Here is a 71,770-nt window from a genome sequence, read left to right as displayed (position 1 = left end):
ATGTACAAAATAATAGTAATAATAATAATAATATATTTTCAAATTTCAATTGAAAAAATTAATTAGTGCGAGTAGCAGTATTTTTACAACATCTTACAATTTATTTTTTTACTATTTATTTTCATTAATCTAACAATTATAATTTATTAAAATTAATAATTAATTAATAAATGTGACATAATAAATTATAATGGTTAGATTAACGAAAATCAACAATGAATAAATAAATTATAAGACATTGTATGGAAAAATAATTTGTAAGAATAACACTCCTCAATTTATATAAAAGATGCTATTTATTATGTACCGCCAGCAGCTTGGTTAGCGAAGTAACGTATAGGAGGCTGTGATTTCTTCTTCCTTCTTGAACATGCAACGATGATTAGTATAATGACAAGGAGCAATAACCCAGCTCCAGCTGCAACTCCTATTATAGCGGACATGCTCATTCCGCTCCCACTGTCCTCAGGTGTATCAGAGTTACTTGACTGTGATGACCTTGGTGGAGACAATCGATGACGTGGCGGCGGAGGAGGAGAAAACACTTCTGACCGTGGCGGAGGTGGAGGTGGCGGCGGCGGCGGCGGGTGATTGGGTGGAGATGGGGAAGAGTCCGATGGCGGTGGTGGAGATGGGGAAGAGTCAGATGGCGGGGGTGGAGATTTCTGATCATCTGGTGGCGGCGGTGATGACGGAGGAGGTGACGACGGAGGTGGCGATGATGGAGGCGGAGATGAAGGCGGAGATGAAGGCGGCGGAGATGATGATGGTGGGGGAGATGGGGAGGACGGCGGTGGCGGCGATGAGGAACTATCGTCGGACGGTGGAGGTGGCGGTGATTGCGATGAAGATGAATCGGTTGGAGGTGGGGATTCGGAATCTGAATTTGAAGCCATTTGGATATTCTCTAACAAAAGCAATGGTTAAAGACCAGGAGAAACCTGACCCGCTCCCTCAAATAATGAATATTCTGATAAGAAACCTGCAATAAAAAAAGTATCCCCTGTGTGTTTTTTATTTTGAGCATATTCTTATATTAATTATCTTCTCTTCATCATATGGCGTTTTGAAAGAGAAGTTATAAGAAAGAAAGAGAAGCTTATGTTACCTGAGAGCAAAGGGCAGGAGGGTTCTCAAAGGAACGAGACGACCGTCATGAATATGCATGGTAGAAATCGTGTCTCGTTTCAAAGTCACCCTCCTACAAAGCAGCGGATTTTTCACTGCAACATTCCTATTTTTAAGTTTGTTATGGTTTTCTCTCTGTCACTATTTGCTAATATTAGCTTAAAAGAAAACTTACAATCTTAATAAATCGCCGCTGGCGTCTTAGGATTTTGTTTGTTAGAACGAATGCTATTTTGAGGGCAGGACGTGACTTGTGACACATTAACAGGTTCAAACTCGATTACAGTTGTTATGTAATTGTTGAACATATAGTGTGTGGATTTTTATTTTTATTTTCCTTCTAGAAGTATCAATGAGCTAATGTGTTAATATGTCAAACTAATATTAAAAAACAAAATATATATTTAAAACAAAACATGCATTGGTTCATTTTTACGAGTATAGCTTACAAGATGGGGCTGGAGCTTAAAAAAAACTAGCCAATTGGAGCTAAAATAAGTAAAACAAAGAAAATAGCAAAAACTGCCAACTTCATTTTCAGACTGAAAATTATTTTTGAATTGGATGGTCATTGGTCATAGACGCATCGCGCGCATTCAAGTTAAATAATTTATATATTTATTATAAAGGAAAATATTTCCTGGGAGTTTTAATTAAAAAAAATTGTAAATTCTTTGGACACAATCATCAGTATCACTAACTAAATGTTAAACTAAATGTTAAATTACTCGTTTTGTAAGCCACTAAAATTGGTCTAACGTGATCAAATAGTGAAGGATTTTGATAATTTACATGAGTTCATAAATTTAAAACTTAATGCCGCATTATATATACATGGGGGTTGAGTTTATGCTGTTGCTGGAAAACGCAACTCCTTCCCGCACATACGCTACAGTATGATATATTATATTTTTTATTTTACTTTTTTATTAAAAATGGACCCCACGTCAAAAGTTTAACTGCGGCAGTAGATGTGAACTTTCCTATTGCAGCAGAACTATAATACCTTATATATGAGATAGGATCCTTTGACATCAGTGTCAAATTTAAAGTTTGACACCTCATCTGAGAGCCGTTAGATCAAAAAAGATCAATAGTGTCACATATTTACAAATCAGAGTTGTTAATCTTTTTCGATCTAACAACTCTCAGATGAGGTGTCAAACTTCAAATTTGACACCGGTGTCAAAGAATCCTGCCCCATGTATATATATATATATATATATATATATATATGGAAAAATACTTTCTCCTTTAATAAGAGAATTGTTTTCTCATGTTAGTGAGAGATCGTTTTGCGTGCAATATTTTTTTATTTTTTATCTTTTGCTTATGGTGGGACCCATTTGAATTATGTGTGTAGAAATTTTTCTAATCTCATATCAAATGAGAAATGCAAAGCCCTATATATATATATATATATATATATATATATAAATTACTCAATTGCATGTGTGTTTCTCTAATGTTTCTACTTTGACTATTGTTTTTATACCATTGGATGATATCTAGGCCAACAACTTCTAAAAATACTAAATCAAAGAAAAGGAAGAAGAGAAAATAGCAAAATCTGATGTGTTTGGAGAAGCCATTGATTTAAATATTATATTTACTTTTTTATTCTATTCTACTTACTTCTTTTTATATTGTAAAAAAGTCATATTATTTATATAGTATATTTTATTTGGAAAAATAAAAAAATAACAATTTTATTATTATTTTCTTTCTGTCTTAAAAACTAGAACGATTGTAAAAATAATATTTTTATAATTATAGACGAAAAATTGTTATTCTCAAAAAAAAAAAAAAAAAAAAGACATCGCGAAATAATTAGGGTTGTAAATTGCTTTGGCTGGCCTACAGAAACTTACGTCAGACTTGACCTATTACAAATAGAGTGTTGTTAAACCCGACCTGGGCATCGATCCGGTAGGGGTACTGGGTCACTGGTCGGACCGGTTGACCCGGATAAAAATAGATATATAAAAATATATATAAATATGAACATATAAATTCAATATATTCTCCGTATCTAAAATGAATTAAACAAGGTTCACTAAATAAACTAAAAAACATGAAGCATAAATAAATAAAAGTGCATGTTATTACTATGTCAATTTAAATTGTAACTCAGAATCTCCATAAACATACCCCCCAATGACATTGAACTCATATTTTTCAAATTCAACTACATTAAAATGACATATGTCACATTCTCTAATTTATTATTCCACAAATTGCTTCAGTATTGAAATCTAAGGGGTTACTGTAGAAGAGTATACTAACAAATAAAATTACAAAAAAAAATTAAAATGAATTTTACATTTTTTTGATAAGATGAAACAGTTTTGGTTTTTTTTTTTGAAACGGTTATAATTTATCAGGAATTAATAAATGTGACATAATAAATATTATTAATTTTCAATAAATTATAACCGTTAGATTTACGGAAATCAACGGTGATTAAATTGATTGTAAGAGTTGTAAACTTTTTTAGTGGTAAGTGGATTTGTTCCCAAGAGAAATGTTATACTTACTACTTTTTTTCTTACTACTTGTTACTAATAAATCTCAACTGTTGATTTCCGTCAATCTAACGATTATAATTTATTAAAAATTAATAATTAATAATTAATTAATAAGTTATACCTAATATTTTTTAGAGGGAGAGATTATAGTCACTTCTTCTTTTTCTTATTACCTCTTACTACTAAATTTTAACCATTAATTTATGTCAATCTAACAGTTATAATTTATTAGGTCATACTTATTAATTAATTATTATTTTTCAAAAAAATTAATCGTTAATTATAATTAAGATTTGATGGTAAGATATAATAAAAAAAGGGAAATAATAGTCTCATGTTGTAGGAGACTACTATCTTATGTCATAGACACTTCGGTAAGTGTGCTGCTATTTTATTTTATTTTATTTTCTCTTTTTTAGTGGTGGGTCCCATCATTTTGTATCTTAGCATAAGACATACTCTCTCCTACAACATGAGAGTAGACAAACCCATAAAAAAATAGATACTAATTATAACCTCTCCTACCTATTTAAATGAAAATCTACCCGATTTACACCGCTAGGAGTAGCAGAGTTGAACAATAACGAAATTGAAGAGAAGAAGTAGGAAAGTTGAGGAAAGCGTGAGCGTGGCACACCGCAGCTCAGCGACTTTTGAGACTGAAAGCGGTTATTGTGTCTGTTGTTCACGCCACCAAACACTAATCTCTTTGAAAATTTAATCGTCCGTACGAATACGATGCCTTCCCGAAGAAGAACTCTCTTGAAGGTTATCATTCTCGGTGATAGCGGGTTCGTCTTTCTTCCTCTTCCTTTCTCTCTCAATTCCATTCTAGGGTTTATTCTTGCGACGATTGCACATGTTTTTTAATTGATTTCGTTTAATCCATTCCGTTTCTCCGAAGAAATTGCTGCTTCTCCCGAATCCTTTTCCCTGCTCAGCATCACAGATAAAACAAATGAACAGAAACGAGGGAAGAGAGAGTGTTTAAGTGTATTTTCCATGTTTGGATGGTTTATGTACATTGATTTTTCAAATTATCTTTCTTACATATATCGAAGGGCGAGATCACTGTTCATTTGGAACTAAGATCTACATTTTTACGGTCGAAGTGTGGCTTTATCTTCTTCTTTTTTTTGTTTAAATTTGGTTCGTTGTGCTTGCTGACCAATTGATCTATCTTACTATGTATGTTAGAAACAAAGCTACGGAGATTTCGATTTGGATATTTACAATCATGAGAAGTTAATTTATGGATTCTAGAGAGAGAAATTCTATCAGTGTATTTGACACTATCCTGTTGCTACTTTGCAGGGTGGGGAAGACATCTTTGATGTATCAGTATCCTTTGGCGCTTTTGTAGAAACCCCTTGTTTACACATTATTATTTTCAGCACTATATTTCCTATTATTCTCTACACTGTAGTTATGGTACAGGGTTATCTTTGGAGTATCTACAGACTAGGTATTTCCGTAACTTTGAATTTTAGATATGTGAATAAGAAGTTTAGTAATCAGTACAAGGCAACCATCGGAGCAGATTTTTTAACCAAAGAAATGCAATTTGAAGATAGGCTTTTTACCTTACAGGTTTGTGAATTGTGCTGGCCCGTGCTTAGCTTGTTTTTGTAATGCATGAAAGTGACTGCATGCTTGAGTCATAAGGCTGGCTGGGCAAGGTGTTGGGTGTTCGGTTGGGGATGATAGGAGAAGGCTTTCATTTGTTTGTTTCCTGGAAGACAATGCTGATTCTATCTTCTGTTTATAGGAAATAGCATCCATTGTCTAGTTTCAGACATTGGTAATGCAAATTATGAAATTCCATTGAACAGGGCCCCCATCCCTATTTCCCAATAAAAAAGAAGAAGATGGAAACAATGGGAAGAAAAACTGTTAGAGGAATTTGCTTCTTACTTGTAGCTAGAGGTGGCAAAGCGGGCTGCCCGCCCCGCCCCTGCCCGCCAAAAGCCCGCCAAAAAGCGGGCTGGCCCGCCCCGCCCCGCCATTGAAGGTGGGCTAGATATCTCTGCCCGCCCCACCCCGTTTGGGCGGGCGGGGCGGGCTGCCCGCCAAGCCCGTCACATTTTACACTAAAAATTAAAAAAAAAAAAAAAATCAGCCCGGGCGGGCTGGCGGGCAGCGGGTTTAGAAAACTCAGCCCGCCCCGCCCCATTTGGCGGGCGGGGCGGGCCGGCCCGGCGGGCTCGGCCCATTTTGCCAGCTCTACTTGTAGCCTTGATTGCTTTCTTTCTTTGTTGAAAGTTTTAAGTAACACGATGTTACAATAATCAAGGTTTGCTTGTCTTTTTCTTTATTATTTCTTTATAATTTGCAGATTTGGGATACAGCTGGCCAGGAAAGATTCCAAAGCCTAGGAGTTGCTTTCTATCGCGGTGCTGATTGCTGTGTTCTTGTGTATGATGTCAATTCAATGAAATCATTTGACAACCTTAACAATTGGAGGGATGAGTTTCTGATTCAGGCATGCCTTTGCTCCTCTCTGTTGATAAATTTCTTAATCTTTATCTGTTATCACAAACAATGTTGTAGTGGTTACTGATCACTTTGGCAGGCAAGTCCTTCAGATCCAGAGAATTTTCCTTTTGTTGTAATAGGAAACAAGATAGATATTGATGGCGGGAACAGTAGAGTGGTATGTTTTGACCTTTTCCCCCCTATATATTGACCTATTTTTTTATTTTTTTTCTTTTTCCCTCCAAAGCTCACATATATCAGATCCATTCAGACACATACTGCAGAACAGATGAAAACAAATAAGTTATTGTGTGCAGGTTTCGGAAAAGAAAGCTCGTGCTTGGTGTGCATCTAAAGGAAATATCCCATATTTTGAGACGTCAGCCAAGGATGGTATTAATGTCGAAGAAGCATTCCAGTGCATAGCAAAGAATGCCTTGAAAAGTGGGGAAGAGGAAGAACTGTAAGTTCTTAAACATGTGCATCTCTTTTTTCATGCATGTGAACAAGCCAAGGCCCAAATACAGAGTTAGATGCTCTCTGATTATAAGATGGTGTTAATATCTTGATATTGGTTGGGGGAGCATACTTTGGTCCTATCAGTTTTCTAGTTTACAATGTACAAATTGCGTTTTGAAATCAAAAAGGTCTATGGATGATTATTGTTTGCTTATGGAAACAAACCATTATCGACATTATAATAAAAAGATTGGCAGTGCAGACATCCCTTATTAGCTGCAACCAGATATTATTATAAATAGCATGTTTCTGTTTTTTATATTATTTGTTGGAATCATTTAGGTTGTCATTGAGAAGCATGCTAGAACCTTATATACTCTTTCAGTGTTCTGTAATACTTATAAATATGAAGAGTTCTAAATGACATAAATTTTCAATAACACTGGTCACTACTCTAATGACCCCTTTTGTCTCCTTATTTTGTTACTGTAATAACTAATTCATTATCTACAGTATACAACTGCTTTGAGAATTAGGGTTGATTATGTTAGTGTCTCTATAATTCAATATAATTGTATCCAGCCTGAGTATTGCTAATTGCTGTATGTTTCAAGTTTTGTTCATTTGAACATCTTTGCAGCATTATTTAATGGCTACCCTAGTGATTGTAGATCTTTTTGTTTATTGGCAATTGAAATATTGCATTTCGTTTAATTCTCCGTGTTGTAATTTATGTGTTGAAGTTACCTGCCGGACACAATTGATGTTGGAAACAGCAGTCAGCAGCGGTCAACGGGATGTGAGTGCTAAATATACTGCCTTTTCTCCTCAATACAGATAAAGTACATTACTTAAATATGATCTCTTCCTGCTTAGCCATTACTGTCTATGAAGCTTCATTGTAAATTACTGTTTGCTCAAGAATCTAAGTGGTCCCATGCTTGTTTGTTTTATGTGCTTTGTGTTCAGATTAGTTTCTTCTTGTATGGTATTTCTATATTGTCAAGGGTATGTAAAGATCATTCTAAAGTTTTTTGTTTCATTGCTTATTGTTCTTATCCCGCATATGCTAGAATTTTGTATGCTCAGTTTTTATTTTTTGCTTCAATGCTTTCAGCAGAAACTTTTGAGCAACCATGGTGGTTGCTTCAATGCATGAGTTTTAGATCTGCACTCAAACTCCTCTCTCACCCACTAAAATGTAAAAAACATACTGGAGTTCACAATTAATTCATTTATTTATAATAGCTGCTCATAGCAATACCAAGCCTCTGTCGTGTTAAACCATCAGATGGTATGTTATAAGATATATTTCAAGGTTGTGTGTGAGAGAGAAAGATAGTGAGTTGTCGGTGTAAAGATTTATCAATATGGGCGATTTTTTATGTTAATTACTGTATACCTGGCTGCGAGCGGTGTTGCATAATCCCACGGATTCAAATTATAAAGCCAAAATTTGCCTCGTATTGTACAGTGTTTGGGGCGGACCGAGCTAAATTTTATTTTATTTTATATATATAAAATAATATTTTTTAACAATAAGACGTTACTAGCATAAATAGTTAACCCTTTTCTAAAAAAATATTTATAACATTTAGTATTTCAATACTTGTAACTTTGAAATTTTATCTTCGTTTCTATTATAAAATATTGTTGATCCGTCATTACTCAGTGCGATCCTACAAATTATGAATCTGCATTATCTTGTAGCATGTTTGGCTGGGTTGTACACGGAGTTTAACCCTAAAAAGTAAAAACTAACATGATTGATAAATTTTCTTTGGGTATAAATTTTGCTAGCTGTACCATATAATCTAAATACATTTAGTCCGTTAGATAGCGAACCAGAATGGACGAAGTATATCGTCCAAGATTCGGACACCAAATAATGGACCACGCCATTCTTTCAACATTCGAAGCTCTCTGACTCTCTTTGATACTTTTTCGGGAGTTCTTGCAAGTTCCCCTCTTTGCCTTTCCCGGTAAATGACGTTAAAAAGACGGGTGCTGAAACCTTGTCCACATTACTTAAAAAGTACGATCTTAAGTAATATTGATTGACAAATTTTGTTTTTTAAAGTTCCAAATTTTGATCCTTTTTTTCTAGATGTTAAAGAAGTGAACATAGTTATATCAACGGTTTTCGTGGATAGAGGGTTTTTTTTTTGTTTTGCCATCAAAGAACAATTTTCTCATCCTGAATAAAACAAGAGATAACTTAAGACTAGAAGGCAATAACCAATGGGCACCAAAGGTACATACCTAACAAAGGAACAATAGAATAATTTTAATCTAATTACCAAAATTTAAAGTAATTATCTAGATTTGAGATTAATGCCTCTCCATAACCATAGGTTATCAAAATTGATAGACATAGCTTCTCCATAACATGGTTATCCAAATTGATAGAGATAGTAAAGCTTCCAACTCATTCCAAAATGAGCTAATCGTCTCACCTTGCCTTTGAAAATAAATTAAAAATCACAATCTACCTCATCCTACCTCCAAACCGCCCCACCTGCCCCACCAATCCATCTATTTATTGAAAATATAAAAAATTAAAATTTTATATTACTAAGAGAATAAAAGATATCACATGAAAATCAATGACGAATAAAAGGACTAATGTTTTATAAAAGAAATAAAAAAAAAAAAAAAAATCAACCCATCAAATAACTGGTTCAACCCATTTGACCAGCACTTGCTCAGGACAGGCTTCTCCTATTTTCACATCAAATTCTCCAATCAACAAAAGGAAATATCGTTCTTCGCTCTGTAGTGTAGCCACCAAAATTAGTAATGCCTTTACTGAAAGGCCATTTGTACCCAAAAAAAAAAAAAAGACCGAAAGGCCACGTGTAAGCAACGACTAGCTCTACTAATTTGTTGAAATATAAACAACCCGTTAAATACTCTGAATTTGCAACTGAAAAGCACGCACAAGAAAGAAATGAAAGGGGAAAAACAGTAGACATCCAGTGTAGAAAGTTATTATCTGGAGTATTGCCAGACAACCACATTCTTCAAAAAATAATTCCAATTTCAGTATGCACCTTCTCAAGAATGTAGCTGTGAATAGCACTTAACAACTCAAAAAATTTAAGAAAGCCATTAGCTCTACAAATTCAAATTCCAATATATGTATATTTCATCCTCTCATCTGCAGTTGCTCCTTATATCAGGGAAAAGATGACCTTGCAGTGCATGATTCTGGTCACTGAATTGCCAGTGATTGTCAATTTGTAGTTAGTCCTAAAAAGCGCTTTACCTTGAAAATATTGACTGGATCAAACACGGCCAAAGGTTAATGATACAAGAACCTACCCTTGACAAGAATTACTAATGGTTGGTTTGGATGAGTTGTTTATTTTTAAAGGACTATTTGTGTGAACATTTTTTAAAGGAACTTTTTTTAAAAAGTAGAAGCTAATACTGAACGTAATATTTGAGAACATATTTTGTTTGAACAACTTTTCCATGTTATAGAAAAAATTGTTTTTCCAACGCACAAAAGTTTAGCTGGAAAAAAAGCTCAACTTTTTTGTATGTGTTTCAATGTTTGTTTGAAAAGAAAAAAAACCTCACGCAAACACACTAAAACATAACAAAAGTACATTTTCTATAGACTTTTTTAAATTTTAAAGTGCTTTGCAGTGGTAAAATTGTTTCAAAGTAATGGTCACTATAAAGTTGCCATTGTAAAAGGGCAACCAAACAATTTCGGGCACAATGTAGAGAACACTACTTTTGTATAAATCATTTGGTATCCGGTCAGGCGGTCACTAACATGAGCCGACTAATCCGACATCCGTTTTAATTAAATTAACAGACATTTTAAATTATTTATTTATTTTTTTGATAAAAGTTCCATATATTTAACTTACTTTAGACTTTCTAATTCTTGCTCATTTGCTAAATTTCTTTTACATGTTCCTTTATGTCTTAAAATAACAGCCCTTGACTAAATTATTATAGATATATTCAACTGAGGCACCCTATGGACATACTACAATAACTTCAAGTACTAAAAAGTATACAAAAACAAAAATGCATACTCACATTGTCAAAGTGATGGCAGATGATCAGTAAGTATGAATACGCGAACTTTTCCTAATCTGTACTCCACATTATTTTGTCCCAACATAAGAAAGGCTTTCCTGGCTGGATGGCCGAACTGAACTTCCTGCTGCAGTTGTGGATGCTAACGAGCTGGGAAGAGTAGGAGCTATAGTACCCACAGGCCTAGAAAATGGTGGCCTTTGGGAATTCAAGATGATTTGAGGTCTTGGAACTGAGTTTGCAAAATTCATCGGAATTCTATTGATTGGTAAGGTCGGTGGTACACCTCTAGATGCGGAAGCTGGTAAACCGAGCCGGGATGCAATTATTAGAGCACGCTCATGGAAAAGCTTCTGCCGTGACTGGACCAAATGCTCTTTTACCCTCATCATCACGTTCTCCATATCATGGAAAAAGGCAAACTTTGTTTCCAACTTATGCAACTGCAAGTTGGTGGAATTTACCAACAAAGTCAAAGGAATAGAAAATACAAATACAATACAACAAGAACTTCCCCAGGCCACATGACATTACCTGCTTTTCTATCAACAAAGAAGCAAGTTCTCGGACTTCATCTTCTTCCTGATTTGCTAGAAGTTTTGCCTTTACTGCTGCCGCAGCAAGTGTGGAAACCGCAGCATGTTTCACTTTCTCTAAATTGTTATCATGTTTTGTCTTCTTACTATTGTCTTTCACTTTTGTGCCATTTTCTGTGTGGTCTTCACCTGCCACTGGATTAGGATTTCATTCATTTTTGTGAACTTCAATTGTATTATGACAAAAACTACTTAATTACTGAATTAGATCATATTGCTCTATTAAATCCCTTTTTACCCTTTCATGAAAAACAGCATTCCTTTTTTTTGTGTGTGTGTGTGTGTGTGTGAGAGAGAGAGAAAGAGACCTGTGCTACGCCCATTTTCAGCCCCAGAATTTGATTTAACAAGATGTAGAAGTTTAATCTTATCCAAGGGCACAGAAGAAGAAATCATATCTACATCCTTTTCTGTCCCAGTATGTTGGGATGAAATTGATGTAACTCGTGCCTGAGATTCGTCCTTTTCTGATGGCAAGGAATTAGAAACCAAATCAACATCCATTACTGAATCTGTTGTTTCCAGAGACTCAACAACTGGATTTCTAGATATCAGTTTTTGAGGCTTGCTCTTATCTGAGGGCATAGAATCAGACACCAAATCAGTAGCACCCTTTGGTGTCTCTACAGGTTGTGGATGCTCTTCTACAAGATTGGATTTAATTGACTGCTGAAACTTATTTTCTGAGGGAAGGGCGTCAGGCACATGTCCATCCTTTAGATCTTCTATTGGCTGGCAAGTTTCTTTAACCAAAGTTCCCTCTCCTAATTCCTCAGAGATAGGTGGAATTTTAGCCCTGGGTGTTGAACCATCTGAATCATGTACAGTACTTAGTTCTTGATCATTAGGTAACTTTGAATTGCTGGGATCATTACAATTATCAAGCACAACCTCCTCGTGATTAACCACTGCTTGCTCCTTTAAAGCAATTGGTTTTTCTGAGGCTTCGTCATCTGGAGAAGCCAGCTGTCTCTTAACTTCTAAAGAATTATCTTCAACTTTCCTATCATTGGGATCATTTGATAAAGCTTTATCATCTAACATGGATTTATCCTGTTTTGTATTTCTGTCATCCTGGTCTCCCTCCATTTTAGAATCCCTACTATCCATGCAGACACAACATTGAAACTCTCTCATCAACAACAATTGGACAAGTTATAGAATTGCCAAAAATGCATAATCTTCACATAATATGACATACCTCTCAGAACTAGTTGGTTCCTTATCAATTGGTGGATCTTCCAAAAGAAAGCAATGCCTTGATGAAAGCTCAGTGCTGGCAGAATTTACTAACATGGATTTTAGGGAGCTATGAGCTGAAGCAATAGCCACATCAGAACCTACCAAGTGTGCAAGGAAAACTGCCTGTAGAATAAAGAAACATGATGTTACTCCCCAAGAGGGAACACATGACTGAAAACACAGGAGACATTCACAGCATGACACAAGGAATGAAAGGAAAGAAACATTGTACATATTGAAGAAATAACTAAGATAATTTAAAAGCATAATAAACACTAGCAATTTTGTCATCTGTGAGCAATCTGCATGAGACAGTGCACAAATAAGAGAATCAGCTGTTCAAGGAGGGGTATAACAACTAGCCGTAACAGACTAGTTTAAGATTTGAATTCTGAAGAGAGGATATTGCCATCATTACTATGGTTAACAAGGATGCCTCCTTTAATCCTAATCAATACTAACACAACATTCAAAACCAGCACCAGCACCAGCACCAACTATAAGGTGTCTCAAATATCAATTTGAAATAAATTCATTTCAAATCATCCATTTAATCCTTTTTTATAAAAAAAAAAAAAAAAAAAAAACTCAGATACATGTTGCCATGCCACAAAAACACAAAAAATACAAGTGCTACTACTCGTGAACCCAAGCATTCTACTTACCAGTGCCATGACAGGATTACCCACGTCAGCAAATGAAGATGGGTTTTGGGGTCCAGGAGAATAACCAACAGCTGCAAATGCTTCCTCAAGAGCCTTCAGAACATAGTCTTTGTCTGTTTCCTGACCAAATTTTACTTTAACGCTATCTTCTGATTTAGAAGTTCCCTCAGAAGTTTTCTTATCACTAACATCTTCTAGCTTTGGAGTCTCCTGAATATCTTTCACTTGATTCACATCTTCAGCCTTAGAAGTTTCGTCATGTGCAGTCAGCACATGGCCTTCAATGCTATCACCAGTCTTATTTATAATCAATTCTGAAGCATTTTTCTCAACAGATGAGTCACTGTTAGTTGTAACTGGATCTGCAGTTTCTTTGCAACTGGCATCAACATCATCACCACAATCAACAAAGGCATCCTGAATTGGCATTTGGACAAAGTGTAATATGCATTGAGCTTTCGATTTTGTTGCAACATGTTCTGCAATTTCATTCCAATTTTCTTTATAAAGTTCCAGTGCTTCAAGGAGCAAGAGGGTCTCCTGATCAGTCCACTTTCCACCACTAACCCCTGGAACTTCAGCTGGCTCCATGAGTATAAAATCCAGAGAGGACATGCCAGAGCCAAATTTTCCATTACCAAAGCAATCGGTACATAGATCAAAATCTGCCTGTCAGACACATCATACAACTGATAAAATATACAAGGTGGAGAAGGAAATTACATAATCATCAACCACCCAAGTTTTCCAACAAGACGTGCAATAACCAGTAATTCAACAAATATTCAAATAGCTATCCAGCTTGTTGCCAATGTATGATAAACAGCCAGTGCAACAATAAAATCAATCAACACTAATAATGGCCATCAGCAAACAATAACCCTCTCTTGATGAATGCATCCGTGTAAATGTAAGTGGTATTTGACAAGGTCACTGGATTTTCTTTGCTATCAAAATTGATGGATCTTTAAAAAATTCACATCTGCTTATGCTTTTACCACACTAGAAAGATTTGATTCAATTCAGAAAATATTGTAAACTGATTAAAAGGGTAAACCCCAGTGCACACTGCACGACTTGTGAGGGTGTAAACTGAATCTTTTTTTTTTGGAGAATAAAATAAAAGTTCCTGAATAAGATTCCTAAAAGCAAAATGTGACAATAACTTAATTACACAATGATAACGGGAACTACAACTACACGCACCAATGTAAATAATCCTACAAACTTCATAAGATCATCTGGCTTAGGATAACACGTTTGAGTTGTAGACTAGTAATCAAAAAAATAAATATCTTGAAGATTAAGCAAAATTAGATATCTTCAACATATTACTAAATTGCACAATTCAACGAATTATCCAAATTATATGTAACAACCTGCTTCTGGCAATGGTAGCGTTTGCGAGAACAGTCAGCAGAACAAGAGTTGCAGTGGTACTCAACTCCCTCCTGTTTCACCCATTCTTCAGCAATTGTAGATTCTGGAAACAAACCAGAGTTCATAGCTGGAGTCAATAGGCTAGCCTTTGGAACACTAGGCTGGAATTGCATACTTTCAAAGCGGTACAATTTTTCAAGCAAGGAATTCTTTTCTGCTGTCCCATCATCATCGGCGCTGGCCACGGCAGAACCCGAAGAAGGGAACGGGTGGAAATTAATCAAACCCCAATAGTCCAGAAAATCCATTACCTCTTGCCTAGCATCCAAGTCTCCAACATTAAGCTCTGACAAATCTTTCAATTCAATCTGTACATTTGGGTTTGCATGAAACTTCTTCATAATATAATTCCGTATCTCCATGTATGCAGAAGGAGTCTTATTTTCAGTTTTGCCACTAAAGAAAGAAGTTAATGTATGTTTCTCAATTGGATGGATATCAGTCCATGAAAACCAACCTGAAATCAATTTCACAGATAAAATAGTTAATCCAGGAATAAATCTTTTGACCTTCAGATTAAAACTCAAATCTGCTTACTACAATCAAATATTGAATAACAGGAAAACCAACAGGCTAGAAATTTTAATCATCTTTTGATATTCAGGGGAGATCCAAGGAGATGCTTGGTTGCTAGCATTTGCCTAACGACATTTCTAATATGTTGTTGGACAATGGAAGCACTGTACTTACAACTAAAATATAAAAGCAAATGCAATTAGTGCTTCTACTGTTCCCTTCTCTATGTTTTTGCAGCATAATTTAATCCCAGCAATAAGGACGATGATTTACTCTGCTGTTTCTTCTTTTCAGACCTAAGAAGGTTCTGATAAAAAAATACAAATATTCTGTCTGGAGGCTCAAAGTTCTTCTTGATCTTCCTTGCAGTTATTCAAGTCAAAAGCTCAATATAAGGACTCCAACACCAAAAACCTTATCATTAAAGCACTGTCATTAAGGTGGGAAAAACAGTATGAAAAAGAATTCAACGGGGAACCTAAAAACTAGAGCAAGGTGTTAGTTTTTCAGCAATTATACTGCGAAATAACACTGGGTTAGCTTGACCTGATCAAATTTCAGACAAGACCACACAAAATCTGATGGTCCCACCACTCCCACATCAACCCTTTAATTCTGCTAATACTACTTTAAATTAGTAGAGCGCATAATTTGACAAACTGCAAATGGAAAAGCAAAACGTTGGTTGACAGTCTATCACACACTAGTTCAGACAAGTTAAGCTGAATCACTCGTTTGCGGAACGCCAAGCTAACGAAAAACAGATAAATCATTTATTTTCCGCTCAACATTGCAGCAAACCAATATAAGTAACTCCCGAATCTAAACACGAAATAATTAGGGTTTCAAAATGGACACAAAGGTCTCACCGCAATGAGTCGGAACCACGTGAGCATTGGAACCACGAGATCTAATAGCTTCAAATTGAGCTTCAATTGCAGCATCCAGAGCCTCCCACTTGCTCTCCTTGTTGTGTTCCTCCGCGAGCAGCACGGAGTCTCCACCGAAAGCTCCATTAGGCGGCGCACGTTCGGAGTATTTCACCGCCGCGGGGGCAGAAGCAGAAGAGCCGCCAGGCGCCGAAGACGATGTGGCGGCGGAATCGGAGAGGTTGGTAGGGATTTGACGAGCCCTAGTCAAGGGGCCATTGTGAATAGAAGAAGAGTGAGGTGGCAAAGCCTTGTCACGAGTAATGCGTTTGGAAGGTGCAGACGAAGAATTGGAGGCGTTGAGAGCGTTGGCCTTCCGCTTCTGATTGGCGGCACGGCGTCTGGAAGAAGCCGGCTCCGATGCCGGGGAATTGGCGGCGTTGGACGGTGGCAGAGCTGCGACGTCACGGCGTTTCTCGTCCATGGTTCAGTGGAAACGTGCTTTGCTTCCAAAGATAAAAGTCACTGCATCGCCAATTGCTACTTCCACAGGGTTACGCTTTTTGTTCTTCATCGCTATTGAAAGTGGAAAGTGAAAAGGAGAATAATAGTGTTTTATGCAAAGTGTGGCACTGGTCCATGCTACTATACTGCACCATTCTCCCTTATTGGTTCAGTGGACTAGCCATTCGCTACTATGTGTCTATGTCTATGGCATGCAGTATGGACGCAATCGATCCAATCATTTCCTAAATTTCATATAACGTGGAAAAAAATTTATTTTTCCTTTTTATAGATATTTATAAATTTCATATAACATCCAGGTCTCACTCATTTTAAGAGAAGGGACATTCTCACTACTAAAATTTTCTACTATTAATTTACTATCTATCTAATCATCATTAGATTAATATTTTCTCTCTCTTCAAAAACTTTTTAACATTCTTTCTCTGATCCAATGGTGATGTGATAGATAATAAGCTAGTAACAAGAATTTTTGGTAGTTAGAATATCTTCACTCAATATAAAATCTATAGATAACAAGTCAAATGAAAATTTACACATGAAAAAATTTATGACACGGGGAACTTTTTTAAAATAAAAATATTTTTAGTCCTATAATTAACACATATTTTGAATTTTATGTTTAAATAAAAATAGTTCCAATATGGTTTTTATAAATATAGTTACTTTAAATTTATTATTGTTTTCCTATTATTATATAATACTGCTTGTTAGAGTTATAATACAGTAAAATGTAAAATTAAATTAAAACTAAATGTTACATATAAGGATCGAAATTATTTTTTAATCACATAATAATATTTATTTTTAGTTTGATTTATATATTTTACAGTAATTGTATGCTAATCTATTAGTATTATATATGACAAAGAAAAAATAAGAATAGCTTTGAAAATGATTATATTTATAAGAATTAAATAAATATATATATTGGGGCCAAATTGAAAAGGAATATCATTTATATTTATATTAGTGTTTGTGTTGAAAATAGATTTCACTAATACAAATAAGGATACATTTAAGTAAGTTATTTTAAAAAATATTTTAAGAGAAAATGAATTTTATATTATTTTTTTAACTTATTATTCAAATTATTTTTTTGTCAATGTTTTTTTCTTAAAAAAAACTCCTAATTATCACATATGTTTGGCATATATTTTTATTAAAAAAATAGTTTTATTTAAAAAATAAACAAATGAGCCCTTAGAATAATGAAAAAAAAAATTATGTGATAAATAAGGAAAAATACATGATCGAGAAAATATGAATTTTAACATTTGAAAACAATTTATTTTATTATTGTGAGTGAAACTAATATGTGGCCTTGTGTGTTGAATCATTAAACAGTAGACAAATCGACATAAATCAAATATAATTTGCATATGTGTGTAATTTTATTTGTATGAAAAATACTCATTTTTCAAGTCACGTTTAGGTGACTGAAACATTTTACGCTGTTTTGAAAGTGATGAAATTGAAAGCTCACGACGAATGAGTGTGGTGTAAAGGATTAAAAAGGAAATTAAAATGAAAGAAAAGCCAAACTCAACAAAGTATTCGGATGAACTCGTGGATAGTAGCACAAATTGTTTTCTGATGACCAATTACTATCAGCAACATCATACATTTCTGATTTCACGTGCATGTGGTTGAAAACTACATTTTGGATTCCAAATTCAGTTAAAACAAGTCCAGTCAAAGATTCTTTAATTAAGAGGCCTTGCCCCAATTTCTTGCAACTGAAAAAGAAACAGTGCTGCATGGGTTAGTTTATTGTCAATTCTCGATAGTAATGGGCTATAGATTCCGCCTGTTGCCCTTTGAAACGTCGTTTTCCCACAAGTGATAATGACAATGGGTCAAATTATTAAAAGATTTCGTGGTCTTAAGAAGTGGTCGGTTTGCAAAGTTTATTCTTCTTGTAGCTCTTACACAATGTGCCAATGCCATTGTTCAGAAAGCGTGAAAAAATAGTTTTATTGACCATATTAAACCAGTTATCTAAAGATGACTGAAACTTGCTACTGATTCGCGGGGCTTGTCCCTGATGTTCAGCCCTCAAACATTAAATATAAATTATTTTGATATAATATAAAGTCAACAATGTGGATTTTGGGTATCAGACATGATTTTATTCATTTTGTTAATTTAAAATGGTTTGGATTAATTTTATGCAAATAGACTTTACATAAAAACCAAGATTTGGCCCTGATAAAATAAAAAACAAGATTTGGTGAAACCGAAGGATCCTCATGTAATTAAACAATGACCACGAATTCATGACAATAATAGAAAAATGCAAAATACTAACTGGGGCAATTAATAATATATAAACAAAACAATAAAGATATATAAAACAAGATTCGGTGAAATCAGCGGATCAAAGTTTTTATATATATAATTAGGAAATTGTTTATCTCATTTAACATGAGATAAACGTATTTTTTTTATACAATCACGTATAGAGAAAAGAGAATAGATGAGAAAAAAAACTATAAATTGGTCCCACCACTCAATATGTGAGTGTAGAAAAATAAGTTTATCTCATATTAAATAAGAAAATAATTTTCCATATAATTAAGGAAAAAATGTTTCTTTTTATATTGCAGAATTTTTTTCTCCTGTTATGCTCATGTAAAAATGAATGATCTCATTATAAAAAGAAGAGAAAAAAAAAGATTAATGAGACCCACTCAGTTTTATGTAAGTGTGCCCGATAAAAAATTTGTACCGCAAGAGCAGAAACATTAAATCCTATAATTAAACTCTCGAATGGAAGATTAGTCTCATTTTCCTCTAGTAGCGAAGCTCAATGCACCCGTTGTTACGATGAAGGGTAGCCTTTGGGCCGTACTCCGAGGACAAGGAGACCATAAGAGGTTGAATGAGAGACCTCCAGATTATACTAAAAATAAAATAATATAAGGATTAGGATAATTTTTCACTTGTGTAAATTACACTATAAATCTTAACCGTTAATCCACTTATTTTTAATGACTCTAAAATTTTAATTATGTGACTTATTGAATACAAGTGTATCAATAGCAAAAATGAGTGTGAGATTTATTATTTTTATATCGGTATAAGAATAATTTTTTCAATTAAATAAGATATCAGTTTTGTTATTTTAAAGGACATAAATTATGTTATTTTAGTCTAAACTACTATATTTTACTGTGAGAGATATAAAAATTATAATAAAAAAAGCAATATTTTTTTAATTTAAATATTAAATAAATAATATTTTTAACTAAAATAATTGTCCCATTAAACAAACAATTTTTTCCCATTAAACAATAATCACGGTGCCCCATTAACACGTGTAAGTTCTTAATAATAATTAAAAGGGATTAAAAGTTTCATGCTATTCTACTTCTAGCTACCCACATCACCGGAGGAAATGAATCAGTGGAAAAAAAGAAGAAAAGAATTTATGTAAAATATTCAAACCCATCATCACTTGGACCTGACGTACGGAATCCACTGTAGAGTATGAAGGAGTGAAGGGGTGTATGCGTTTGGGACTAGGTTCTGGTGTGGGAGTAAGAGCAGGTACAGTAATGTGCATGCAAGTGGTTGGTGGTAACTGGTTGTGAGAATGAATGACCAAGGGCTCTTTTTACGTGTAAAAAAAAAAATGTGATATATAATTAGTAAATTATTCAACAATACGCCATTTTGTGCCAAAGCTGTTGTTGCCTATGTAGACCGCACTCGTCATTTTGTACTACAACTCCGTAATTTCTTTTATTAAAAAGAAAAAAAAAATTTAACCAATATTTTTTTGTATAATTTCTTTTAAATTTAAATTTCTTTTTCTTTTAATATAGATGCACCTACATCCGATGGTGCCAAAATTGTCTCCACATGATGGAGATAAGTTGTGCGATCATAAAAATATTAAGTAAAATGGAAGTTTTGTCCTAGTGTGAGATGGTGGATTGGACTCGAAGTTGGGCCAAGTCATCTATCCAAAACAAATGTCAAAAATTTAATTCTAATAATCTGCTGCATCTTCCACTTCCCCCACTGAAAAAAAAAAAAAAAAAAACACCACGAAGGAAAGCGTCAAGCATTGTGACAATATTAAAAAAAAATACATTGTTTGTATTATGCCTATTCGGAGCCAGGGAAACAGTTTGTAAACAATAAATTTTTCTTTGTCTAATTCTCAAGCTTATAATTGAACTTTTTTGCAGTGTTGCTATGGAGGCCGAGCCAGGGAAATGGCTGGTACAGAAAACAAATTCTTGGACATTGCATTTGAAGATGGTCACAACGTCTCGAGTAATATTCAAGATATATATCCTTGTTTCACCCAAGTAGATTACACCGGGAAGCTTTTCTGTGTGCCTCTATGATCAAGAAAAATTTTCGTTTACTCTATGGCTATGAGTAATTGAGTATCATCAATCTACTAAAAATATTTTCACCAAATTTTTTTTATTAAAGATATAGCCATAGATATTTAAATATTATATATTATTCGATTAAATTTAGAATATTAATCAAGTTTATAGAATTTTGAGTGTATATGTAAATTTTTCATGATCAACAGTCAAGTATTTTTAATTTAGTGCTAAAGTGGCAAACCATGTGAATGTGACTCTCTTTTTTTCCAGTGACACTCAAATGGCCCATAAAAAGAAAAACTATATTACAAGGAAGTAAACGTGGGAGTGCTAAGTGCTAACTCTCATAGCAATAGCATCATTCAACCCTAAGCCCATGGGCCATGATCGTAGTTAATAATAATCTGCTAGACAAGGCAGATTTTTTGCCTGGAAACCCGAAACCCAGTAGGGTATTCCACCAAGGGACCCAATGGGCTTAAGTTGAGGCATTGTTTTGTTGGGACAGATTATATTTACAAACTTTTTTGTTTACAAACTATACTAAGTACGACCGGTCATACTTTAATCATGCGGTGTAGGACCGGTCGTATTTAGTGTAATTTGCAAAAAAAAATTGTAAACGGATCCTATCTCTTGTTTTTTATATATCAATTTTACGGTCGCACAAAAACTGAAATAAATTAATAACATCTGTACCGAAATATTGATATATTTGAAGCTAAGGCAAATTTTAATATATTGGGTCAGGTATGATAGAATAAGTACATGTAATATCTATAAATTCAATCAGTTATTTACTTATTTTGTGCTAGTTTCGCATTATATAAGTTTATCCATCAAATTGGTTTTATATATTAAAAAAATAAATAACTTAATCAAACATTAGAGTAAGATTAAACTTGATTGAGTTTTAACGTGTAATCTCGTGTAAGAATTTCCTCATCAAAACCCTGAACTTCCCCATCGTAAATCATAGGCTATAATTGTACAGTATCAATTTCCCAATATGTCGACATTAACCACGAAACCCATTTCTTGGACCAATTACTAAGTCAGTTTTTTCAACATCTCACCTTCTGGGGTGATTAATCATCGTGCTCCTATATATTTAATTTTTTTTACCACTTTATCTTTATTAATTATATATTATTTTAATATTTTATCAAAATTATATATTAGTTTGTCCTTATTTGATCGACAATGATTCAGTAAGGCTAGTTATTGGAGTAAGCTAAAGAAGTGAGCAACTCAAATTTGGATCCACAAATATTTTTTATTGAAATCAAATTTTAATATCTTGTACATATATAAATAGATTTGATATGGGTATTTGCGGGTTTTTTTTTTTTTTTTTGGTAATCATATTTGTGGGTCTTTTTCAATTGAAGAAAATCCCCCTTTAATTCAAAATGTCAAAACATGATTTCCTGTTAATTTTCAATATAACTTGTTAAATTTGGTTGATTTCTTACTAATCTATGCTAATTATATCTTGCACACAAATATTTAGACTTCATATTAATAAATAATTTTATTTTATTTAATCTGTATTTCCACTTATGTATTCTAACTCTTGTTAGTTACCATAGTTAAATATTAGGTAAAGTTAATTTCACCTAATATTTGATTATGGTAATTAACTAAAGTTCGAATACATCAGCGGAAAGCCGGAAATACATATTAAATAAAATACAAGTTGCTTATTACATATATGGGTAGATCCAAAATAACCGAGGACAATCTCCCTCCAAAGTGATACCTTATTTAGGGAGCGTTTGGTTGAGGAGAAAATTTATGGATAATATGAAAATGTTATTAATAGGGAAATAGTTAGGAAATGAGTTTGGTATGAAAATGAATAAAAAGTTGTTTGGTTAGAAAAAATTTACCGGAAAAATTAGGTAAATTTTATAAAGTCTATGTTTGGTTTTAGGTAAAATATAGATGGAAAAAAAGTTGCTATCACAAAAATAACCTTGTTTTTTTAAAAAAATCACTTTCACGCGCTCTAGCAAGGGTACACTCGTCATCTGATTATTGCCCAATGTGACTATTTAGGTAGACAACCCACAATACCACATCTCAAGTGGGAATATGTGGCCATCTATCTTGGTCCAATAGACATGCAAATTGGTAAGCTGGGATACTGATTTAGGTAGGCAAATATTGAAAACGGTTCAACCAAACAAAGTCACCCTACAATCCCACTTCTCCAATGCTTATCTATCTCATCAGATTCCTCCAACCAAACACACCCTTCAAGAAAAAGACGTTAAAACGGTGACAATGATAATCCCATGGTAAGTGGTACATGTGGGTGGTGTCGTTGTTAAACATTATCACCACTGGAGTGCTCGTCAACCGATTCAAACCGCGGTGACTGAACTGAAAAATCAATAATCGAATAAATCGAAAACTGAAAATCAAAAAAAAAAAATCTCAAATTTTAATTGGATTGGATCGGTTTTCAGATTGGTTGATGAAAACCGATCCAATCTAAACCAATCCAATATATTAATTTTCCTCTATTTACTTGGGTTTTTCTCCAATCATAACCCAAAAATTTCTAAACCCAAGATCCATTAACCCATCAACTAAACCCAAGAAAAAATATAGTTACATCTCATCAACAAAATTTCATATGTGTAAAGTTTCATATCTCATTGTCCAAAATATAAAATCTATATTATCGTTTATTGATGTTTTTGTATTTCAAAAAGAAAAAATTATAAAGCTAATATATACAAAATATATTATTTGCACAATAACCATGAAACAAATTTTAGGATTTTCATAAAATAAAAAAAAAATTGGATTGGATTGGATCGAATTTGAAAAAAATCCAAATCGAATGCCGAAGGAATTGGATCGTTTTTGCTTCCAAAACTAATACAATTCAGATCGAGAACACCCCCGATCACCACACATGATATAAAAAAGTATATGTTTAAATGATTTTGTTTTAAAAATTAAATATAATATAATATTGTTAAGATTGAACTAGGAACGAATCAAGTTAAAAAATATTGCAACTAATCACACTAGAGGGGTTATATCAGCCAAAACTAATAATGTAGACGGAAGTCCAATGTTTAGAAAGTCACTCCCATATACTAGACATTGGGGATTTACGGGTTGTGTTTAGAGTGGGTTGCTCACCCCACCTTTGAAGGTGGACTAGAAAACTCAACTCGCGTCGCCCATTTAGGCAAGCGACCGGCTAAACCCGTGACATTTTATACTAAAATTTAAAAATAAATAAATAATTCAGCCCGAGCGGGCTGGCGGGCTTCGCAGGACGGGTAGCGGGTTTGAAAAACTCAACTCGCTTTATTCGTTTGTATTAGAGAATATAATATAAATCATTAAAAAGATCCTCACCCAACACCTTAAGATTTTGTTTTGGGTTGAAGTGGTTCTTTAAATGATATCAGAGCTTCAGTGACCATGAGGTCACGAGTTCGATCCTCACTGCCCCCCACTTTCAGGTGAAATTAAGAAAAGCACAAGGCAGACCAAAAAATGGACTTGTGCAGCATAAGGTAGACCAATAATAGACTTGTGTCATATCCACACTTCAAGTCCAAATGACTCTTGCATGAGAGAGTGTGTTTGAGAATATAATATAAGTCATTAAAAAGATCATCACAACTTTCAGGTGAAATTAAGAAAAGCACAAGGCAGACCAAAAAATGGACTTGTGCAGCATAAGGTAGACCAATAATAGACTTGTGTCATATCCACACTTCAAGTCCAAATGACTCTTGCATGAGAGAGTGTGTTTGAGAATATAACATAAGTCATTAAAAAGATCATCACAACACCTTAAAATTTTGGATTAAAGTGATTCTTTATAATTTAACGGGCGGGGCAAACCGGCCGTTTTACCACCTCTTTGTGTCATGAGATTTGTTGAGCACCACAATTACATGAATTGAATCACTACCTAGCATTACCTTCTTCATTCATTCAAGCCAATTCCCAAGCCTTCAAAACGTTCCAAAGTTCAGCAGTTTGAACAATTCGAAATTCAACGGGCGAAGCTGCTGAGTCATTGTACACCCTAGTTTCTGATAATACTGCCACACCCAACAGGTCACAAATTGTCTCTGTGTGATTGATTTTATTCGAAGTTTGAAGGTTAAAATACAACTTAACCCCTTAAATTTGTTATCATGTTTTAAATTATCACTTTATATTTAATTAACAACTGACCATGTTAATTCCCTAAATCCCTAATTTTATTCTACTCTCCAAATTTACTTTACACATTCTCTTTCATCCATAAAGGTGCAATCTTTTCACAGATATAGTATGGGTAGTTCTCGTCCTAAACCCATTTCTCATCAAATAAATCACATCCACCACCTTTTTCTCAAATAAACTCAACTGCTCCTCACTAAGCCCTTTTATCCGCAACCAGTAAACCTCGGGGGTTGATCCAAGAGCCCAAATCTCGTAGCCAAATCTTTGTTAACCAAATTCAAATTTAAGTTTACAAAAAAAATTCAAATTCTAGTTTCTGGTTATTGCACTAACGGTTGGCTGTTGCAGTGGTCATTGGTCAACAATGATGCGTAGATCGGTGGCATGCAAGCAACACAGCATTCATGCCCCCGCACAATTAAACAGAAGCATCTTTAATTTAGATAATTAATTTTTTATCATCATAAATTACGAAGGAGTCTATGTAGGCTTCAGAAACTAATCAATGGGTGTGTGATTTAAAAAATACCACTACAATATTGTTCGAGACTTTTTAATCTACATTTTTGTAACGTCAGGGATTTAGATGTTCTCATATGTACAAGGAATTATATTATTTCATCACAACCACTTATTTAAAAATTATATATTTTTTCTTTCTTATCTTATCATCAATAAATGATTGTGATCAAATAACATGATCACATGACCACTTTTTCACGTGAAAAGATCTAAATCGATTACATCAGTGCAAGTTAATCCTTCCGAAGTATTGACACTATTTTACTGTATAAAATTTATTACAAATTGAATTAATGTTAAATCATTTAATAGTATTCCTTCTAAAATTAATCAACTATACATATAAAATATAAACCACAAAATTAAATTAAAATTTAACACTTAAATATATAATAATGCATAAATAGAAAGAAAAAAAAGACACGTGACTATTTAAAAAATAATTATTACGTACATACATACACGAATATATATTTTGAGCATATTACATAAACTCTATAAATTCAGGATTGGCCATTGAATCGATATTCTTATTTGAATTTTATTAATTTTAATGTTCAAACTTGATTTTTTTTATTGAATGTACATAATGTTCATAGGGATTACTGTTTCAATATTCTAGAAGATAATTTTATCTTTTAAACACACTTAAAAGTGTGTATGACCCATATTTTCTTTCTTTTCTCTTCTCTTCACATGGTCTCACATAAGTTATACACATTTTATATGTGTGTAGAAGATAAAATTATCTTTTATAATATGAGAAGCATTAATCTCTTTTTGTAAGCTTATTTTTTTTTATTTCTTCAAAGATTAATATTGTAAAATAAGTTTAGATGAATATAACATGGATTTCTCTTCTCTCATGTCACATGAGATAATATCTTTTATGCTATAAAGTATAAACACAACAAATGATGAGATTCACCATTTTAAAAAAAAAGAAGAAGGATAATACGGATTTCGATATCTCACAACATGATAAAATAAACTTCAATAACATGAGAAAATGATTTCTCATATAACATTTTGGGAAAAGTTAAAAAATCCCTTTCCTTTTGCTTTAAATTGCATACATTCCTATACTTTTTTCAATCACTTAATCTCTGTGATTTTTTCCATCCACCTCTTCTTTAACACTGTTAGAAACTTGTATAAATATATCTACTTTACCCTTCTTAGAAGAAGAAAATAAAGTGATAAAAAAATAAAACCAAATATTATAAAATTTAAGAATACTTAATAAAGACTAAAAAAATAACAAATGTGTCTAAACAAAAAAAAATTGAATAAGAACAAAAAAAAATAGAAGGAAAAATAAGACCAAATAGGTTACAAATTACAACAATGACAAAAAAATCAAAATTAAAAAAATTAAAATAGTCTAAATAAATGACAAAATATATACTAAATACAAAAAAAAAGAAAAAAAATTAAGATAAAAAATAAAATAAAAAATAGAACAAAAAGAAATAACAGTTATGAATTTTCAATATATTTGATTTTTTTTTATCTTTGATCTATTTTATTCTTTTTATTTAGATATATTTGGTCTTTTTCATATCTCTATTATATTCTCTCTCTCTCTTTTTTTACGAAAGTCTTTAGTAAATGGGGTGGTACAAGGCTAAAAAGAGAGAGAATAAAATAGACTAAAAAGTGAAAAAAATAGATAAAAGATCAAATATATCTAAATAAAAAATAATAAAATGGGATTATATAAAAAAATAGAATAGATTAAGGACAAAAAAGAAAAAGAAAATAAAATAAAATCAGATATATTGAAAACTCATAATTGTTATTTCTTTTTTCTATTTTTTATCTTAATTTTTTCTTCTATTTTTTGTATTATATATTTTTTCATTTAGACTATTTTTTATTTTTAGTTTTTTCTGTCACTGTTGTGCTTTTTAACATATTTGGTCTTATTTTTTCTTCTATTTTTTTTTTAGACATATTTGAACTTTTTTTTTTTTTCATTTAGTCTTTTGTAAAGTAATCTAAGTTTTCATTATATTTGATATTTCTTTTTTTTCTTTTTATCACTTTATTTTTTCTTTCTAAAAAGGATAAAGTAAACATATTTAATCAAATTTCTAACACTGTTATGGAGAGATGGATGGAATTATGGAAACACGGGGGTTGTTTTTGAATTTTTCGCTAACATTTTTAAGTAAAGGGTATTTTTGTAAAAACAATTAACCTGCCGACTCCAAGACGTTACGAAACACGTTTAACACCCGGTATGTCAAATAGAAATCAACATTTTCAACCGTAAGTACCGTCATCCTTGGGTGCCGGTGCCAGAATGTTATTCATCTTCTAGAAAAAGCCAATAAAAAAATTGGATAGTTTCATGTTCATGTGGGGTTGGCGGCAATTTAATACTTTGCATAGCAAGGGGAAAATGAACTGCGAGTTTGAAACTCTTTTTAACATGTATTTCATCTTGTTTTTCTTACTAAATAAATAATTAACTCATTGGAGGAGACATATATAGCATCAAGCCTATCTATCACTAACAAAGATTTATTACATTTTGAAATTAGCATTCTGATATAAACATATCACCCGCTTTATAGATGCACTAAAGGAAGGTTAACCACAGAGATTAAAGATATATCTATAAACTAAAGGGTTCGAGCGTTTAATAATAGGTTTAAAAACATGAATAGCTCTGCTGCAAAATAAGCCTTAAATTCTAATCAATATCTCAATACAAGAAACTCTACATCATGATCTCCATGTGGATCTGACGTCTCTAATCATGAGTAGCTTCAACCTTTTTTTAATGGCATCATGCTTCCATCTTGGTTCTTGATAAAAGGCTTCTGCTTCTGCTTATTGGACACAACATGGGTGTGATATAATATGACATTAGGCTTCACATCGAAGTCCCTAATAAAAGGATCTTTCCCTGCATCTGATATTCTTGGATCCTGAATAAGGTCTTTGATTGCTTCTGGCATAGGTTGAGCCTTCATCATATTCTTCCAATAATCTCCCAGGTCTTTTCTTGCATAGCTGAAGTTGGCAACCTATTCATCACAAAAAAACGTTTCTAAGAGTTTTAGTACAGAGAAAATTCAAAAGGTCATGTATAACAACAATAGATATATACTCATTAATTCAAATTGATATATATAGCTTGAATTTCATAAAATGGTTTTTCATAGAGCAGATTCAGAAAGCTTACCAGGACAAGAGAGAAGATTACTATCACAGCAGAGATGGACTTCATCTCTATGCTAATCTGTTAGATTTGTCAGCGTTTAGGTATTTCTTTAGGCCAGAACCAGAAGTGACCCACGATGAACACGTATTTATGTTTATCATAACAGTTGGAAAAATTAAGTACATACTTCATACGCGGTAATGTCAAAGGTCCAAATCCAAATGGTAGGTGGAAAGCACACCAAATTCGATTGCTACTGTTCCCGCACAGTCGCACACGACACATGATAGAAAATGTTTTGACCAGAGAAGAAACGACAAGTTTGTGCGCGTGTGACTACTGAGTACTGACTATACGTATATAAAAGGAATCTCAACAACCCCAATTTTTCTTTAACACACTATTTATTTAGTATCTGTTTGCGATTCTTTTTTTATCTTCACTTTTTATCATAAGCAAAAATTTATAATAAAAAAAAAATAAAAGCTAATCAGAGGAGCTTTTTTGAAGATCTATGTCATCTTTTTTTTTTAGAGTTTTCATATTTATTTTTCAATTTTATTCTTATTTTTAACATGTATTTATAAATATTATCATTTATCATAATAATTTAATTCAATAACAAATCATTTAATCTCTCACCATTCAAAATTTTGAGAGCAGCTTTATATTATTACAAAACAACTTTTTGGTTTTATTTTTGAAGCTCTGTTTCATAACTTTAGTTTAAAACTAACTTTTAACTCAAAAAATTAAATAAAATCTAAACATGATCTTGTTGTTGGAAAAAATTTCAGCTACTATTGAATACTTTAAGTTCATTATGCACAAATATTTCAATGCACGAAAAAAAAGTTACTCTGTTCTGACAGGCACGATAAACAAAAAGCCATTATCCACAAAATCTTGCCAGCACTTGATAACACAAACAAATTTTATATTATGAATTACATGCAATATATGGTCGTCTAAGAAATGAAGCGAAATGGAGCATTTTTTAGATTTAGATTTGCTTCAGAGCAATCTTTGATTGCGGTCCATAAAGATCAGTCAATTTCATGGACCAAATTTTGACACTTGTTTTAGTCATATATATGATGGGTGTGCATACGTATAACAACTAAAATTTGTGGTTAAAGGTTCATTTGTTACCCTGTAGCAAAAGAAAAATGCAAGTCCACTAAGATATAAGTGCTGTGGGATAGTGGTAATGGCGTCTAAATGCTTAGTTCGTTCGGTAGAATGACAAACATTTAAAACTGACGTTGCCTTTCTCATTGAAAACTATACGAAATTTTTCTCTCAATTGAAAAATCCCAAACCTCACAAATCTAAAATGGACTAAAGGCTACACTCGCATAAGATGATCATCATGCTGACATACGGGCACAACAACTCTGCTGGTTGGTTTATAAGTAAGAGGGTTGATCCTATGTCACACGTCGACCCTATGTGCCTTATTAAATAGTTTAGTTCTACTCTGTATTAGTACATATCACATAAAATTTCAATTAATAATAGAGAGTCACGTAATCAAGATTTCTTGAGGAATCTATGGATATACACTTATACTCCTTGGACGGTTCCAACTTTGATCGTTAGGCAAAAGAAATATGGAATCAGTGGGAGAACCCGGTTTATGAGATAATCAGTGGGTGTATTTGTTAGGGTAACAAATAAAAGGGTATGGATGAGAACTATTCTGTTTTCTGTTTATGAAAAGAATCAATTTTTTTTATTTATGTGTCTTGAACAGTCTCTGGAAAAAAAATTGTATTTGATAACATGTTTTGCTTTTATTCCGAGAATGAAAATTGCATTTGATAACATGACAAATAATAAAATAAAAAATTATTCCTATTAAACATAAGTTTTTTTCGGATCATCACTCTTTTTTTTTCCCATATGGTATGGTGGTGGTGGTTGTGGTATGATTGTGAAGGTGGTGGTAGTGGCGGCGTTGGTGATAGTGGTAATAGTGGTGGTGATGGTAGTGGCGATGGCGTGGTGATGGTAGCAGTGGTGGCGACGGCGGTAGTGTGGTGATAGTGGTGGTGGTGGTGATGAATCGACGATGATAGTAGTGGCAGAGAGTGATTGAGAAAAATAAACATTTTTCATTTTGTGCCTGAAAATAAAAAAACAAAAAAAAAGTATTCTTTTTTCTATTCCCTAAGTGTGTGCATGACAACCATTCTGTTCCCTAGCACTGTTTCTGAAAAGAAACAATTCTTTTCTATTTCTGTGCCTTAGAACAGTTTCTGAGAAAAAAAATGTGTTTGATAACATGTTATATTTTTATTCTTAGAATGAGAATTGCGTTTGATAACACAACAAATAATATAATAAAAAATAATTCCTATCAAGCATAATTTTTTTTGAATCATCACTTTCCTTTTCATATGGTGGCGGTGGTGACGGCGGCAGTGGTGGTACTGACGGCAGTGGCTGCGGCGATGGTGGTGATAATGGTGGCGATGGTGGCAGAGATAATGGCGGCGGCAGCGGTTGGTGGCGTGGTGGTGTTGGTGACAACAGTGACTGCGACGGTGGTGGTGGTGGTGGTTGGTGGAGGTGTGGCAGTGGCGATGATGTGGTGATGGTGGTGGGGGTGGTGGTGACGACAATGATGGTGGTAATGGTGGTGGTGGTAGTGGTGGCGGTGACGGCAGTGGCTGCGACGAAGGTGGTGGTGGTGGTTGGTGGCGGTGTGGCAGTGGCGATGACGTGGTGATGGTGGTGGTGACGGCAGTGGCTGTGGCAATGATGGTGGTAATGGTGGTGGTGGTAGTGGTGGCGATAACGTGGTGATGGCATAGTGAGAGTACAAGATGTTCATTTCTGTTCTCGGGAACAGAAATTAAAAAAGAATTCATTCTGGAAAGATTGTTATGCACACCCTAACACACAGAAATTAAATCGGATGATTCTCATAAAAAAAAATGGTTTCATCGAATACTGTTTCTATTAATTTTTATTCCCAAAAACAAATTAAAAAAAAATTAAAAAGTTGTCATGCACATCCAAAATGTACAAGACACAAACTTCATAATAGATAATAAGAGTTGACCAAAATGCTCGGTTGGCTTTTTCCAAAATCAGCTTCAAATGTGCATCACTGAAAAAATGATCATGATGCTCAGATATAAAGGAAGGTCTTTCTTATATTTTAAGATGTAAATTTATTTTTTATACACATATAAAAATATATAAAATTTATATAGAGTTATATGAGGAGAAAAAAAGAAATAAAAAATATGAACTACACATATTTTTATCGGAAATACTATTCTCCATCCGCAGGAATGTAAACAGTAATTCCTGCACACAGAGAGATTGATTTTTGAGTTTTTTGTTTTTTACTTTATTTAATAATAAATGATGGGACCCATGTACGTTTGTATCTGCTGGAAAATGGTGTTATCAACTGCAATATAAGAAAATTTATCCCCTATTTTTATATATGTATTGAGATAAATTATCTCCTAAAAACATTAAACCCATTAAGAAATCAAATCAAAATCTAGTTGCACTTACTTTTGTTCCCTAGAGGTTCATGCATGACATGTAATCCCTATTTACTTATTTGGTATATAAGTCTGTGTTCTGCTGCTTCTTTTTGTGTGTGTGTGTCTGTCCTGTAGTGGTAGGTTGTAACCTATCTGCTTGTGCCAAAGTCAACTTCGTTTCTGCATCAGAAGGGCCTACTTGTCTTCATAACAATTAATTGTTTCATAAGGAGTTTCTATCAGATTGAATTCTTAATTGATTATTGTTATGTAAACACGGGAAAAGACAAAACTATTTATATTTTTGTTGGGGGGAGGGGCGGTTTCTCTGTCAACAATATGATGCTATTTCCTAGTTGACGCCAACAGCAATTAAATGACAATTGACTATCATACATGTTACTAATAAACTTCCAAAGTTAACTATGGTATCAAATTGCGTCAGTTTAAACAAGGTTAACTCTATAATATTACAGGACATACAAACATCTTCCTGCTCAGCCATCAATTATAACATAATAAATAAGGGTGTGAAAAAAACTGATTCAGTTGCTCTTCTCATGATTTGATTTTGATCTAACCCATAAATACTTATTTTTCTGAACTGAGTTTAAATATTAATCCACTTATATTTGAGTTAGTTTTAAACTTGATTTGTTTTAATAATTGACTTATTGATCTAAAATTTAACCCATTGACTCAAAATTTAACCCAGACCCATTTTATGAAAAAAGTATCAACTGTCGTTGATAAATCAAAAAAATGCATCAGAAATAATTTAAAACAATCACTGAATAATAATTTAAAAAGAAGAAGAATAAACTTATAGTAAGCAATAGGAGATTAATTGAAGCAAATGCAACTAACCTCATGTGACGGAGCAGAAGGGTGACGTGTGGGATCACCCTGCTCTTCTTCTTCTTCTATGGCTGAATCTGTAGGAACCGCCATGCACTTCGTCTTCACTACTTGCTCCAATTGAATTGCATCAATTTTAATTTGGGTAAAGCTACCATCATGTAATAAGAATCAAAACCATTTTTCCTGCTGAAACAAAAATGAATATGGGTCCATACATGTAATAAAAACAAAAAATAAAAAATGCTAGTGCAGAAACCAATGGGTCAGCAGGTAAAAAATGTTATATTATGTTACATGATACTAGTTTTTTCTTTTTAATTTTCTTCGATGAACCTGATCCAAGGCCCAAAATTCTTCCCATTTTTTTTAATTTATCATCAATTTGGAGCTTTTTGGTGATCCAATAAAATCATGATAATTGCTAATTGCTAATTGCGAATATCAATTATGAGTTAGAATGAGCTACCAATGACATTGATTAGTACCATGGAATAGTAATATTAGCACTTTTTTTGAAAAATTGGTATTTATTCAACAAAGATCAAATTTATTATATATTTTAAAACAATAAATAATTAAATTACATGAGTTTAAAAATTAAATCAATAACTATAAAAAAATAAAATAAAAAATAAATTTTGAAACCAAGTCAAAAGCGGGTCAGGTCAGATTTTACCTGATTTTGAAATCAAGTCAGACTCACTTCAAAAATCAAGTCAAGTCAGATCTGATTCTGTTCTGAACCAGTTCAAAAAAAATTCAAATCGGTTCAAACCTGACTTGGATCAAATTAAACTGGGTCGAGCCAAAATACCTGACCTATAAAATCAAGTTGTGTCGGATTGGCACAAAAATCTGATCCCACCTGACCTATGCACAACCCTAATGACAAATATAAAATTTTTATGGGATGGTTGATGGAAGGTTTTTTTTAAGATTTCGGGAATTTGAAGATAGTAATCTTATTTATCGATGTTTGATACGAGATTTCTAAAACAAATTTGGAAATATGATTTGTCTGGAATTTTATTTTTTGTATAATTTTTTTTGAAAATATCATTCAAGAATACCACTCAGAGGTATATTCTAAGATTTTTGTGACAAGAAAAAATTTAACACAATCAAATATAATATCAAGAAAATTAGCTCAATATTCTTAAAAATATTTTTACCTATTAAATAACTTTTTAATAATATTTTTAAATAATTCATTTTTGGATCACATTCATAAAAATCGTAATTCTCGAATACTTTTTTTTTTTTAGAGTTATCTTTTGAAAAAAAGGCAATGGTTATGTGCTTTTCCACAAACATCCAATTAGTGGAAAAAAGCTTATCTATATCTTCTCCGTTTCCCACGTTTAACTTTTTGGGGAAATCAGCGCTACTTTTGAGTTAGGGTCAAAACCAAAACATTAGGTTGATGGCATATGTGATTTTGATATGATAATGTTAAAAAACACTTTATAAAAGGTTTCAAAGCAACGAGATAAGGCATAAAAAGATAGGGTAGAAGAAGAAAACTAGCTTGTTCTCTTAGGCTGAGACTTTTGAAAAGGCATTATCTTATCATATTGGTCTTTTTCTTTATCTTTCGTTGACTTGATCTGCAGATGTGACACCATGGTGTGAATCAGAAAATGGGTGAACCACGGTTGTCCCTTTTATTGGTTTCACACAGGCTGAGTCCCGATTCCCGATTGAGAATTTGAGACATAGGATGTTGGGTAGGGGAATTTTTTTTTTTGAATACTTACAAAAATGAGAATGAATTTTTAGAAATGTCATGTTTGATATCATTTTTAAAAAAAAATTATCTAGAAAAGTTAGATGTCTGATAATCAATTGTGTATAATTTGTGAAAAAAATTTACTGTAAATAATACCACCCAGATGGTGGTATTGTTTGATTGATGGAAAAATAAAAAAAGAATAAAAAAAATAAAGAAGTAACTATGTGTAATTTTTATGAGTTTGTTTTTTCTGCAGTTAATGTAGATAAGTTATCTGTACAAAACTTAATACAACATTGTTTTGCGACGAAAATTATAGTGTTTTTGTAATTTTAATTTATTTTAAATTATTATATTCTTTATAATTATAATTGTTTAATTTTTCAATCCTAAAACAATGTCTTTTTAGAAGTAAATACATAATACTTATGAAATATAGACTCAATAAATTTTATTCAATATTCCCAATAAAATTAATTCCGATTCAAAGTTGGAAATTTATGGGTGCGCTGGTGGTATGAGCTAAGGCTCGAGGTGCATGACAGCTGCTGCAGATTGAACAGTTTTCTCAACGTTCTCCGTTTCCCACTATGATCAGAAAAAGTCAAAGGAATTGATACCATGATACCTAAGAACTAGCGGGCAATGTGTGAGGTGCGTATGAATCTAGAAGTGGGCATCTGATGCCACTATTCGTTATAGTAAAAAATTTATCACGACTTTTTACTATTATAGAGGGAACTTTGATTTTCATTCAAAATATATATAGAATATTCATTACATTATTAAAAGATTACTACATCAATTGATCTACAAGTAGTTTTTTGGACATAAAATTGTTTAAAATTACTATTTATAAAAACCAGATTAAATACATGATGATAAAAAAGAGAGAGTATGATTTAAAGACCAATTTGATGTGATTTTCCCTATTTTATATTCAAATGTCTCATCTTCATACCACTATACAAACAAAAGGAAAAACAAATAGTCTAACTTCTGAACGTAGTCCTTTCATTTTATAGCACGTTGCACCATAATTATTTCCCATTTGCCAGTCATGGGTGCAATTAAGTTTAATCAAATGACTAAAGGAGGGTGACATTTTTAAATTACATATAATGTTAACATAAACACGTTGTTATTTGCTCATATCAAATACTCACTTCACGAGGTGCACGCCAATTTATAAACAGACTGCATTAACATAATGAATCCCAATGAGGTCAATGGTCCATCATCCAATTAACTTGACAGGAATCCACAGCAAAGGAAGCGGTTCTGACTTCTGAGCTGTCTAGTTTTCCAAGACACTCAGCCTTTTATTTAGTTCATACTCTTTTCTGTTAGAAGCTAGGACAAAAGATCTTAAGTTTCAAGAGAAACAAAGAAATGAGACTTGGAATGGCTTCGTGGAGCTTCATCCTATGCACCATACTTGTCTTTTTGGTATGATCTAGCTATGCTATTCAGTTAAATTAAATCATATTTTTGTTGACTTGAAACTTTATTGTCATCTTCATAATGCAACACTCCTACAGATCTTGCAATTTAAGTCTTCCTTCACTGATTCTTGAAATTTTTTACTTTATAGTCATATCTTCTTTCAGCAAAACTTTGTTTGAAATGATTTTGGTTCCTTTGTTTCCATGACACTGTTCATCTGAGAATGGTTGCTTTTATGATAAATTTGTCAAACATCCTTCCATTTGATATTTTTTTTTCAACTTTATTCGATTGTGTCATTGATGTTGCAGATTGTACAAGACAGTGGCGCTAGAAAGATAGCTACAACATCTGGGAAAGCTATTCAACTGAGGGAAGTATCCTATGATTTGCAACAGCTTGCAATAGAGGGTCTTACTAATATTATGCAGCTTGAAGGCGCTGATGTAGAAATGAATAAGAAGCCTGTCCAAAAAGAAGATGATGATGATGATGACGATGATCACAAAGGACTCAAAGGAAAGTATGGAAAAGAAGATGATGATGAGGTCGACGACAACGATAATGATCACAAAAGAAGAAGAAAGCATGTGAGAGAAGAAGAGGATGATGATGATGATGATAAGAAGAAGAAAGGAAAGCGAGTTGATGATGATGATGATGATGATGATGATGATGATGATGATGATGATGATGATGATGATGATGAGGACGACGATGATGAACACAAAAAGATCATTGGAAAGGATCACAATCACATGGACCCTGAACTGAATGTGTTTTTCATCCCAAGTGATTTAAAGGTTGGGAAAACAATGCCCATCTATTTTTACAAGAAAGATTCTTCAGCATCTCCAAAATTTCTACCCAAAGAAGAAGCTGAACGGATTCCTTTCTCATCAAAACAACTACCTTTCCTTCTCAAATTCTTCTCTATCTCAAAAGGCTCTCCCCAAGCCAAGGCCATGAAATATACTCTCGAACAATGTGAATTTGAATCCATGGAAGGAGAGACCAAGTTCTGTGCTACATCATTGGAGTCTTTGCTTGATTTTGCAACTTATCTGTTTGGATCCAATGCGCAATTCAAAGTTTTGACCACTACCTATCTCACGAATTCCACAGTCCTTTTACAGAACTATACAATCTCAGAAGTGAAAGAGATTTCAGTTCCTAACGCAATAGGATGTCACCCGATGCCTTACCCTCATGCAGTTTTTTATTGCCACAGCCAAATGAGTGACACTAATGTGTATGAAGTGTTGGTAGAAGGTGAGAATGGAGGGCGAGTTCAAGCTGCAGCTATTTGCCACATGGACACCTCTAAGTGGGACCCAGATCACGTGTCCTTTCACGTGCTCAAGGTTGAACCGGGAACCTCCCCTGTGTGTCATTTCTTCCCTTCTGATAATCTAGTGTGGGTGCCTTTGCCTGCGGCTCTATAAATAGCTCAATGTTCCTGATCTAGTAGTCTTGTTCTGTTTGTGTGTGTATGAAACTATGCCAGCTATAGTGTTAGTACTAGACCTTGTGTACTAGGAAGCGCGTCTTGATTATAACTATGTATCTATGTCAATAAAGATGTTATTTTGATGTGCTTAGAGCCTTAAGAGTAATCATTTTCTTGTCTTCTGATTGCCAAGGTATAAAGTGAGGATTGAACATAACCAAGAAGTTTAGCTATTCAACTCCTTTCTTGTCAAAACAATACATATTTGACAACAAAAGTATCCTCTGTTCGACAATAGGCTTTTTGCGTATCAATTACCCAACTTGATGCAATTAACAGCCATTAAATTGCAAGTCTCAATTTAGTCTTACTGAACTGAAACATATTCAGTTAAAAAATACAAACTTATTGAACTGAAACGATTTGTATTTTGTAAGACGAGCTCTTAATTTTTTTCTTTTCTTTTTTATGAAGAAAAATAAAATAAATGTCATAAGTTTATATTTTCTTTATCCAGCTTCAAATTTATGAGACAGAAATCTTTTTCCTTCGTCTGACAGGCCAATCTTCGATTTGTTCATTGCTCTCAACAACTTATTCCGGCTACGAGATTTGTGTTCTTTGATCTCAATGATGACCTCTTGCTCCAACAACTATTTTCCAACTTGCTATGATAACTTCACTAATCTCCACCGTTAATTTTTTAGTAAAACATTGTTCAAACATGAGAGATTGTTTAGTGAAGTAGAAGTAAGAAGTATTCCTACTGCCTCAATATATAATACTTCTTCTCAAAAAATTTAATCCTGAGTGGCTTCAATCTACTCATCTTTCGCAATAAACAGCTTTCCCTCGTAACAGCAGAAAGATATGGCTCTAATGTGGTGTTTGGTTGAAAGCTTTTTAGGGGATATCTATCTTTCTCAAGTATGGCTTTTAGAAACACCATGTTTGTTTCAAAGTTTTTCACCAAAAACCCATTTATCCAATTTGTCTGGATTTATGAGAAACATAGATATCCGCACTGTTTAGAAACCCAATTTGAAGGTGGGATTTTTCGGAAAACCGGTTATCTGGCTTTTAATGCACTGTTGATTTCATAAAGTTACATAATTTTCCCAGTAAAGTTTTTCCCCACCAAACAACTTTTTTTTACATTTTTCTAGCTATCTCAATTTATCTATCTTTCCAATCATTTCTCTATCTATCTCATTTCCCTACTTTTCCAAAAAAATTTCCTCAACCAAACGCCCCCTAAGAGATGCCCGGAGCGTCCTCCCTTTTGTCCTGCTCTTGATGATTGTAAGGCACTTTATTGCATGAAACGAAGCATGCATGCCTCATTGTATCTTCTTTTTTTGGAGTTACCCAATCCTAATTATCTCTTTGAGACGAGTTGGCTCCCTCCGGTATCCCCACGAGCTTCGACTCTTTGAGCCGGCTATAGGACTAATCCGGAGTGCGGGGGAACAGTGATGGCTAAAATATCTTCTACGCGGGGCATTTCCCATCCCCTTTATCCTAATAATCTAGCATTTCACATTTTCCTCTTAATATGCAACTGTGCACGTTGAAATGCTTGTTTATTAATATCCTCCTTAGTTGTTCTATGCATTCACCAAACTCTAATTCAAGTTGGTCTGTTCGATTTGAAAGAAAGGCGTTATTTTTTTACTATGACAAATTGCTAAAAATAAAAATTAAATTCTCTATTTTTTGTCCTTAGCTTTTGGTATCCCTCCTAAGGTAGCTCCTTTGTAACCGAAAGTTTGCGAGATTGAATTTAGGACACAACGTCTTTGACTTACTCTGGCAAAGTTAGTGTAGCCTTTGTGCACTAGAAAAAACTTACCCATAATTCCAATCCAGCCTACCTTGATATGGGTGGTTGCAAAACAGCCAAGATGGTAAACAAAAATCTTCTCAAAACTCAAATCCGGTTTACCTTGATGGCTGGTTGCAAAAAGAGCTGGATCGTAAAAATAAATCAACGCATAATTCCAATCTTGCTCACCTTGATGGAAGGTTGGAAAACACTCCAGAAGAAAACGGAAAACGTATCCATAATTCCAATCAGGTTTACCTGGATGGCTGGATGAAAATCCAAATAGTAAAGAAAAAGTCACCCACAACTCTTGTCAAGTTTACATTGATGTGGATTGTTGAGAGATACCAAGACCAAAAAGAAAAGACCATCCACAACTCCAATCAAGCTTACCTTGATGGTTCGTTGAAGAAACTCAAAATAAGAAAGAAAAAACCCACTCACAACTCCATTCAAGTTTACCTTGATGGATGGTTAAAGACACCCAAGATGGGAGAGAAAAGGCAAACTACATCTCCAATCAGGTTTACCTTGATGGTTGGTTAAAAAATTCACATCCAGAAAACTACAAGAAAATTGGACAAGATTTGTCAGATTTAAAAGGGAAACTATTTCCTATAGTTGACCATACAGAAGCATTCAAGTCAGCTTTCTTCACTTTGGATGATCTTTTTGTAGGGAATGTAATGACCCTCCAATTTCCTATCAGAGAATATGCTCGCTTCTTGTTCAGAAAACAAGTTGACTCCATTCCTTTCTCAAAGTCACAACTTCCAAGCCTTTCAGCTCTTCTCACTCACAAAAGACTCTCCCCATGAAAACATGAAAGACATAATTGGTCAATGTGAATTTGAACCCATAAAAGGGAAGACCAAGGCTTGTTCTACTTCTTTAGAGTCCATGTTCTTGGTGCTAAAGCCAGTTATAACAATTACACAACTAGCTATCTGTTACGATCCAATTGCAAGGTATGGGACTTGGAGTCCCACATCGAAAACATAAGGTTCCAGTGTGAGTTTTATTTAGACTTTAGAGTCTTCTACCTTATGAGCTAGTTTTTGGGGTGAGGCTCTCTCAAGGTTCACATCAATTGGTATTAAAGCCTTCTACTATGTCTCTCAGTTGCAATCAAACGGCGCAGCTGGTGACCCTGGCATTGCAGGGCTAGTAAAAGACTAGCGCAAGGCCAGGCCACGTGGGCGCCGGAGCTGCGGAACGTAGTGAAATGCTACGATCCAATTACAAGGTATAGGACTTGGAGTCCCGCATCAGAAACATAAAGTTCTGGTGTGAGGTTTATATAGACTTTTTGCTCTCTTACCTTATGAGCTACCTTTTGGGATGATGCTTTCCCAAGGTTTGTATCACTATCCCACAACATCAAGTATCAGTTAGCAAAACTACACCATTCTAGAAATCACAAAGATATCTATGCTCCTAAATGGGTAGCTTGTCACCCTAGTCCTTAGCCTTATGCTCTTTACTACTGCCACTACCTAGACATTGGAGATTGAGGAACTAAATTGATTTATTTTCTATTATTTAGGGAATAAATTTATGTCAATTTTTATAATTAAATATTTGAATTAATGTTATTATTTTATTATTGACAGACTAAGTCAATGTTAATTTTTACAAGACTAAATTCTTCATCTTTTAAGATCAAAATAATAATTCACTCTTGTTTTCATATTCATTAGCACATTTTTTAAAAGATCATTATCAATATATACAAGAATGCGCTAAAAAATATCAGGGAATTAAAAAAAAATCTAGTTCAAAATAAGCAAGAATCCCCTGCATCAACTAAGCACATTTAACCCACAAAGTCCTAGAAATCACAGTGTGAAAATCCATAAAGCCCGATCAACCTTATCTTAATGGGCACCAAAACACCAAAAATGATCACAAGGATATGGGTAAACCTTAGATAACTGAAAATATGGTACTACCAAAAGGGTGGGTCTAATTACGCTAATCAAAGTTATGTGATTAGATCTCCAGCATTGCCATTTTATGGGATATAAAACATCAACTATTATCACCAACAGAAAATTAAGGATTGTTAATGTCGTGCACAGTGCACATAAGTTACATCCTTTAACATAAAGCCAGTACTTGAATGCGTAGAAAATGTTGAAAGCAGTACAGCCTACTGTAGATATATATAAAACTATTAATCATCACATTTAAGTTAATACTACTGAGCAGCATCTTCAGTAAACCTGGCATCAAAAGGAGCTGAAGGATGGGAAAGAGCTGAATTAGAAGTACCAGCTCCAGAGCCATGCTGCAATTCAATTACAAGCCACCGAACTGCTTTACTCATCTGTTCCAATCGAACAGCACTGATGGGTGGAAGACCGGTCATGGTAGCTTGTCCAGGCTTTCCTGCCACAGACCCTGTCGCCTCATCCACCAGACACTCTGATCCTATCCTTTGCTTCAGAGACTCCACGAACTCCTCTGCTTGATCACATGCTACTCTAAATAATTCCCACTTCTGCTTAAAGTTTTCTAGAGCAGTATCTGTTGCTGTTGTTTTTAAGGCACTGGTATTTTCTCTGCATTCTAGCACATTTGCTGCTGCAGCAATAAAATCTTGATAGGCATTATTTAGAGAATCGACTACGTTGTCCATTGTGCCTGTTTATGTTAAACAACGAAAAACTAAGATTTTTGTAATTACAGATAATGAGAGCAATCAAGACTAACGAAACTACGGCTCAAGAAAACTATAAACCCTCACCCAATAAAGACCATAAATCCCAGACCAAATTACAAAGCAGAATATCTAATCCTAGATTAAATGTAAAAAAGGCTTTGTAACTGCAAGTTCAGAAGAATCAACCCAAACAAGTTATCAAAACAAATAACACCTAAGATGCAAATTGTCTCATCCCATGTAAGTTTAGCCGTTCAGTTCCATCCCTTTGTCATTTAAACAATACAAATCAGTTAATAACAGAGACATAATCATTTCTGCAATATTAATTAGCCAACTTGATGCAATCAACAGCCGCGGAATTGCAAGACTCAAGTTAGATTCTTGCCGAACTGACAAAACAAAAAACACAAATTTAAAGACCATATCTGCAATAGCGTTACAATAATTAAAAAAAAAAAAAAAAAAACTTATCGAAAACGAAATACAAGACCCCTTCTTTGTAAGGAAACCTTTGAAATCTAGGTCAGATTAGAAGAAATGAATAATGGAAAGCAGAGTAAATTAAACTCACAACACAAGTTCCTTTTTATCTGAAAAAGTTGTTGGTAATACTACGCCACCGTCAGAGCCATAATGTGGAAGATGGATGAGTTGAGGATCACACGCCAAAGAATCTGGTGAAGAATACAGATCTGATCAGATTATAAGGGAAATTGTGGTTTATCTGCAGGGCAAAGAATAGTTCATTCGAAGTACTTTTGATTGAAAATTACTGAACATTATTATACAAAAAAAATTACTGAACATTAGTTTGTTTCCTAAAAAAATAAAAAATAAAAAAAACAAACAAAACAATTTATTTAACGGTCTGGTGTTTGTCATTTTAAATGACATAAGTTATGTCATTTTAAGTGAGAGATAGACACAGAAAAACATAAATCATGGGAGAGAGAAAGTGAGTGGTTTTTTTTAATTTAAAATTCAAATATTCTATGTTTGTATCTCTCTTAAAATGACATAACTTTCTGTCAATTAAAATGACAAACAATTTTCCCTTTATTTAATGTAAATTTGTAAGAAAATATATTTTCATTTTTACCGCAGATTTTTATTTATTTATACTGCACCAACATAAACTAATAATACTAATTAGAAGGCTATTATTATTACACGGAAGATTCTTCTATTTAGTCACAATTTTTTTCAAAGATCTTTAGTTATATGTCAAGAGTAGGATATTGTAACAACTAATTAGAGTTACTATTAAATATGTCAAAATGGGTTAAAGTCCATGAGTCAGCCCGCAAAGCATTATATTTGGCCCTAACTCATTCGGACTTTTTTGTGGTAGGGCCTGTTCTAACACTAACCCTCAAAGCCCTATAATTTAGCGGGCTGGGTTAGGGCTGACCCCTAGGCTAAACTTTTTCTATAATCAAAATTTTCATTATTTAAAAAACTAAAAATTATATAAATTTAAATATTTATAAATATAAGTAAAAAAATAGTGAATTTGATGGAAAATATAAGAGAAAGTGAAATATGAAAGAAATGAAAATGAAGCGTAGAAAAAAGTAAAAGAAAAAATAAAATAAGAATAGGTATGAGCAAAGAGTATGTATAAGGACCTATCTTAGATGCATTTTTAAATAAGAAAGTCATAAAAAATGAAGAGTCACATGTTATGAACCATGTAAAAGATTATTCATAATCTATGTGAAAGGTCGTGCATAATCTATGTGAAATGTCATTCATAATCCATGTGAAAGGTCATCCATCATATTTTACAATATCCCTTTGGATATATTCTACAATTCAACACACCATTAGTGTGATGATTATAGAATATATCAGAGGTCATAAAAAACAAGAGAGTCACGTGTTATGAACCATGTGAAGTTCATCCATGATATTTTACAACAAAAATTAATTTTTCGGTAATGATATATTTTAACAGAGATTTTTATCTGCGCATCAATAAAAATAAATTTTTTATTGACATCTAAGAATGTTATACATCCAAATTTGTATTGAAACATATTGTATACAATGCCCTTTAGGGCATGTTTGGTACATAGTGTAGGATAATGCTTGATAGTATAAGACCTAATTGTATAAGACCTGGTTAAATTTTAATACTATCATGCGTTTGGTATGGTATTGTATAAGATAATATCCTCCAATGTTTTAAAAATTAATATATTAAAAAAATTAATTTAATATATTAATATTGAAATGATATATTAGTTCTTGGAAATTGTACTTTTAAGCAACATTAATACATTAACCCCTTACCAGGCCTAATCCTACTCCCTTATGCTTGATTAAGTTATACATCATTTTGATGTATAAAGGGATCCTGCTGCATAAGCTTATACTATACAATGGTCACATCAAACAACTGAAAATGTCGTAACGTATAGTATAAGCTTATACTATCAGGTCTTATACGTCATACCAAACAGACCCTTAGTAATTTTATGGATAATAATAACTAAAAAGTTTTCTGTAACGTTAGTAGTTAAAGAAAATCAATTATTTTACTTTCAAATATATAACATACTAAGAGCAGTTATTCAATACTGATATTAAGATAATTTTTTCATCATTACTTTTTAGTTTTCCACTATAATTGTTGTATTTACTCTCGGTGAGAAAATCTTTATTTATGATATCATTTAATAATAAATTTAGTAAAAGTAGTAACTAAATTTTAACTTAAATTAAAATTTTGTTTACATTTTCACTTGTATATTTATGTACAAATCTTATTTTATTACAAAATTAAATTATAAAAAACTTATAATTTTTATAAAATATGTTAAGAAAGTGTTAAAAATTCATTTGTTAAAATATTTTTTAATGTATTGAATAGGATAAAAAAATTGTGAAATTATAAGAAAGCCTTAACCAATAGGGCTTTTGGCCCATGCGAGCCTTGATTATTGAGGTTCGTTTGGTCCTGCAGGCTTTTTGGCCCTAACCCTCATGGGTTAGGGCCAAATGGGAAAGGCTAGTTCATTTTGACAGCTCTAGTTACTACTAATAATTTCACCGTTAGATCGATTATGTGGATCGAACGGTTATATTTATTTCCATCTTTGTATAGATATGATTTCCCATATTTAATACTTTATATTTATTTTCATCTTTGTATAGTTATGATTTTCCATATTTAATGTTTTAATAAAAAATATTAAAATTAAAAAATATACAAAAACAGGTATGGAGATTTACTCAATTATTTTATTTTTGAATAAATCATACTCAAATTTTAATAATAAATAATATAATCAAATTGTGTAAATTTCATTTTGAAAAATATAGATTAAAACAAATTTTAATAATAAATAATATAAGTAAATTGTGTAAATTTCATTTTGAAAAATATAGATTAAAATGAGCATTTTTTTATTTTTATTTTAGTAAAATAAATAAATAAAATAATTTAACTAACTAGTAAAAACTATCATTGGTCAATTTCATAAAAATTAGAATAATTGTTCTAGTAGTTATCATTTTTTTAGAAGTTTTATATCACAAAAATATAACAAATACTAAAATTATGTTTTAATACCATATGAATACCTAATAGCATAAGAAAACTATGCTTATATTATCTTAAATTTTACTCTAAATTAGTATTTTTTTAATAATTTAAATTAAATAACTGCACTTATATTAAATGAATTCAAGGAAATTCAACTATGCAGAAATATATTATTTCATTTATAAACATACACTAAACAAAAAATTTACAGACAAAATTATGTTTTTAATCTGAAATAATATATACATGGTTGTAGTTGTAATTAGTGTTATGACATGTATATTACATGGGTTTGATGTTTGTTATTTTAAATGACATAAGTTATGTCATTTTAAGAGAGAGATAGACACATAGAATAAAAATCATGGGAAGAGAAAGTGAGTGATTTTTTTAATTTAAATTTTAAATAAAAAAATAAAATTATGTGTCTATCTCTCTCTTAAAATGACGTAAATTTATGTCATTTAAAATGATAAACACTTTTCCCATATTACATATAATCAAATAAAAAAAAGTCATTGTACGAAACGAAATTCTCCTATCATATAAATTAGTGGCATTATATTAATTTAAGTATATAGCAATTATCAATGAAGGTTGAGATGAGTGGTTAAATCTTCTGATTATGTTAGTGGGTGATATATAATTTCACTTTTAATTTTCAATGACAGTGGCGAAGCCAGCAAGAATAATAAATTAGGGCGGAAAAAAATTAGCTAGTGTCAACTATTAAATTTTACCCTTCAACTTAGCCACAGTTATTTACCAACATCTAAAATGTGGCTAACTTTTAAAAATTAGTTGGAGCCAAGGCCCCAGCCGGGAACAATGTGGCTCCGCCAGTGTTCAATGAGATTCATGATCTTTTCTAATCTTGGATAGGGCTATTGAAGCTCAGATAAAATATTTTGATTCTTATTGATATGAAAAAGGGATATTTGTTTCTCCTTTTACATAAAAATAAAATCTCATTCTTGCACTCACAAAATTTTATAGGATCTGCAAGTTAAAAAAGTCAAAAAAAATAAAATAAGAAAGCTCGTGTTTCAATGGATTTGTAGCAAAGTGTTGATTTCATATACAAGAGAAGAAAATCAACACCCTATGAAATAATGATTACAAGATAATGAATCATTGAGATAAACGATACACATGTATACTATAAACTTAGCAAGAAAGAGAATAACAAACTAAGTAACCAACTTGAATAATGACTAACTCCCCCAACAATCTTTCAGTAAGTTATGATTGGTTGGCCATGTATACAACTCTTCTGACGTGGACTGGTGAAAGCTGAAGTTGGTTAATGTGTTTAGCACACATGCATTAACCGAAGTAGGATTGGGCTGTGATGCAGTTGGGTTTGAAACATTTGGGTCAATTAAGCTGAGTTGTATTAAACCAACCCCCCAAGTTGTTGGACCATGTAAATTGGCGAAGCCCAACTTGGTGAGAATTGAACTAAAATTGCACTACGCAAAGTCTTAGTGAAGGAATCAGCCAAGTGATTTGATTGAAGTTACATGACAGTGGATTTCAATGTGTTTAGATCGCTCATCAAATGCCGAATTGTGCACTACATATATAGCTGATTTGTTATTACAAAACACACAAGCAAGCTTTGACCATGAAAAGAACATCTACGATGCCATTGATAAACCCAAGCTTATTCTTGGAATGTAACGCCATAGACATGGCTCGAGCCCATGAATGATAGTTCCGGCTATTAAGATTTCGAATAACAAGCACTTGTGAAGGGTTTTCATTTGGGTGAAGGAAAAGAGGGTGTGAAGGATTGATGAGAAAAGCTAGAAGTTGTTCTTGATTGGCCATAGAAGAAAAGGATTCAAAGGATGAATATTTGAAGCGAAAATCAGAACTATAATTGCTCTGATACCATATTGAAGCTCACAGAAAACATTAGAGAAAATATTCTGATTCTCATTGATATGAAAGAATGATTACAAGATAATGAATCATTGAGATAAACTATACAAATATATACAATAAACTCAGCGTGAAAGAGAATAATAAACTAAGTAACCAACTTGAATAACAATAACTAGGGGTATTCATCAACCGATCCAAACCGATTTAAACCGCGGTGACCGAACCGCGAAAAACCGATAATCGAATAAATCGAAAACCGAAAAATCAAAAATCGAAAAAAACCCGCAAATTTTAATTGGATTGGATCGGTTTTTGGATGGGTTGATGAAAACCGATCTAATCCAAACCGATCCAATATATTAATTTCTCTCTACCTACTTGGGTATTTCCCTAATCATAGCCTAAAAATTTCTAAACTCAAGACCCATTAACCCATCAACTAAACCTAAGAAAAAATCTAGTCACATCTCATCAACAAAATTTTATCTTTTTAGAGCTTCATATCTCATTGCCCAAAAAAAAATTATACTATAGTTTACTAATGTTTTTGTATTTCCAATTTTTTTTTTACAAAGCCAATATATACAAAAGATGTTATTTGCACAATAATAATGAAATAAATTTTAGGATTTTCAAAAAACCGAAAACCGATCCAATCCAAACAGAAAAAAATTGGATTGGATCGGATCGGATTTGAAAAAAAATTCAAACCGAATGGATGATTATATGATCAAACCGAAGGAATTGGATCGGATAATTTTTGCTTCCAAAACTGATCCAATCCAGACCGCGAACACCCCTAATAATAACTCCCCCAATAATCTTTCATTAATATGTCATGATTGGTTGGCCATGTATAGAAACTCATATGACGTGGATTGGTGAAAGTTGAAGTTGGTTAATGTGTTTAGCGATATGAATTAACTAAAATAGGATGGGACTATGATGCAGTTGGGCTTGAAATATTTGGATCTATTGAGTTGGGCTGTATTAAGGACAAGTACCTATTCGAAAATTTTCACCTTCTTAAAAAGTAGATAACAACGTAATTAATGTATACAAACATCTCCAATTTCACCTAGGGGGCGTTTGGTTGAGGAAATTTTTTTTGAATACTAGAAAAATGTAATTGATAGGGAAATGGTTGGAAGGTGAGTTAGGTAGAAAAGTTAAAAAAAAGTTGTTTGGTTGGGCCAAATATTACCAGACAAATTGATAAAAAATTTAAAAATCTATGTTTGGTTGAGGATAAAATATTGATGAGTAAAAGAGATATAATTACAAATATAACCCCATAATAAAAGTGAAAGGTGTTTGGTCTAAACCAAAACGAGCCGTTCGATCTACTTTGAAGATGCTAGGAACTATTATTATTTGTGAAACGCACTCACGCTCTCCTTCCTCTCTTTCTCGTTCTGTCTTTGCAACTCTCGGTGGTGGAGAAAATCACTTGCAACAAAACTCTGAAATTTGAAGATTTGTGAATCAATTTTTCGTCGAATCCTAATAATTTCTCAGGGCTATAATCATTGCTGTAAGTTAGGGTTTCCAATTTCCATGTTGATTTGCAGAACCTCATTTGGTGAATAAATTTTGTAATTATTGTTGTTTCTGGGTGCTTTGGGCACGTGATGAGAAGACCCATGGATGCTCCTGTAAGAACAGAAGTTTGTTACCAAGAGCTCAACACAAAAAGAGGCAGAGGTAGGCCGAAGCTTACTTGGGGGAAAGTAGTAAAACAAGATTTAATGGAGTGGGATATAGATTGGCGGACAGTATGTCTTAGAACAGAATGGAGAAAAGCTATAAGTATGGTGGAGGGTTAGACCCGATGTTATTCCTATGTTCCAGATGGTCCCTTTTTAGTCCTTTTCCCCTTCATTTCCCCCACTTCTTCTTGTCCCTTTCTTTTTTACTTTTATTTATTTATTTATACATATATTGTTATTTTATTTTATCTTTTTTTATTTTTTTATTTTTTTATTTTATTTTTGGCTTTTTTTTTCAACCGTTTTGTATCTTTCATGTGGGTTCATCTACCACCGACCCCAATTAATTTGGGATAAAGGTGTTGTTGATGTTGATGTATTGTTGTTTCTGGGTGAATTTTCAAGTTTCAAACTTATTTGTATTTGCTGGCCATAATCATATGTACTTGGGGCCTTATTAATTTTTATAGAATGTTTATTGTTTCTTGTTTTCTTTTTACAGAAGTTTTTGCAGTTTCTGTATTTGCTGGCCATAATCATATGCAGTTTCTTTTTACATGAGGGTATTATGGTCTGATGTCATTTGTCAATCCTTCATTTCCCTGGCTAAGTTTGAAATACCACATGCAATTTGTCTTTCCTAACAGTGAATTTCCCTTGCTTTCTACTACAAAATGTTGAAAGCTATCTAAATCTAATAGATGGGGAAATTGAAAGAAACCTTCTACCAAACATTGGTGTTTAACTTTCCCACTTTCACTTGCATAGACATCCTTTTAGATACCCCCAACCAAACACCACCCTAAGGGGGCGTTTGGTTGAGGAGAAATTTTTTGAATACTAGGGATGTAATTGATAGGGAAATGGTTGGAAAGTGAGTTTGGTAGGAAAATGTAAAAAAAGTTGTTTGGTTAGAAAAAAATTTACTGGGAAAATTAGGTAAGATTTATAAAGTCTATGTTTGGTTTGAGGTAAAATATAGATGGGGAAATAAGATACAATTACAAAAATATTCCTATTTTTAAAATTTTTGAGAAAATAAAAAAATTGTAAATGGGAAAATTTTGGTGTGTGTTCTCTTTTATTTCGATGACTCATATTTCCAACAGTCTCAGAGAACCCTCTTTTTCCGGTGGCCCTTGGAGTTTCCACTTCAGTGCTTCCACAGTCAAACCTAGGCATACCTCTGTCTCCTTCAGATTCAAATCATGCTCCTTCCCCATCAAAGTTGCCATTTTCGGCTTGTCAATAAATTACACAGCCTCAGCAACAAATACTTAAATAAATGAAGCTATTTTTATTTTATTTTTTGTTTTCCTTTCTTTCTCTCTAAAAGTGTTTCTCCTTATGGCTTGGTTATCCCTGACTCCATTGTCCTCTGTTTCTCATAGCTCCACTTCACCTTCCAAAAGATTCACTTCTTGATACAAGATTGTAGTGTCGATGGTTCTCGTTTATTCATGCTAATAGGAGGGTAGGCTTGTCATCAGATTCTTGCCTATTGTGATGATTTAGGTAGATAACATATAATACCACATTGCAAATGGGAAAATTTTGCTGGCTATTTTCATCAGATGTCTATGCAAATGGTTAAGGTGGCTTTTCTATTTAGGTAGACATATTTTTAAAATGCTTAAACCAAACATGGACACTCAATAATCCCACTTCTCAGATGTCTATGTATCTCATCAGAATCCCTAAACCAAACACACCCTAAAGATTTAAAATTTTTAAACATGAGTAAGGTTATATTGATAAACTTTTGTTGACAAACTACATTATGTCTGACCGGTAATACTCTACTCAAGAGTGTATTGTCGGTCATACATAGTGTAGTTTGTAAGAGTTCGTAAACAAAAAATTTGTAAATATAACATTTCCTTTTAAACATATTAAAAACATTATCTTTATTTTTTATTTAAAAAACATAGGTGTATCTGGAATGATTAAAAATAAACGTAATAAAATATTTAGTATTTAATTTATTGTCTAAATAGAATATCATTTATCAATTCATGTATATCAAAATGCACAAGGCCTGGTATTTTAAATGTTCTTCTCAATTTAAGTCATTTTTTCTTAAATACAAATTTTGCATGAGAAATGACACATAGCTCTGATTATGATAGCTCGAACTTGCACAGATAACTTTGTTATGATCGTGTATTTTTTTTTCTATTTCAAGTATTAAAATAAGTCTTTATTATCTCCAATGTGATAGAAGAAAAAATTATCTCCTACAAAGATAAATGTGTGTGTGGACCTATATTTTTTTTTATCTATCTCTTCTCTGATCACATGAGGTGTGCAAAATAACCAAAAAATTGAACCGAACCATGAATCCAACCGAACCGCCTTTAAAATAATCGGTTTTTAAAAATCAGTTCATGAACCGAACCGTTTTTAAAGAACCAGTTCATGAATTGAACCGGTTTTTAGAACCAGTTTAAGAACCGAACCATTATGAACCGAACTAAACCGTTTTCGAACTGTTTTTAAACCGAACCAAAATTGATTTTTGTAAATTGATTTTTTAAAGTTTTAATTTTTTTCTTTTCAAAATAGGGTCGACCATCCGGTTCCGAACCGAACTGTTTCCAACCGAACCGAACTAGTTTTGAATCGAACCGAATCACTTTCGAACCAAACCATTTAAACCAATTCGGTTCGGCTCAACCCATGCACATCCCTAACATCCGTAAACATCTCACACTCTTATATATGAGTAGAAGTTAATTTCATCTCCTACAATATGAGAAATAACAAACCTTTTATTTAAAGAATTATAATGGTTTCATATATATTGTTTAGGAAAATTCCTTTCATGACCCAAGTCAGACAATAGAGACAACAACTATATAAATCACGTTTTAAATGTGTCTATTCCTAAATTTACATTTTTATCTATTTTTTAAAATATTAACCGGTGTCCGAAGACATAACGGACTCGATGAATCCAATTTTGGATTTGAACCTTTCCATCATTTTCCGGAGTTGCGACTCTCAAGAATTGGATACATGATCAGAATTCAAAGGGCTTTAATTATATTTATGATTTTTATTTTTTTTAATTCCAGAAATCAAGGAGATATATAGGCATGAAGGGAGTTTGTTGCTAGCAAAAGGTTAACTACAATCTGATTTTGTGCGAGTTAGAATTCAAGCAGTTTTATCGCATTTATGAATCTTCATTTTTTTTTTTCAGAATTCAAGGAGATATTACTGTTGAATTTTGGAAACAGAGAATAAAATTTTATTTCCAATGTAGCTAGTTGTTTCAAAATGAAAATCCAGTTTTAAAAATATTCAGAGGCATTTACATTGAGTTGAAATATAAGGACTAAGGAGCGAGAAGCGAAGAGTAAGGCTTTGAGACACAACGATCAAACAATTTGAACAGTCATCTTATTGTTGGGATTTTTAAACCAAAAAAAAAAAAAAAAAAGAGATTGCAACAAATCCTAACTGCCAAATTCCCTAAGACTGCTCCTTTCTATTATTCGAAGACTGTACAGAAATTATTCATTCCTTCATTGTCTTGTCTCCTTTTCTCTGTGAACCCTAGAAATGGAAAACTCAGAGGAAATAGAAAAGAAGAGAAAGAAGGTAGAAGAAGAGAGTGATCTTCTTACTCTTTCGCTATCACGCCGTTCAGTAAGAGCCAGACAGAATCCCCCTCCAGAGGTACCGCCAATACCATCCCAATCCCAATCAGTCACAGTTCAGTTTAATATGTCACATACCTCACCACATCAACAATTACCCTTTCAATTACCATCGAATCCTCAAGGCTCAACTAACCTTCGTGAAGGCACATTGTCCCCACCTGTTCGCCCTCGTCGTACACGAACTCAAGGTCCACGCGAAGAGAATAATGAAATCATCCCTCCACCATTCCCATGGGCCACCAATCGCAAAGCTACTGTCCACAGCCTCAATTATCTCTATCAAAACCAAATTTTAACTATCACAGGAGACGTTCAGTGCAAGAGGTGCGATCGCAAGTTCGGGATGGAGTATAATCTGAAGGAGAAATTCGATCAAGTTAAGAATTACATTTCGATGAAAGAATCCACCATGCGTGATAGGGCCCCAGACGTTTGGACCAGTCCAATGTTGCCAACTTGCAAGTATTGCGGACAAGAAAATAGCCTTAAACCCATCGTTGCGCAGAGAAAAAAATCAATTAATTGGCTATTTCTATGGCTAGGGCAAATGCTGGGTTGTTGCACGCTTGACCAATTGAAATATTTTTGCAAGCACAACAAAAAGCATCGGACTGGTGCCAAAGATCGAGTTCTTTATCTCACTTATCTTGAACTCTTCAAACAGCTCGATCCCAATTTCGTCCTCAATCATCCATTTTAGCTATGGTACATTTTATGCTTCTATTATCTAAGTAATGAATTTATGTATCGCATGTAGACTTTGATTTTCCATTTTTGTTTAGAATATTGTAGCCATGTTTATGTTTGCTTCGAATAACAATCGTGCTCTTAATTCATCGAATAATTTTGTTCTTCTAATTTTTCCTGTCTGTTCTCTTTGAATAATGAAATAATTAAAAAAATTATTAGTTTTATGTTAATAGACGGTTATACATGCTTATCGATCTTTTTGTTATTTTAATTGACACAGTCAACAGTAGGTTTAATTTTAATTTTAAATTTTAATTAATTTAAAACATTTAACGTATTTTTATTTTAATGTATTGCATGAAAAATTCCTATAATAACTCGATTGTTAAAGACATTTTTCTAATTAAGTCTTAATTGTCTTTTTTCAACGTAAATATATTGTAGTCGCAATTTGTCTAATTTTATAAGTATGCGAATGTGGCGTCAGATTTTCCATCTCCCTTTAATTAGAATAAATATTAACTTCATAAAAGAAAAAAGAAACCATTTTTTTTTTGGAGAATAAAAAAAGAGGAATGACGAATGAGTTTCTCTTGTTGACTCATTCCCACCTGCAGACACAGAAAAAAACATTCTGTCAGTTTCTTTTTTCTTTTTCCGGAGAGTTAATAGTTTCTATAGGAAAAACTATTAAGCCATAAAAGAAACCATCCTTATATTGGCCAAGACTGCTGCATTCCAATTTTGAAGGCACAAATCATGTATTCCTCCATGTTCCTCTCTGAGTCAATAAGTCAGAGGAAATGGACAAAAAGAAAAAATAACTATCTCTCAGTGTCATGACCTCCTGTCAAGCTCACTCTCACTCGTTAGTAGTTATGGAATAAATATTTGTCATTTTATACGATATGTTGTATTTTTATACGAAATGAGACAAATGACGTAATTTTGATGTATAATTGATGATTTTTTTATATTTTCTCTCTTTTATATTCCCTCTCTTCCTAATTTTATGGAGGAGATAGGATATAAAAAATCATCAAATATATACGTCAAAACTCATTTAAAATGACAAATATTTTTTAAATTAAAATATGAGAATGATTATATTATCTACTTATTTAATCATTCTATCTTTCTTTTTTTTGGGTAAAATCTTTCTATCTTTATTATCTTTTTATTACGTTAAATTAATTTTAAATCAATGATCTCAAATAAAATAATTTTTTTATTTTTCTCTCCCTTATTTTTCTCAAATAAAACCAGCATCGCCCATGCTTTCCGCAAAATCTGCATTATATATCACACACACAAGCGCAAATTTGCATATAAAAAAAATGTTATTTGAATACATACAAAATAATTCGAGTAATGTATTAAAAAAAAGCCATTCGAGTAGTGTTTGGTTTGGTTTATTATTTGTTAAATATAAGCTCAAAAACTATTGAATATGGTTGCACTTAATTAAGCTGACTTATTAAGTGATAATATAAAAAAGTTATGCTATTTTATTTTGATTTTAACATTTTATATAGTATTAAGTAATTGGTTGATTCAATTCATTTAGTAATTATTAATTTTTTCTACTCATCAATTCTTTAGTTTAAACAACATTAGTAACTCATTTTTAAATTAAATACAAACTAATTAAACACAAATATTTAGAATAGGCGTAGCAAATTAGTAAGAGTATCGAGGGTCCTTTAGGTACTAAAGGGGAGATACTCTTTTACTAAAAATAGAAAAAAATGAAAATTAAGTGAATATAATCATAAGAGGGTGGGTAAATGGATAAAATTTGTTATATTACTTTTTTGAAAAAATTTAATAAAAGATGTACCGACGTACTATGGGAATATTGAAGATATTTTTTCCTAATAACATGTAAATTAGCTAGATACATGTAAAGAATAAAATAAATAAAAAAGAGAGGAGATGGACTTTAAAATTTACTAATAAAAATGGCTCGTAACATTGATGTGGTTCGAAGAAGATATTATCGATAAAATAATGACAACGCAACATGTTCCAAAAAACAAATAACATTGCTCTATATATATATATATATATATATATATATATATATATATATATATATATATATATATATATATATATATATTTCACATTCTATATGGTAAAATTATTTATGTAGCCGCTTTACGTACAACAACGACATGTGTATGGTTATGACTCCTCACATTTAATGCTTTCATCCTTTGTATGGTTATGATTCTTCGCATTTAATGCTTTCAAGTATATATATGACAAGTATTTAATTGCTGCACGTACAGTTGCAGAAATGTAAACCCCTATATATATATGGGGAAAATGTGTGTCATTTTTTTTTTTGGTAAATTCATGGGGTAAAAACCCCACAAATGTGTGTCATTTTAAATGACACACCTTACATCATTTCACTCTCACAAAGAGGCGAGACCCACATCTTTTAAACTTTTTCCCCCACTCTCTCTCCCATGATTTATCTCTTTCTCTCACATAAAATGACACAACATTGAGTCCTTTAAAATGATACACACTTTTTCTTATATATATATATATATATATATATATATATATATATATGTGTGAGATTCTATTTTCTTTATCTCCTACTATAGATACATAATGTGATGTGGCCCATCATTTATTAAAAAAAAAAAGAAAAAAAGAAAAATGGTGTCACAATTTTTGATGTGAGACAACATGAGAGAGTTATCTCATGTAAAATGAGATAATGATTTCCCTATATATATATAGGGAAATATTACTCTCCTTTTACATGAGGTAACTTATCTCATTTTCTCTCACTTCGATTTCCGCACCCCACTTTTTTCTTCTTTTTCTTTTTTCTTGTAATGGTGGGACCCACCCATTTTCTCTCTACCACATAAGATAACTATCTTATGTGGAAGGAGATTAATAAAACCCATATATATATATAGGCTTAACGTTTCTCAAGCAGCTTGAGATAATCTTATCTCGGGCTACTAAATTATAACCGTACAAAGATGGATCAATGGTAATAAAGGAAGAGAGAGAAAAAGAAAATCATAATCATTCAAAGGTGAATCAATTGATATAAGGAAATAAATAAATAAAACGACGTAGTTTTGGGTAGCCGGAGATAAACTTATCTCAAGCTGCTTGAGAAATGTTTTTCCCTATACTTTGGGTGTGGTAGAATACTTTGACATCGTTGTCAAATTTTGAAATTTGACACCAAATCTGATCTGTTGATTTTCGCCAATCAACAGTTATATTTATTGGAAATTATAGTACTTAATAAGTTTGATTCCCAATAAATGATAACCATCGATTGGAAGAAATCAAAGGTTAGAATTTGATGTCAAATTAGTGTCATGTTAACCCGTATAATAAGCAATATACAATGAGTTTGTGGGTTATCGTATCCTGTCCACCCGTAAAATAAGCGGGTCATGTTGGTGTCAAACATTTTAACCGATTTCAAATTTGTGTCGTGCTCGTGTTGAGTGTGTTCATGTTCGTTTCGAATTCGTGTCGAATAGACTTGATTCGCCACCTTTACTTCTACTTATATAGAGAAGAGTGTTAGAGATATATAAAATCATTACTGTAGTCTCATCCATCAACTTAAGTTTTTTAGTTGAATTGGTTCCTTGCATGGTATCAGAGTCTTGGTGTCACAGATTCGATCCTCACTGTCCCGACTTTATGATCTTGTGGAATTTCTTAGCACATGTAGGTAGGTTGTTTATTGTCCATCCTTCAAGTCCAGTGGACTCTTGTGTAAGTGGATTTTTGGATTGGATTGGCTCTTTATAAAAAAAATGTAAAATTAAGACTTCCCAAAGAGGCACTATAACTAACTGATTAAAAGCACGCGGCATGTTCAAGTAATTTTATTTATTTATTACAAAAATTTTAAAACTACAATTTTTTTTATAGTTTTTATCATAATAAGTTGACATTATTATTTACTATATTTCAAATTAAATCATTTTTATATTCCAAGTACAATTATATCATTTAGTCAGTTTTATATTTTCCTAAAATTCACACTTTTGTTGAAATAAAAAATATTAACTTGGGTGAATAATTTGTACTACTTAATCAATAAAACTCCATTAATCTTTGATGAGTTATGGATGGACTAAGATAATATTACTCTTGTTTTAATGCCGAAGCAATAATCAATTAATTGCAAAAAAAGAAAGAAAGAATTGCAAAATAATGATTTCTCTTTTCTAAAATTTTATTCAGCATAAACAGCCAAATAACAATTAGGTTCTCCACATCTTAAATAGGCGAAACAAATTAAAATAAAATGAGAATAAAATCAAACAGAATCATAAGGGATTATACGAGATTAAAATAGACAACGCACAATCAAAATAGAATTAAGGAAATAACGAAAAGATAAAACAAAATTACTGAAATTTCGTAAGCTACAGAATAAATTGAAAAAAATAAACCAAAAAACTCATTTAAACAACTCTGGAAGACTCGAAATAATTTTCGACCTAATATCTAATTCCATTAAAAAAATTGTTACCAACGAAGAAATATTTGCTGACTTTAATTCTATCAAAAATTTCATTTTCGACGAAATTTTTATTATTTTTGAGAAAATATTTTCAACAAAATATTTCTGCCGAAAAAATAACAATTTTTAGTAGTGACGGGCTTTGCTCAAAAATTAGTTTCGAATTATCCAATCAAATTTGAGCTCAATTTGAGTTAGTCAATCTAAGCATGGTTAATTTCACGCTGTCTTATTTTAATTGTAATTTACTATAATTATTAAGTAATTGGCTGGTTCAATTCGACAGTGACGCGGGAAAACAAACCTAGGAACAAGGGAAAGGGTAAGGCTTCAGCCATAACAATAAAAGATTTGAATAATAGGCATTATTTTATTTTTTATTTTTTTATAAACGAATAATAGGCATTTTAGTTGGCTTGTTTAAATTCAAAAATGGGATAGCAATCCAATCCAATCCCAAGTGATGTTATATATATACTCCTCTCTTTGGAAGGAACCAATAGTTTCTTTCTCAAAGCCTCTCTGTGTCCCAAATAAAGATGGAAAACTCAGAGGAAAAGGGCACAAAGAAGAGACAGAACTCAGAGGAAGAGAATGATTTTCTTACTCTGTCACTGTCTTGCTACCGTCCAGTTAGAGCTAGACAAATTCCCAGTCCAGAGTTACCACAAATTCAACATAGGGTTTCACAACCACTCTCAATGCAGAGGCTGTTGGATAATTTGCCTCAGACTCAGGCCTCACCACAAGAACAATCACCCTTTCAATTACCATCCACTCTTCCTCTGTTTGGATCCACTAACCCTCCTGAAGACTTTTCGTCCCTTCATGTTCGCACTCCTCGCACACCAACTCAAGGCCCACGCGAAGGGAAGGGTGACACCGTTCCTGTACCTTTCCCGTGGGCCACCGATCGCCGAGCCACTGTCCACAGCCTCAGCTATCTCTTAGAAAAACAAATTTTTACTATCACGGGAGAGGTTCAGTGCAAGAAATGCGAGCGCAAGTTCGAGTTAGGGTTTGATCTGAAGGAGGAATTCGCTCAACTTTGGAGCTTTATTTCAAAGCGCAAACCCACCATGCATGATAGGGCCCCGAGCGCTTGGATGAATCCAGTATTGCCAACTTGCAAGTATTGCAAACAAGAAAATTGCGTCAAGCCCATCGTTGCGGATAAGAAGAAAAAAACAATCAATTGGTTATTTCTATTGCTGGGGCAAATGCTTGGGTGCTGCACGCTTGAACAATTGAAATATTTTTGCAAGCACACCAAGAACCATCGAACTGGTGCCAAAGATCGGGTTCTCTATCTTACTTATCTTGGACTCTGCAAACAGCTTGATCCTGAGGGACCTTTTGGTCGTTAATTTAGCTATGGTATATTTTTACTCTTCTTTCTTCTTAGTAGTCAATTTATGAATCTCAGTTTAGGATTTAATTGTCCATCTTCGTTTAGAAGGTAGAGGTTTTTAATTTTTGCTTTCAATAATAACGAACTTCTTGTTTGTTATTTAATTATCATTACACATAACAAATATATTTTACTGTTATAACTCCTTATCTGTTTGTTATCTTTAATGGATTGGATTTAAAAGTTTTAAAATTTTAAAAATTGATAGATTCAAAAGTTTAAAATCTTTGACATCTTTTCATGTTTACCATAAAATTTAGTTAGATTAAACGTTAGTTTCATCCTAAGAAGAAAATAAAAACTCCCTAAATATTTATCCCTTTGCGTCAAGATATATGGCAAATTGCCAAACACAATTTTTGAATAAATAACAAGATTTAAACAGACAGAAGAATTAACTTAACTAATAAATCATTTGAATTTAATCAGCAATTCTATAATAACTTCAACCTGTAAAATTAATGGAAGCAATAAGAAGTCCATCATGTCTAGGTGAATTAAAATAATTTCATAATAAAACGGTGGAGAAGATGTCACGTTGTCTATGTTGAGGTAAAAATCTTTGTGATGAAAAATGAGAAAATTTAATGCCCGTTATGTCATAAACTGAAGAAAAAATATTTTATAGATATTGTCAGCCGAAAAAATAATAATACAATGATCGAAGTAAAATAATTCTCTCAAGATGTTCAATAATTGTTCATTATTATTATTTCTAGTATTATTACTTTAAAATAATTCTCTTAGAACATTGTTTTTAATCATTTAATTATTCTATTGTATTTCTTGACATAAAAATCAATAAAATCTAACACGTGTTTAGGTAAAATTATTCTTGACATAACATTTTTAAAGGGATAGGATAGTGTAACAACCAAGTAGTGTTACTACCAATCAATTTTACGGTTAGATCGATTATGTTGATCCAACGGTTATATTTATTTTCATTTTTATATTTATAATTTTTCATATTTTATATTTTATATTTATTTTCATCTTTGTATGTTTACGATTTTTCATATTTAATACTTTCACTTTAAATATGGAGAATCATAACCATACAAAGATTGAAATAAATATAACCGTTGGATCAACATGATCGATCTAACGGTGAAATTGATTGGTAGTAACACTTGATTGTTATAATATTCTTCCCCATTTTTTAAATTATTATTCTAGTAGTGCTATAGTATGTCGAAGTGATGTTGTATGAATATATCTTATTGCGTTGTCTGATTTAAATACAAACAAAATTCAGTAATCGAAATGCTCATTTAAATACAAACAAAATTCAGTAATCGAAATGCTCACGTAGAATGAATATTAGAGTTCAACCAAAAAAAAAGAATGAATATTAGAGTCCTCATCGACAGTGTTATTGCTTAACATGAATCATAACTCCGTATAAGTGCATCTGGCAAAATGATTCAAATGGTAAGAATTGAATTAGTTAATTAATTAGGTGGGAGCAAGAATCCGGTTTTGTTTCATTTGAATGGCCCCATGGATCTCTTTTATCATATTGATGATCAGGTGTTGTTGACCGACCTGGAAATCCAATGAACGGTTGTTTTGGACTATCATACTTTTGTTATTCTAAATCTTCCAGCAAGTAATCTCAAACATCGTCAACGAAGAGATATCATGCCACTTGCTATGATCACTATAGATGTTATGCTCAAACCAAGTTGTGGTGTTCACCTAGCTGGAAAAACCTCAGCCTGAGTTCTGCAGGAAGGAGGAGATCCCATGGGTGATTCCAAACTGATTTGAAATCAAAACCTGTTTTGAACTATAAATCAGTTTTAAATTAATCCGGTTCTAAACAGATTTAAGAAAAGAAAAATCGGTTTGGGAAAATTAAAGCTGATAAATCAAACCATTAACCAATTCGGTTCGATTCGACTTACAAATCAAACTGAACCAACCCATGGGCTCTCCTATGGAGAAGAGAAGAGCATTAATCCCCTAAGCACACAGAAAGGTATGTATAGATTCCTTCTAGTTTGATGACGACATTCTTAACAAACAAATCCGCCCATAAATTCTTAGGCGGTGAATGAAATTAAGCTTCATTCAATTCTATAGAGAGATAAAGAGACACCCTCCATGACGATATTTTTCTGCCTCTGCAAGCATATTGAAGGCCACAAGGGGTTCCCCAAAATTCTGCTTCTTTTGGTTAGCAATTTTCTTTAGCCGAAAAAACATCCAGCAACACTCCTGTATCATTTCGAATGAATGTAATAATGGAATATTGTAGGTGAGTATTGCTTTTTTTTTTGTGTGTGTGTGTGTACGTGAATTTGAATGTTTGACATAATCATTAATTTTAATAATATTTATCTTTATATTTACAATTGTATGTATAGATTAAGGCTTATGAATTTTAATTTATTAGATTATATATGAAAGTATAACTCAGTGCATATTTAGCTTCTCATGAATTTTCTTTAAACATGATTTGGATAAAAAAATTTGTCTAATTTGTGTATTTTAGATTCTAAACATGACACCAACCATTATTTTAATGTCATATACTAGTAATGTTACATGTGAATGTGAAATGAGTAGTGATAGGTGGCCTAGCTTATAAAGCTAGATACTCTCCGACTATAACAAGCATTGTTTTAATATTTAAAATAGAAAAAAAAAAAAAAAAACATACACTATCACACATTCACACTAAGATAAAGTATTTGAGCTATCATAATGCAATAAATGTATCGTTTCATGCAAAGGTTGTGTTCAAGAAAAACTAACTTGAAAAGGAGAATGACTGGGAGGGTATGCTTGGTGAGTAGGTGTTTTCTTAAAATGTACAGCGGAGTTACGGGGTATTTTTATAACGGTCCTTTTTTTCTCATTTCATTAGAAAAAAAGTTATCTTATGTCACTCAATATAATATAATTATGTACCTCGGTGAGTATAGAGTTATAATATTAAAAAAAAAATCTCTCCACGTCAGCGGACAATTCCTGAAGAGAGAGAGATAATTTTTTTTTAATATTATAATTATGTATTCTCCATAGTATATAATTATAATGGATGATATAAGATAAGTTTTTTTTCAGCAACACAAGACAAGGATTTTTCATTTTTTAAAAAAAGCCGGAGTTTTCCTCCAAAAAGAAGCCTCCAAAATATTATTCTAGAAAGTGATTCAGTTTTGTCGACTAAGCCATTCTGTGTCCAAATACAATACATTGAAATCATTGGTTAAGCTGGAAAAATCATTTACAAGTTGATCATGTAATTGGTGATGTTTGAACTTGTTTCTTGTTTTTCTGGGTTTTAACTTTTCAATTTAAAAAAGTAAATAACAAAAAGAACATTTAAAATATTAGAATTTGTGCATTTCAATATTCATGAATTGATTAATGGTATTCTATTTAGAAAATAAATTAAATATTAAACATTTTATCACATCTATTAGTCATAATTTTATAGACACTCATGTATTTTTAATGAAAACTAAAGATCATGCTTTTAACATGTTTAAATGTTTTAAATCTTTAGGTGAAATTCAGGAAAGAGAATAAATTAAAATTTTAAAAATTGATATAGGTAGATAATATTTTTTAACTTAGTTTTCAATTTTAAATAGTTAGTTGCGTGGGTTCTTGTGTATTATATACCAATTATAAAATTAAATTTTAGTATTTGTTGTATTTTATTATTTAAAATTTATAAAAAATGATAACAACTATTAGAATAATTATCTTTTTTATCAGAAAAATAAAATTAACTAATGATAATTTTATTTAGAAATTATTCATTTGTCTCCCTTTTTTTTCAACGAGCCATTGAAATGAAAAACTCAGAGGAAATAGAAGAAAAAGATGGAAGAAAAGAGTGATCTCCATACTCTTTCACTGTCATGTCATTCAATCAGAGTCGACAGAATCCCAATTCCCCTCTAGAGCTATCACCTATTCCATCCCAACCGATCTCAATCCAAAAGTTGTTTAATTTGTCCGACACCTCATCACATCAACAATTACTATTCATTTACCATCCATTTTCATTTAGAATGTAGATGTTTTTAATGTTTGCTTTCAAAAAAAATTATTGTGTTGTTTTGCTTTTTTTTCTCTTTACAAATAACAAACACATCTTACAGTTATACATGCTTATCTGTTTGTTATTTTATTTTATTTTTTTTTGGTAAACATCTGTTTGTTATTTTTAATGGATTGGATTAGATTCGAAAGTTTTAATTTTAATTTTAAATCTTGATGGATTCAAATGTTTAAAATATTTAATATCTTTTCATGTATAACATGAAAATACCATGACTCTATTGTTAAAAGAGATTTGTGTGTAGTTAAGTCTTGATTTCAATGGAAATATGTTGTTCTTTTAATTAGTTAACTACACACAAATCTCTTTTAATATTTTTTTTTTACAAACTACACTATATTTTCATGAACACTAGGTTACATTATATTCTTCTGGGAAGTATATAATGTAATTTGTAAAAATTTATAAAAAAAATTCGTAAACGGAACATTTCTCATATTATAATATTTAAAAAAAATATGTACTAGTTTTGGAGAATAGCCAGTGCCAAGGCCGCAGCTGATCTCCAAGCGGCTCCACCACTGTTCTGCGGGGATATCTCCAATTGATCATGACCTCCTTACGTAGGGGTGTCAAAACGAGTTGACACGACACACATTTGACACGACACGAATACATTAATACGAACACAACACGAATTTTTATTCATGTCAAAATCTTCAACACTAACACGATACGAATTTTTTACAGGTTGACACGACACGACATGAATAACATGCAAAATAGGGGTCAAAACAGTAATTGACAAAAAAAATTAAAAAAATGGGTCGAAATTAAAAAATTAAAAAATAAAAATAGAATAATTAAAAAAAAATATGGGTCAACACGAACACGAATACATATCGACACGAAATTTTTTACGTGTCATTTTTTCCAATACAACACGGTTGTTTTTACGGGTTAACGCGAACACGAATTTTTATGTCATGTCGGGAGTCAACCCGCGTGTCATAACCTATATTGACACCCCTATCCTTACATGACGGTGGTTCCAGGAGAGAATCTCGTTTGCATATTCAATGTTATGAACATTAACCATCACCTGGTGATAAATAGCCTGAGAGTTTAGACTTTTATCATTGAATACAAGGGTGTTCCTATCCTTCCACATGTTCCAACAGATAACCCCAAACAACAGTCTCCACTAGGCATTTTGTTTTTTCCTGTTAAGGTTCTTTGCAAACCAGCTATCCAAATCAGCAGAGTAGAACCATTTGATGTCCCTACTGTGTACTGTCTATCCAGTGAGACCAAACCTCTCTGGCCCAATTGCAATTTCTGAGGATACGGTCAGTATCTTCTGTTGGGGCTTGGTACCTGGGACAAGCAGCAATGTCTGTCATATGGCGTCTGGTTCCCTCAGTATTCGTAAGGAGTTTGTTAGCAAGCAAGAGCCAAAGAAAAAGTTTAATACGTTGAGGCCTCTCCCAATTCCAAACTCAGTGCTAGTGCCATCAGCTAGTAAGATTTTGGAGCCATATTGGACATGGTTCCACACTTTTTGAAGTTAACTTGTGCGATTGGCAATTTTTCATTTAATAAATAATTTATAAAAACTACTGACTCAGTAACATGCCATGAGCACATGAATGGAGCTATCACGAGATATCTAAATAAGCCAGAGAAGAAATTGATTCATGGGCAGTTAAAAAAATATAGAAATCAACGTTACGAAAAGAAGAAGAATAAGAAGAAGGATGGACCAAGTAGTGTGAAGCCCAATAGTAAAGTTTTCTGGTGCGAATTTTTTTTTTTTCTAATGATACTTGGGAATTAATTTTTTATGTCACATAACAACATTTGAAAAGGATTTCAATTGTCTAATTATAAATTTATGATAATCATTTTCTTACTCTTTATCTTAATGGATTTTCTCATAGTTGTTTATTTGTATTCAAACAATTTGAATCGTCTCTTATCATCTCATGCAATATGAGATAATTCATTCCCATTTATATAACTTTTTTTTTTTTTTGATAACAATTTATATAACTTTTTATATACACAAGAGTTGTACAATAAAACAAATCAAATTTGAAATTTTGAATTATATACTACAATGTGAATTAACTTTCACGAGGAAAATTAATAAATATTCAAAATTGAATTGCTCATGATAAAATATAGTTTTAAATTATGTAATTAAATACCAATATTTTTTTTCTTAAAAATTAAAATATGAACTTTTAGATAATAATAATACAAGAAATCTCATATATAATTTAGTATAATTTATTTATTTTGAAGTAATAAATTAGAATATTCAATATTTAGAATTATATAATCAATTTAAATTTTTTGTATGAAAACCGTTTTCCTTTATACATATATATATGGAGCAGGATATTCTTACACCGGTGTAAGAGTTATAAGTCTTACACCCAATCTTGACCATTGATCCACTTGTATCCAATGACTCACATTACTAAAAATTATAGCCCTTAGATATAAGTGGGATCAACGGACAAGATTGAGAGTGTAACTTACACTGGTGTAAAATGATCTTCACCCGTATATATATATGGGTCATGATCATTTTAAGATTATTAAGTCTTATATCACATCTCAACCGTTAATTTTCGTGCATCCAACAATTATAATTTAAGAAGTCAAACTAATTAATTAATATTGACTAATCATTAATTACACTACAAATACCAAGAACAACGACCAAATTGCTATTGTTTATCTAAAATATTACCAGAATACCACGTCTCATAAATTTTTACCATAATATCACATCATCAGTCTTATTACATCACGTGGCTAGGGAGGATTGGCGCACGTAACTAGCTACGCAGTGTAACTAGTTACGTGACAGACAACCCATATATCACATGTGTTACTTATTACACTGGTCCCCTTCCCTCCCCCTCCCCCAACTCCCCCATTTCTCTGTCTCTCTCATCCCTCCCCATTTCCCTTTCCTCTCTCTCACTGGTCCCCCTCGCCTTCCCTTTCTTCCTTTCTAACGTTTTCCAACTTTCCCTTTTTGTTTAACATTGTCATCTGCTGGTCCCCCTTTGAAAAGCGTGTGCAGGTAATTTTTTTTTTACAGCAATTTTATTTGTTATTTTTATTTTAATTTGTGTTTAGATTACTTATATTGCAACCGGTTACATTGTGCTCACACAGGTTAGTAATTTTTTTTCACTATAGTTTTATTTATTGTTTAAAATTTTAATTATTTTATTTTATGTTATATGATATTGGATATTATTAGTATAGTAATTAAATTGTGGGGTAGGTGATGTATTTATATTAATTAATTTATTAGTGTAGATTATTAGACCCTAGGATAGATAACAATATTTAAAGATAATGGAGTATCTAAATAAATTGTTAAAAAAATGCCGTTAAAGATTATTAATGTAATTTAATTTATGTGTGTTAATTAATTTAAATTAATATAGGAGCATTAATTTAATTTAGGTTATGTAAGTTAAATTATTTTAGACTTTTAAGGTATTTAATATAAGTTATGAGTGTTGATGAATTTAGCGAAATTTATCTTTGTTAATTAATGTAGTTTAAATTTGTATAATTTAATTTAAATTATTTTACATTGACTGTTGCACTGCCCACCAGAGTCTATTTCCACATACAACTTAATAAATGAAGAATCTGGATGTAGTCGAAATGCATCTACTACTAAGGCAATATCTTCATCTTCAACAATCTCTACCGGAACCCAACTTTCTTCACCCGATGCCAATAATGGACCTAGAATTTTTTTTTTAATGTCTGCACATTTAGAATAAAAGAACAAAGAAAAAAATTTAAATAAAAATTTAAATATACTAAAATAAAAAAGAATATAAACAAAAAAAGAAAAGAAAACTTTAACTTAATATAAAAAAAAGTAATAGAGAGTCAATTAAACTGTTACAATAGAACATTTTGGGTCCTCAATAAAAATTACGAGCCTCAATTTAATCTCTTAAGGGAAAAAAAGTGTACTCGTGATCCCTCAGAAGTCAGAATTCAAAAATAGACTCAGATAATCAAAATCATGGTCTCTGAAATTCAAAAAGACCCACATTAATCCTTCAAAATGACTAACATGGGTCTATTTTGGAATTTAAAGGGATCACGAGTCAACTTTTTTTTAAGAGATTAAATTGGATCCTGTAATTTTTGTTGATGACCCAAAATATATTTTATATATTTTATTCTTTTTTTGTCCCAAAAATTTGTGTGTGCACTTGCACACACTTGAACTCACATAGGTTCGCCTCTTCCCGATGCACATCGAGCAGTTAAGCAAGACAGAGATTGACCACGTTATAATCTTAATTTCTTGTATATTGTCTTCTTCAATTCATTAAAGCTATATCGCGGGCTCATACGAAATACTTTTGTATCCCCTTCAAAAACCTGCCCATTAGAACCAAAATATTTTCTCCCATTGTAATAAAGTAACGCAATTACTGAATCATTTACATCACTCATTTTGAACACTTTTGGCTGGAAAAAAACACAGAACTGTTAATTAGCTGAAGACAACAAATCAACACAATAATAAAAAAAACTACAGAAATTAACTAATTTGAACGCAACCCTCACTGATGTAAAATACAAAAATTCAACCAAAATTATATTAGAAGATGGATGGAACGGGGAGTGAGGGGGTATATATTAAGCATAACACGCTGGACTGCTGGGCTAGGTAGGAACCAGGTGTCAAAAAAGTTCCACGTAAACTAGCTACGCAGCATAGCTAGTTTAACAGGTGTTAGCCACGGCAGCAGTGATTGTCTGCCACGTAGACTTGTTGCACTGCGCAACTAGTTACATGGCCAACGAGGTGCTGCCACGTGGCAAATATTAACTCCCCACATGTTGTGGCGAGATTGCTGACGTGACACTTTGATAACAATTTTTAGGGTAGTGGCATTCTGGTAATAATTTGTATAAACAGTGACAATTTGGTCGTTGTCCCCAAATACCAACCGATGATTTTCGTCCATCAACGATTGAGATGTGATGTAAGACTTGTTAGTCTTACACTGGTGTAAAAAGAACCTGCCCCCCCCACACACACACATATATATATATTAACGTTTCACTATCAATATTCACTCCCAAAATGACGTTGTTTTGAGTTCAAAGATTAAAAAATTATAATGAGAAAGACTATTATAACTTTGAAATAAATTATAATTACAAAAATATCTTGATTTTTATCCGAAAATGATGTCGTTTTGGGCTCAATGTAGATAACTTATCCACATTGACTGACTTATCTACATTGACTGCAGAAAAAAGTGAACCTATATATATATATTGAGGTTAAAAATGGGGATAAACCCCAAGCAAAATTGTAACATCCTCTATAACTAACTAGTATAGAGAATATCACATTATTTCTTAAATTTTATTTCAATAATAACAACAAGTAATATAGAGGAAAATAAGCTCAAGAAGATCGATTGATTATACTAACATCCTTTATTATTTGTACATGGATTTAAGTTAGTACATAGCTTTTTACATTCTAATATCTTACAATAAAGTCTATGTCCTAAACTATTTTACATCAATCCCATACATATATTACATCACTAAATACTTAAGGTTACAAAATTTATACAGTACATAAGTGTCATTTTAATCTAGCCTATATAAGTATAAGTCTCCACACTGTCTAGTAGAATATAGCTACAACACCTTGGTTTCCAATTACTATGTAAAATTCTGATCGGTCTTCATAAAGATAAACAGTAACGGTCCATCCTTCGTCTGACAAGTATAGACTAGGCACGATGGTTATGTGAAAAGGTTAGCATAAAACAAACAAAATGAGATAAATCTTAGTAATATTGAGGTTTTCTAACTATAACTATTTGAGCCGTAATAACAGAAAATACCATTATTCCAAGTAATTTCATAAAAATGAAACAATATCATAGATAATAAATAACAAATTGTGTAATATTTAATTGAAGATAATTAAATCTTAATTTTGTGGGTCTCTGCATGTGAAAGATTATGTATGGCGGAGCTCAAGCTATGATAAGACGTCTTTTATCCTATAACCTTTTGAACCCAAAACTTTATGGGTCAGTTCACAGCAGTATCATTCAGTTAAAATTTACACATTCTCTTAATATTCATTTGGTTCCAAATAATTCATTAGTCAATAATTAACTTTAAAAAACAAGACTTTAGAATTAAATAATAATAAAGCTAAAGGTAAGAATAAAGTTAAATAGAAAAAAAATTAAGAAAAAAACTTGGCAGAGTAACAGTACCATTAAAAATCTTTAAAAGAATAGTGAAAAGAAGAAAAATGAGAGAAAATTTTTATCCCTCAATATTATCTTCATTTTATTTCCTCTAACTTCTTCTCTCGATTTCCTTTTTCTTGTTTCTGTTTTCCTCCTTTTCTCTTTTCTTTTCTCCTCTACTCTCTCTCGGCTTTTCTTATTTCTTCCCCTCGACTTTATGACAATATGATGTTTATAATTTATTGGAAATTAATAATTAATTAATAAGTGTCATCCAATAAATTAAAATCATTAGATTGATATAAATCAATGGTTAAGATTTAGTGATAAGAAATGATAAACTTAATTGGCGATAAGTATAACTTTCCTTTATATATATATATATATGTATATATATAGAGGCAGGATCCTTTGACACAAGTGTCAAATTTCAAATTTGACACCTCATCTGATAGTCTTTAGATAAAAAAAGATCAACGACTCTGATTTGTAAGCATGTGACACCATTGATCTTTTTTGATCTATCGACATTCAGACGAGGTGTCAAATTTGAAACTTGACACTGGTGTTAAAGGATCATACCTCATATATATATATATATATATATATATATATATATATATATATATATGGATAGGATATTGTAACAACTAAGTATAGTTACAACCAATCAATTTCACAGTTAGATTGGTTATTTTGATCCGACGGTTCAGATTTGATAATTATATAGCCCCTTTCTGCCTTTCTCTCTCTTCCCTTCTCTCTCTCACTGTACTCTCTACACATAGCCGCCGCCGCCATCGCTGCCCATCACCACCGTCGCGTCTCTGTCGTTGCCTTATCACTCTACCGCCTCTTCGCTGCCGTTAATCACTCGAGTCATGGAACATTATTAATCACTGCAGAAAATGCAAAAAATCACTGCAGTTTGGACAATTATTAAACACTCGAGTCATGGAGCGGGAAAACACAAGAAACATACAACTGGTAATGCAGTTTGGCCTTCAGCCTCCATTGGCAAAATCAAATAAACCCTAATTTATTTAAGAAGTCATGATTTTTACGGCTGCGATAAGGCGGTAGAGTGAGAGGGGCGGCGCGACGGTGGCAATGGGCAACAACGCGGTGGCGGTGATGAGAAGCGACAGCGGTGACGTGTAGCGGCGACGACTACGTGTAGAGAGAGAAAATGGCTATATAAGTATCAAATATGAACCGTCAGATCAAAATAACCAATCTAACGGTGAAATTTATTGGTAGTAACATTGATAGTAACTATACTTGGCACTGCAGTTTGGACAATTATTAAACACTCGAGTCATGGAGTAGGGAAACACAAGAAACATACAACTGGTAATGCAGTTTGGCCTTCAGCCTCCATTGGCAAAATCAAATAAACCATAATTTATTTAAGAAGTCATGATTTTTAACGGCAGCGACGAGGCGGTAGAGTGAGAGGGGCGGTGTGGCGATGGCGATGGGCAACAACGCGGTGGCGGTGATAGGAAGCGTTAACGGTGATGGGCAGCAACGACGACTATGTGTAGAGAGTATAGTGTGAGAGAGAAGAGGAGAGAGAGAAATTGAGAGAAAAGGGCTATATAAGTATCAAATCTGAACCGTCGGATCAAACTAACCAATCTAACGGTGAAATTTATTGGTAGTAACATTGGCAGTAACTATACTTGGTTGTTACAACATTCTACCCCATATATATATTTGACTCCAATATTTCTATAGTAAAAAGATTATTTACATT

General features: G+C 32.5%; 8 protein-coding genes and 1 pseudogene across 11 annotated transcripts in view; 5 read left to right on the top strand and 4 right to left on the bottom strand.

The window, feature by feature from the left end:
• Positions 1–896, bottom strand: part of LOC133315143 (proline-rich receptor-like protein kinase PERK7) — a 3,631-nt gene extending 2,735 nt beyond the window's left edge. The window contains exon 1 of the mRNA XM_061516714.1: positions 308–896. Coding sequence (XP_061372698.1) covers positions 308–896 — 589 coding nt within the window. The remainder of the gene's footprint in view (positions 1–307) is intronic.
• Positions 897–4,228: 3,332 nt separating this feature from the next.
• On the top strand, positions 4,229–7,648 carry LOC133315104 (ras-related protein Rab7-like). Its single transcript, XM_061516663.1, has 7 exons — positions 4,229–4,447; positions 4,971–4,997; positions 5,147–5,246; positions 5,992–6,138; positions 6,229–6,309; positions 6,449–6,594; positions 7,334–7,648. The coding sequence occupies exons 1-7, from the start codon at positions 4,395–4,397 to the stop codon at positions 7,398–7,400; spliced, it is 621 nt and encodes a 206-aa protein (XP_061372647.1). The 5' UTR covers positions 4,229–4,394; the 3' UTR covers positions 7,401–7,648.
• Positions 7,649–9,593: 1,945 nt separating this feature from the next.
• Positions 9,594–16,461, bottom strand: LOC133315122 (SWI/SNF complex subunit SWI3D-like). Of its 4 annotated transcripts, none has more exons than XM_061516690.1 (8): positions 15,978–16,461; positions 14,532–15,049; positions 13,153–13,821; positions 12,447–12,610; positions 11,554–12,347; positions 11,184–11,380; positions 10,650–11,092; positions 9,594–9,872 (listed from the first exon to the last, which is right to left on the bottom strand). In XM_061516690.1, the coding sequence occupies exons 1-7, from the start codon at positions 16,459–16,461 to the stop codon at positions 10,718–10,720; spliced, it is 3,201 nt and encodes a 1,066-aa protein (XP_061372674.1). In that variant the 3' UTR covers positions 9,594–9,872; positions 10,650–10,717. The 4 variants fall into 4 exon arrangements, with proteins under 4 accessions (XP_061372674.1, XP_061372676.1, XP_061372677.1 ...); XM_061516692.1 differs by having other exon boundaries at positions 9,594–9,858; XM_061516693.1 differs by having other exon boundaries at positions 11,554–12,344.
• An 11,616-nt stretch (positions 16,462–28,077) lies between these two features.
• Positions 28,078–28,888, bottom strand: LOC133315146 (organ-specific protein P4-like). The gene is made up of 2 exons (XM_061516718.1): positions 28,782–28,888; positions 28,078–28,623 (listed from the first exon to the last, which is right to left on the bottom strand). The coding sequence occupies exons 1-2, from the start codon at positions 28,824–28,826 to the stop codon at positions 28,363–28,365; spliced, it is 306 nt and encodes a 101-aa protein (XP_061372702.1). The 5' UTR covers positions 28,827–28,888; the 3' UTR covers positions 28,078–28,362.
• A 7,223-nt stretch (positions 28,889–36,111) lies between these two features.
• On the top strand, positions 36,112–37,870 carry LOC133315139 (BURP domain-containing protein BNM2A-like). The gene is made up of 2 exons (XM_061516711.1): positions 36,112–36,311; positions 36,620–37,870. The coding sequence occupies exons 1-2, from the start codon at positions 36,255–36,257 to the stop codon at positions 37,751–37,753; spliced, it is 1,191 nt and encodes a 396-aa protein (XP_061372695.1). The 5' UTR covers positions 36,112–36,254; the 3' UTR covers positions 37,754–37,870.
• Positions 37,871–38,628: 758 nt separating this feature from the next.
• LOC133315134 (uncharacterized) lies at positions 38,629–41,097 on the top strand (annotated as a pseudogene).
• A 535-nt stretch (positions 41,098–41,632) lies between these two features.
• LOC133315140 (mediator of RNA polymerase II transcription subunit 32) lies at positions 41,633–42,990 on the bottom strand. The gene is made up of 2 exons (XM_061516712.1): positions 42,823–42,990; positions 41,633–42,229 (listed from the first exon to the last, which is right to left on the bottom strand). Exon 2 carries the CDS (start codon positions 42,222–42,224, stop codon positions 41,784–41,786), a length of 441 nt encoding a protein of 146 aa, XP_061372696.1. The 5' UTR covers positions 42,225–42,229; positions 42,823–42,990; the 3' UTR covers positions 41,633–41,783.
• Positions 42,991–52,967: 9,977 nt separating this feature from the next.
• On the top strand, positions 52,968–53,768 carry LOC133315133 (uncharacterized). The gene has a single exon (XM_061516704.1). The coding sequence runs from the start codon at positions 52,968–52,970 to the stop codon at positions 53,766–53,768; it is 801 nt and encodes a 266-aa protein (XP_061372688.1).
• Positions 53,769–58,825: 5,057 nt separating this feature from the next.
• LOC133315130 (uncharacterized) lies at positions 58,826–59,653 on the top strand. The gene has a single exon (XM_061516703.1). It carries the CDS (start codon positions 58,826–58,828, stop codon positions 59,651–59,653), a length of 828 nt encoding a protein of 275 aa, XP_061372687.1.
• The last annotated feature ends 12,117 nt before the right edge of the window (positions 59,654–71,770 follow it).

Source organism: Gastrolobium bilobum, unplaced genomic scaffold (genome assembly GCF_033153095.1).
Source record: "Gastrolobium bilobum isolate Gb01-03AN ecotype WA unplaced genomic scaffold, APGP_CSIRO_Gbil_v1 utg8583, whole genome shotgun sequence".
NCBI lineage: Eukaryota > Viridiplantae > Streptophyta > Magnoliopsida > Fabales > Fabaceae > Gastrolobium > Gastrolobium bilobum.
The sequence above is the reverse complement of the archived record's forward strand: the minus strand, read 5'-3'. Positions and strand labels throughout refer to the sequence as shown.

Excerpts from the sequence above, each read along its gene's own strand:
- LOC133315130 (XM_061516703.1), top strand. The coding sequence starts at position 58,826 with ATGGAAAACTCAGAGGAAAAGGGCACAAAGAAGAGACAGAACTCAGAG.
- LOC133315122 (XM_061516690.1), bottom strand. The coding sequence starts at position 16,461 with ATGGACGAGAAACGCCGTGACGTCGCAGCTCTGCCACCGTCCAACGCC. Across the intron at positions 15,050-15,977 it reads CGTGGTTCCGACTCATTGCG|GTTGGTTTTCATGGACTGAT; the intron begins GTGAGACCTTTG and ends AATTGATTTCAG. Across the intron at positions 11,381-11,553 it reads TGAAAATGGGCGTAGCACAG|TGGCAGGTGAAGACCACACA; the intron begins GTCTCTTTCTCT and ends ATCCTAATCCAG.
- LOC133315133 (XM_061516704.1), top strand. The coding sequence starts at position 52,968 with ATGGAAAACTCAGAGGAAATAGAAAAGAAGAGAAAGAAGGTAGAAGAA.
- LOC133315139 (XM_061516711.1), top strand. The coding sequence starts at position 36,255 with ATGAGACTTGGAATGGCTTCGTGGAGCTTCATCCTATGCACCATACTT. Across the intron at positions 36,312-36,619 it reads GCACCATACTTGTCTTTTTG|ATTGTACAAGACAGTGGCGC; the intron begins GTATGATCTAGC and ends TTGATGTTGCAG.
- LOC133315140 (XM_061516712.1), bottom strand. The coding sequence starts at position 42,224 with ATGGACAACGTAGTCGATTCTCTAAATAATGCCTATCAAGATTTTATT.
- LOC133315104 (XM_061516663.1), top strand. The coding sequence starts at position 4,395 with ATGCCTTCCCGAAGAAGAACTCTCTTGAAGGTTATCATTCTCGGTGAT. Across the intron at positions 4,998-5,146 it reads AAGACATCTTTGATGTATCA|ATATGTGAATAAGAAGTTTA; the intron begins GTATCCTTTGGC and ends TTTGAATTTTAG. Across the intron at positions 6,595-7,333 it reads AGTGGGGAAGAGGAAGAACT|TTACCTGCCGGACACAATTG; the intron begins GTAAGTTCTTAA and ends TATGTGTTGAAG.
- LOC133315146 (XM_061516718.1), bottom strand. The coding sequence starts at position 28,826 with ATGAAGTCCATCTCTGCTGTGATAGTAATCTTCTCTCTTGTCCTG. Across the intron at positions 28,624-28,781 it reads TAATCTTCTCTCTTGTCCTG|GTTGCCAACTTCAGCTATGC; the intron begins GTAAGCTTTCTG and ends TGTGATGAATAG.